The following is a 72,089-nucleotide window of genomic DNA, read 5'->3' as shown; positions in this document are numbered from 1 at the left end:
CATTTCTTGAATGTGGTTGTTAGACCACCCAACCATTTTGTCACTATCGTAGTTGGGATGCCCAACTTATTCGATGTAGACTTGATAGAAATGTCATTTTCTTCTACATCATGGATTGCACTCTACATGGAAGAAGCCGACCATAGCTTTTGTGGCCTTGTAAAATTCCTTCCAGTTGAAGAAGCAGTAACATCCACTATGGGCGGTCGGACAAGTTTTGGTTCCTGATCCTCTAGTGATGGGGTATAGGCTCTGCTTCGACCACATTAGGAGACGGGGTCTATGGCTCAACTGGGAACTTCACACCTCTTTTATGTGATGGAAACCTTGTCAATTCTCTGTTCTTTGCACCATAGGAAAACATCTTATTTGCCTTCCTCATTTGCGGAGAACAGTAATAAATTGTACGTTAGTTGTATTTCCATGACAAATATACAGATCGATATGAATTGTACAGTATGTATGAAATATTTTTGGAATTTTAAATGTAACCTGCAAACATATATATAGTACAGCATGGGTTACATTGAGATGGAACCAACTAACAAAGTGATGTTGTAAATCGATGCCCGCTGAATGATATTAATTTTGATTCTTTACATGGCACCGTTGTACAAGTAAGGAGCGGATGCCAAGATAGTGTAAGATGACAGTAATGCTTGAACAATAGAAGTATGGTTCCTTATGTAAAGTGCTATCTTTTTGGGAATTTGTGCCTGGAGATGCTTTTCTTTATTGGAGACTTATATAGTAGGGGTTTAGAGCTACTTGTGGAAACTTACACTGGTAGGGATTCGTTATTGAAATCTTGTGGGTCAACTAGATGTGGTGGTGTAGTTGGAATGGCTTCCTTCCAAACAATTTGTTGGCTGTATAGCTGGCAAGGCAAATTAGAATGCAACCTAGTTTGACCACAATGTGGTTGAATGTATACTTTGGTAAAAATCCATGATGGGATATGCTCATTGACTACTCTTCGAAGCATTTATTGCCATGATAGATTTACAGAGCTTTGATGAACTTCTAGACCATATTTTTATAAGAAAAATCTATTGACATAGTTGGTTTGCCATGATTCTCGATTGACCTTGAATAATTTTGAATAGAAAGATGATCTGGTTGGAAAGTGATGATCATCACAGGGGTATGGACAAACAAATATCTCTAGAAAAATATAAGCATGCTTCACAATCTACTCTTGCTGTGCTCGAATGCATGGAAATGGGATGTGAACAAGGCATTCAGTGGGTGGAATTGCTTTGTGCAAGGAGGGGTAAGATTCATGGAGGTAAGTTAGGATTTCATCATCTACATCATTTGCAGGGAGGGTTGCAACAACACCCTAATTTGTAAGGGTTTGATGGGCTTTCAAATAGTTCTCCCTATCCTGTTCATAATTTTGAACTATTTGATAGCATTCATCTCTGTTTGAGACATTCACACTCAATTGTGTCCATGTCCGATATATGGAATGTATCATTGTGACTTCTCCATCATAATCCACATCATGATATAGATTACAAATATATCATGTGACCAGAAAGTTGAAGTATGGAATGTAGAAATGAGTGCATTACTATATTGTGCAACAATGACTGGTGATTTCCAAACTAGGACATAACAGTAACCATGAGTAAGACGTTTAAAGGATAATAAGGTTTTCGGTAGATGCAGTGAAACAAACAGGGTATAGAGTTTGATATAAAATGATATAAATAATAATCAAATTAATGTATAAACACGGACATCTATATATACATAGAGCAAGGTACCAAAATTTTCATACATATATGTACATATATGTATGTACAAATATTGTATCTAGAGATATGTAGATATTTGTATATACATTTATGTACAATACCTATATAGGTACATTTCTATATATACATTTATGTACATCAGCTATGTATGTACATATATGACATTACAAATATGTACAACAGTTGTGGGTGTATATCTATGTAGATATAAATATGTATTTCCTATTGCCAATTAATTTAATTATGTTTGTAGATACATCCATGTAGACTCAATGTTTGGATATTGATGTTTCTGTTGTCAGTTGCATTGAGTCACTATTTGATTGACAATTTCATTGGCTATTTGAGCCCATTATTGAATGTCTTGTCGAATTGGCATGAAGGCACTGCTTTTCATTGATGGAGGGTTCATTTTCAGTCATGTACACTTATATACGTTTGTTCAATTGTGCATTTCAATTTGGATTTGGATGTTTCAATTGAACTTATCCTTCATATGAAACCTTGACCAGAAAAGGTAGGAACAATCTCATGTTTTGAGGGAGGGTAATAGGCCAACTAACTACATGGCTAATCTAGGTGTGGTTAGAGATGATGAAAAGTGGTGGTAGGAAGGGGATTCCTTGCCATTTTAGGTGTGTGAGTTGGCGAGGAAGGAAACTAAAAATATCTCTTTTATCAAACATTAATGATGAAAGATCACATGTGTAGGTCTTTTCGTAGAAAGGAACAAAGGTGAGTTTCTAGATTGTTCACGTGGCTTTGTTTTCTTTGCGTTGACCTGAAGCCTGGTTTTGGTGTAGTCTAAAAAAATCATAGAAGCATTATCATAATTGTGGGAGACAAAAATATAATGGATCTATCCTCCTATGATATTTGGGAGAAAATGAGGAGGTTTGGAGGGAAATTTTGGATGCGGGAATAGAGCCCTTTGCTCAAAAACTTAATGGACAAAACCATCAGCTCTCAGATTTATTTATGAGTAATTGGGATAATGGGGTGTTGCATGTGTATGGGGTAGAGAGTAATACCCCACCAGAAACCCTAAAGGAAAACAATACAACTAGGCAACTAAAAGGTGTAATAATTTTTTTTTTTAAAGTACAAGTGCACTAATTATAACCATTGCACGTCTAATAACATAGCGGAAGACTAACACATGATTTCCTAAGGGTTACCAACAAAGATTAATTTGTAGATTATAATAACACCATAGAAAATCCTATTGTTCAACTAATTAGGAAAAAATATATGTTTAAGATAAAATCTACACATACATCTAAATTCCATAATGAAAGATTCAAGTACTCCAATGCATTCATTTCCCATAGTTCATATATACAAAAGAGAGAAGAAACTGAAATAACAAACATTCCAATGATTCCCTTTTACAATATCCATAAATACATGGTTACCACAAATACCACAGATTACAAAGTTACAATATCAAGGTTATACAAAAGTTTGATACAATGACCACAAGGTCTCAACTGGACAACGATCATGAACATGAGCTGGTACATGAACCAAGAACCAAGAATACACCAACGAAGCCCTTCCTCGCTTGAAGATACATTCCAGAACATCCAATGGGAAGTGGCACTACCACCTGACCATGTCAGGCCTTTAGCTATCCACAAGTGAGTTCTGGATGTCAGGCTTTAAAACCAATCCACCATGACTTTCCTGAGCATGCCATCCTTGAAAGGGTTGGGTCTACCCTCACAAATCTATGCCCCACCTTCCTTCAAGTTCAAGATCTCCAGGCCACGACCAACAACTACCATCTATTGGCACTACTCAACAATCTCTTCTTCCTCTTTAATAGTGAGGATGGTTGGGGGAAATTTCTTGAATGTGGTTGTTAGACCACCCAACCATTTTGTCACTATCGCAGTTGGGATGCCCAACTTATTCGATGTAGACTTGATAGAAATGTCATTTTCTTCTACATCATGGATTGCAATCTACATGGAAGAAGCCGACCATAGCTTTTGTGGCCTTGTAAAATTCCTTCCAGTTGAAGAAGCAGTAACATCCACTATGGGTGGTCGGACAAGTTTTGGTTCCTGATCCTCTAGTGATGGGGTATAGGCTCTGCTTCGACCACATTAGGAGACGGGGTCTATGGCTCAACTGGGAACTTCACACCTCTTTTATGTGATGGAAACCTTGTCAATTCTTTGTTCTTTGCACCATAGGAAAACATCTTATTTGCCTTCCTCATTTGCGGAGAACAGTAATAAATTGTACGTTAGTTGTATTTCCATGACAAATATACAGATCGATATGAATTGTACAGTATGTATGAAATATTTTTGGAATTTTAAATGTAACCTGCAAACATAAATATAGTACAGCATGGGTTACATTGAGATGGAACCAACTAACAAAGTGATGTTGTAAATCGATGCCTGCTGAATGATATTAACTTTGATTCTTGACATGGCACCGTTGTACAAGTAAGGAGCGGATGCCAAGATAGTGTAAGTTGACAGTAATGCTTGAACAATAGAAGTATGGTTCCTTATGTAAAGTGCTATCTTTTTGGGAATTTGTGCCTGGAGATGCTTTTCTTTATTGGAGACTTATATAGTAGGGGTTTAGAGCTACTTGTGGAAACTTACACTGGTAGGGATTCGTTATTGAAATCTTGTGGGTCAACTAGATGTGGTGGTGTAGTTGGAATGGCTTCCTTCCAAACAATTTGTTGTTTGTATAGCTGGCAAGGCAAATTAGAATGCAACCTAGTTTGACCACAATGTGGTTGAATGTATACTTTGGTAAAAATCCATGATGGGATATGCTCATTGACTACTCTTCGAAGCGTTTATTGCCATGATAGATTTACAGAGCTTTGATGAACTTCTAGACCATATTTTTATAAGCAAAATCTATTGACATAGTTGGTTTGCCATGATTCTCGATTGACCTTGAATAATTTTGAATAGAAAGATGATCTGGTTGGAAAGTGATGATCATCACAGGGGTATGGACAAACAAATATCTCTAGAAAAATATAAGCATGCTTCACAATCTACTCTTGCTGTGCTCGAATGCATGGAAATGGGATGTGAACAAGCCATTCAGTGGGTGGAATTGCTTTGTGCAAGGAGGGGTAAGATTCATGGAGGTAAGTTAGGATTTCATCATCTGCATCATTTGCAGGGAGGGTTGCAAGAACACCCTAATTTGTAAGGGTTTGATGGGCTTTCAAATAGTTCTCCCTATCATGTTCATAATTTTGAACTATTTGATAGCATTCATCTCCGTTTGAGACATTCACGCTCAATTGTGTCCATGTCCGATATATGGAATGTATCATTGTGACTTCTCCATCATAATCCACATCATGATATAGATTACAAATATATCATGTGACCAGAAAGTTGAAGTATGGAATGTAGAAATGAGTGCATTACTATATTGTGCAACAATGACTGGTGATTTCCAAACTAGGACATAACAGTAACCATGAGTAGGACGGTTAAAGGATAATAAGGTTTTCTGTAGATGCAGTGAAACAAACAGGGTATAGAGTTTGATATAAAATGATATAAATAATAATCAAATTAATGTATAAACACGCACATCTATATATACATAGAGCAAGGTACCAAAATTTTCATACATATATGTACATATATGTATGTACAAATATTGTATCTAGAGATATGTAGATATTTGTATATACATTTATGTACAATACCTATATAGGTACATTTCTATATATACATTTATGTACATCAGCTATGTATGTACATATATGACATTACAAATATGTACAACAGTTGTGGGTGTATATCTATGTAGATATAAATATGTATTTCCTATTGCCAATTAATTTAGTTATGTTTGTAGATACATCCATGTAGACTCAATGTTTGGATATTGATGTTTCTGTTGTCAGTTGCATTGAGTCACTATTTGATTGACAATTTCATTGGCTATTTGAGCCCATTATTGAATGTCTTGTCGAATTGGCATGAAGGCACTGCTTTTCATTGATGGAGGGTTCATTTTCAGTCATGTACACTTATATACATTTGTTCAATTGTGAATTTCAATTTGGATTTTGATGTTTGAATTGAACTTATCCTTCATATGAAACCTTGACCAGAAAAGGTAGGAACAATCTCATGTTTTGAGGGAGGGTAATAGGCCAACTAACTACATGGCTAATCTAGGTGTGGTTAGAGATGATGAAAAGTGGTGGTAGGAAGGGGATTCCTTGCCATTTTAGGTGTGTGAGTTGGCGAGGAAGGACACTAAAAATATCTCTTTTCTCAAACATTAATGATGAAAGATCACATGTGTAGGTCTTTTCGTAGAAAGGAACAAAGGTGAGTTTCTAGATTGTTCATGTGGCTTTGTTTTCTTTGCGTTGACCTGAAGCCTGGTTTTGGTGTAGTCTAAAAAAATCATAGAAGCATTATCATAATTGTGGGAGACAAAAATATAATGGATCTATCCTCCTATGATATTTGGGAGAAAATGAGGAGGTTTGGAGGGAAATTTTGGATGTGGGAATAGAGCCCTTTGCTCAAAAACTTAATGGACAAAACCATCAGCTCACAGATTTATTTATGAGTAATTGGGATAATGGGGTGTTGCATGTGTATGGGGTAGAGATTAATACCCCACCAGAAACCCTAAAGGAAAACAATACAACTAGGCAACTAAAAGGTGTAATAATTTTTTTTTTTAAAAGTACAAGTGCACTAATTATAACCATTGCACGTCTAATAACATAGCGGAAGACTAACACATGATTTCCTAAGGGTTACCAACAAAGATTAATTTGTAGATTATAATAACACCATAGAAAATCCTATTGTTCAACTAATTAGGAAAAAATATATGTTTAAGATAAAATCTACACATACATCTAAATTCCATAATGAAAGATTCAAGTACTCCAATGCATTCATTTCCCATAGTTCATATATACAAAAGAGAAAAGAAACTGAATTAACAAACATTCCAATGATTCCCTTTTACAATATCCATAAATACAGGGTTACCACAAATACCACAGATTACAAAGTTACAATATCAAGGTTATACAAAAGTTTGATACAATGACCACAAGGTCTCAACTGAACAATGATCACGAACATGAGCTGGTACATGAACCAAGAACCAAGAATACACCAACGAAGCCCTTCCTCGCTTGAAGATACATTCCAGAACATCCAATGGGAAGTGGCACTACCACCTGACCATGTCAGGCCTTTAGCTATCCACAAGTGAGTTTTGGATGTCAGGCTTTAAAACCAATCCACCATGACTTCCCTGAGCATGCCATCCTTGAAAGGGTTGGGTCTACCCTAACAAATCTATGCCCCAACTTCCTTCAAGTTCAAGATCTCTAGGCCACGACCAACAACTACCATCTATTGGCACTACTCAACAATCTCTTCTTCCTCTTAAATAGTGAGGATGGTTGGGGGACATTTCTTGAATGTGGTTGTTAGACCACCCAGCCATTTTGTCACTATCGCAGTTGGGATGCCCAACTTATTCGATGTAGACTTGATAGAAATGTTATTTTCTTCTACATCATGGATTGCACTCTACATGGAAGAAGCCGACCATAGCTTTTGTGGCCTTGTAAAATTCCTTCCAGTTGAAGAAGCAGTAACATCCACTATGGGTGGTCGGACAAGTTTTGGTTCCTGATCCTCTTGTGATGGGGTATAGGCTCTGCTTCGACCACATTAGGAGACGGGGTCTATGGCTCAACTGGGAACTTCACACCTCTTTTATGTGATGGAAACCTTGTCAATTCTCTGTTCTTTGCACCATAGGAAAACATCTTATTTGCCTTCCTCATTTGCGGAGAACAGTAATAAATTGTACGTTAGTTGTATTTCCATGACAAATATACAGATCGATATGAATTGTACAGTATGTATGAAATATTTTTGGAATTTTAAATGTAACCTGCAAACATATATATAGTACAGCATGGGTTACATTGAGATGGAACCAACTAACAAAGTGATGTTGTAAATCGATGCCTACTGAATGATATTAACTTTGATTCTTGACATGGCACCGTTGTACAAGTAAGGAGCGGATGCCAAGATAGTGGAAGATGACAGTAATGCTTGAACAATAAAAGTATGGTTCCTTATGTAAAGTGCTATCTTTTTGGGAATTTGTACCTGGAGATGCTTTTCTTTATTGGAGACTTATATAGTAGGGGTTTAGAGCTACTTGTGGAAACTTACACTGGTAGGGATTCGTTATCGAAATCTTGTGGGTCAACTAGATGTGGTGGTGTAGTTGGAATGGCTTCCTTCCAAACAATTTGTTGGCTGTATAGCTGGCAAGGCAAATTAGAATGCAACCTAGTTTGACCACAATGTGGTTGAATGTATACTTTGGTAAAAATCCATGATGGGATATGCTCATTGACTACTCTTCGAAGCGTTTATTGCCATGATAGATTTACAGAGCGTTGATGAACTTCTAGACCATATTTTTATAAGAAAAATCTATTGACATAGTTGGTTTGCCATGATTCTCGATTGACCTTGAATAATTTTGAATAGAAAGATGATCTGGTTGGAAAGTGATGATCATCACAGGGGTATGGACAAACAAATATCTCTAGAAAAATATAAGCATGCTTCACAATCTACTCTTCCTGTGCTCGAATGCATGGAAATGGGATGTGAACAAGCCATTCAGTGGGTGGAATTGCTTTGTGCAAGGAGGGGTAAGATTCATGGAGGTAAGTTAGGATTTCATCATCTGCATCATTTGCAGGGAGGGTTGCAACAACACCCTAATTTGTAAGGGTTTGATGGGCTTTCAAATAGTTCTCCCTATCGTGTTCATAATTTTGAACTATTTGATAGCATTCATCTCTGTTTGAGACATTCACGCTCAATTGTGTCCATGTCCGATATATGGAATGTATCATTGTGAATTCTCCATCATAATCCACATCATGATATAGATTACAAATATATCATGTGACCAGAAAGTTGAAGTATGGAATGTAGAAATGAGTGCATTACTATATTGTGCAACAATGACTGGTGATTTCCAAACTAGGACATAACAGTAACCATGAGTAAGACGGTTAAAGGATAATAAGGTTTTCTGTAGATGCAGTGAAACAAACAGGGTATAGAGTTTGATATAAAATGATATAAATAATAATCAAATTAATGTATAAACACGCACATCTATATATACATAGAGGTAGGTACCAAAATTTTCATACATATATGTACATATATGTATGTACAAATATTGTATCTAGAGATATGTAGATATTTGTATATACATTTATGTACAATACCTATATAGGTACATTTCTATATATACATTTATGTACATCAGCTATGTATGTACATATATGACATTACAAATATGTACAACAGTTGTGGGTGTATATCTATGTAGATATAAATATGTATTTCCTATTGCCAATTAATTTAATTATGTTTGTAGATACATCCATGTACACTCAATGTTTGGATATTGATGTTTCTGTTGTCAGTTGCATTGAGCCACTATTTGATTGACAATTTCATTGGCTATTTGAGCCCATTATTGAATGTCTTGTCGAATTGGCATGAAGGCACTGCTTTTCATTGATGGAGGGTTCATTTTCAGTCATGTACACTTATATACATTTGTTCAATTGTGCATTTCAATTTGTTGAAGCTATTTTGATGAGCACAATTTGTAGTTGGCATTTATGAGGGTGTCTTAAATAACCCTCATATGGATCTATTTATATGGGTGAAGTAAGCAATGAGTGGAGAATTTAGTTTATTTCAGTTAGTGTGCACGTGAGTGGAAGCAGTTGGGAGGTGTAGGTGGAAGCTACTTTCACTCTCTTCACAACAAGGCATCAACTTGCATTTGTTGGGAAAATATCTGATGAGAGATTGAAGTCAATTTTCAAGTACCACGATGAATAATTTCTTACAACACTGAAGGTTTATCTTGGTGACTGTTTCATGAAAACAGAACATAGGTACCACACCAATGCAGATATTGTGAGTATGGCAGTGACATGGGGCTGGAGATTGGGAAGAAACTCATGAAAACATAACATAGGTACCACACCAATGTAGATATTGTGAGTATGGTGGTGACATGGGGGCTAGAGATTGGGAAGAAACCAGAAAAAATTACATGGCTGTCGCAGGGAATAGTTGGGGAGGAATGGTTGTCTGTCCTCCAATCTTTGCTCAACAGGGCCATCCCTAGAATGAGTTTTGATCTTCAGAACGTGGCTGAAGAGGGAGGAGGGAGTACCATCTTCCCATTCATTAGATGGAGAGTAGGGGATGACTGGGAAACTGGGAAGTTCGAAGCAGCCGTGAGATGGATATTGTTGGATCAATATGTGAGTGAGAAAGAAGGTGGTGCAGAGGTGGGAAGTGGAGGTGGGGATGAAGACGATGAGCAGTGGCCACCAAAGCCAAAGTATGAGTTGGTACACTTCTACTTTGGTGCACTTCTAGTGTAACGTGCCCATGGGGGTCCCTAAGAAATATGAATTGTATGCTGAATGTTTTTTGAATTCAATTTTGGTAAGGTTTTTTTTTTTTATAAACAGACAAGTTATTTGAAAACAAATTTTTGGTTTTTTGAAGATGAATAATACCTGGAATAGTCAACTGCTTTGCCTAATTCTATGTCTTTTTTTTCCTCTTCCCTTGTTTCTCATCTTCGCTTCTTTGTGCTCTATCTTCTTGTTCCACTGAATGAAATGGGATGATTGAATGTATAAGTATTTATATATAAGAATTTGAATTTGAATCGATGTTCTTTAATATCTTTACCAACTACGTTGCATTTGAAATTTGAATCTCCATTTTCTTCCATTTATGGCTAAGTTGATTATTTTTGTTGTTAAATTCATGGTCGTACATAGTCGGTGTGATGGATGTAGGTGATATGACCAGTGATGACGCTCAAGTAACCATTTATGACTGGTTCGACCTGAACAGATGGGATGGTAGGTGCAGAAAGGTGGTGAAAGGGTCCCATAGTCATATGCATTCGTGGACATACCATGACCATCAAGAGGCCTTTGTGTGGCCACATCACTCTGAATGGGTGCTCACACGACATGGGGTTGCTGTCTTGTCAGCCCTTTTTGGTGGAACGTGGTTGTCCGAAGGGTCGAATTGTTATCATCTTAATATTTAATGCAAACACTTAATGTTTTTATTGTGGTCCCATTATTGAGCACGTATTGTTTAATATCTGAACATGAAACCATTATTTTGATAGACTATGTGATGTTTTAATGTTTTATTATGTACTTAAATTTTTATGTTTGGAATGTGATTGATAAAGTTTGGGTTTAAAACATGTCTATTTTTTATGTTATTATTGTACATGTGTTGGGACATGTGTCCACATGTATTGGGGGTAAGGCGGTCACCTGTGGGCCCCTAACCGTCTCAGTGCTATCGCACGTTTAGGTCCCTGCACATGTTCTGGCTCCTCTCCCCTAGCAATTTAAAAATATTTATTAGTAACTAATATGATTAAAATGTCAAGTTAGTGAGATATTTAAATGTTGAATGTTTGTACACATAGTTTGTAGGGAGGAAATTTGAGGGAGAAATCTTGAGATCATATGGAGGCCCATATCCTTGGGATATTATGACACGACCTTTAAGTAAATAATCATCCCATTGCTGCTCTTTATTCTCACATTAGATTGATAATGGAGATCCAGTTTGGGTCCAACCCAAATTGCAAAAAACATAAATAGCTAATGGGTATTCTAAAGTTGTTCTATTATTGTCTTCTATAATGGCAACAAATGCATATGTTGCAGACTGTGATGCCCCACCTGTTAAGGGACATAAATACTTTTAGTTTTGGTGCTACCTTGAGATAGTATACTTGAGTTTGATAATATAATCATTTAGTTTATGATTACATCTTAATTATGATATGTTTCTCATGTGAAATAATCTAATTATGCGCTTAAATGCCGAATATTTAAGGTGAAATTGAAAACATAGTATGGCTTAGTTGGTTATGCAACTGACTCAAATGGAAAAAATGTCTTTGAATTGAATTGGGTGTGAGGATCCTCCCTATGGTGAGAAAAGTAAGTGGAAAAACTTTATGGCATGTGATGATTATAGGTTCTTAGGATTGTTATTTCTTTGTGTATGCTATATAACTGATTGACCACTATGGAGATTTTATGATGAATTGGATCTTAATAAAATAAGCTCATGATATTGCAAGTGAAACTGTGTTTTGACTTATGGATCATGTCAGCTTGCTTCTCAACAATTCCTAGCAACATGTTCAAACAAGCAAAAGAAGTATGTAAAGTGCATACATGAAGTTGTAATTGTGATAATGTAAAAATATTGTGGTCTTTCCATATTATATAGTTAATGGTGTCCAAGGTATAACTTAGAACAACTTTTCATCCACATCCATGAGTTGTATATACTCTTTGAGGATATGGACATACACATAATCTTATTGATTTCAAGGTCTTATTAAATTTTAATGTGTTGATGGATTTATCTCTTATCCTTAGTGCTAGAGTTGGTTGTACGATTATTGCAAAGAAGTGATTGGAGAGGAGGTAGGCTCTGCCAACTTTAATGGGAGATGGGCGAAATAACAATGGTACTGCGACTTGGTTGTCATCCATAATTCTCCTATTGCTTAGGAAATTAATTATGGTCAGCTTAGCCCATGAATATGTCGTGGATGCTATTCTTGCTTCTTAGTATCCTTTCGATGGCTCAGAGCCTCGACTATATTCACTTGGGGTTTCTTCTTCAAATCCAGCTTCTATGAATATTGCAATCAAGGTTCAGGTATGTAACGTTGCCTTTGATCAATCTGGTTCATTTTCTTGTCTATTATCTATTAATAAAAGAGATAACAAGAGATCAATTTACTCATTTAGATTTACTAAGACAGTCCCAACAATAATATCACATAGAAATCTCTGCTATGAATGTTTTCCCGAGTATGCTTAATGTGTCCCAAAGGTCAGTGAGTCCATAAAAGAGTATAGAAGCAAAAATCCTTTAAAGAATCATGAACGAATCTATTTTGTGTATTGGCCAAGCCATCACTGCATGTGAGGAAATGATATTGTGAGGGAGTTTATCTATGAGTATATATGCCAGCACAATGAGTGAAGTCTATCAATATTTGCATTAACAACCCTTTTACGGTAGTATTATTTCTTGAGGTATCTTAGTAGTTGTATTAACTAAATAGTAATATTAATGTTAAAGTAATGGGCTATTAATAACATTGATGACAAGGATTCATTCGTGCCAATATTAGACTGAATATTAGTATGTGTCACATGAGTTGTGAGTAAATGCAAGTAGTAGACAGGGATGTATTAGTACCGATATTAATGTTGAAGCTTAAGAGTATTATATCATTGAAGGTTGAATATTACAAAATTAATGAGGTGTAATTAGTGATCTTTAAGTATATTAAGATTTATTATTTGGAAATTATAAATATAGCATTCTTGATTAATATGGGATAATATAATTTATTGCTTATAGTTTCGACTATAACTCCTATAGTATTTGTTGGTGTTGGAAATAAGCCACACCCGGACCAACGATGGACTGGTCCAAGAGGGGCCAGTAGCTCAGTGGTAAATCACTCCAGCAGCATATGGAATGTCCTAGGTTTGAGTCCTAGCTGGTCCATGTCTCAACATGGTATCAGAGCCAGGTCCAGGCTAGGAGCCCCAAGCACAAGCTTAAGGGGGGTGTTGGTGTTGGAAATAAGCCACACCTGGACTGACGATGGACTGGTCCAAGAGGGGCCAGTAGCTCAGTGGTAGAGCACTCCAGCAGCATATGGAAGGTCCTAGGTTTGAGTCCTAGCTGGTCCATGTCTCAACAATATTACTCACAATTGACTATACTTCATGCAATCATATAGGTTGTTTTAGTGGCAAGATGTGTGATGCTAACTCTGTCATTCTTGGTTGATAGAATATTTTGATCATTGTTATATAGTTGACACTGTTATAATAATGTTAAAATGTTGTTATAGTGATTTCCTTCCTTAACATTACATTTAACTTTATTTATGGACATATTTGTTTGCTGAAAGAAATTTATTAATGAGCATCATTGATATCAAGTAGTTACAATCTCGATTAACATTTTTGCTAGTTTGTCTTGTTATATATTGTTATATATTGTTACATTAATGACAATGATCTTCTTGTGTATTGTTATTGATTTAAAGTGCATAACTAGTTGATGATGTACTAAATCATTTCTCTACCTCGTCATGATTTTTCTATAAAGAATTACCTCTAATAATCTAAAGTATGATACTTATGATTGTTGTTTGATGAGAAAATAATTATTATTGTGCATCATCATATGAGGGATCAAAGGGTATTATCTTACCAACCATTGGTATTTGTCTCCTGCGTTAAGAGGAACCTTATTTGACCTTGATGTAAGTGGTGACTCTTTAACAATGGTTTTATAGTATAATAGGATTATGATGCCTGATATCATCAAAGTCTATTATAATAAGACCCTCACATAGGTCTAGAGTGATGGCTTTATCATAATTGTTTCTTCATAAAGATATTTGGCTCTTACTACCTTGTATTTTGTTATGATTGGTCTACTTTTATTATTGTTTATGTTGCTTGCTAATTCTTGCATATGGATATCATGTTAATTGGTTGTTCATAAATGACACTATGACCTAAGGAGGGTAACTCAAGATTGGTGATGTTTAAAAGTCCAAGCAAGTATTAAATTATTTCTTGATTGACACAATTATGTCTAGAGGAAGTTCAATAGCCTTGTTTCTTTATACACCTATTATCTCATCACATCAAGTTGGTTCATTAGATTGTACTTATCAATTTCAGTTTTGTATAAGAAAATGACCTACATTAACCTTGTATTTGCCCCTCTTGAGAGACCATCTACCAAAATATTTGTTAGTTGAGAATCGGTTGGGTAATGATTGAGGTATTAGCCTCTTTTGGAAAAAGGTGTGTGTCTTGCATGGGTATAGTATATTCTTGTTGTTGTATTTGTCCCTGTTTCACCTAAGTGGGTGGCAGTCGACGAGGAAACTGTTTGGGGAGTTGGACCCTAGAAAGGGTTGCATACCCATTATTATACCATCATATTAGACGGGATTCAAAAAATTTTACAAACTACAAGGTCTTTGCGCCTTCATGTAGGCAAGGCCATCTATGATGACCCCCCGAGACATTAGGTCTAGCCCTTAGGTCTTGCTCTTTTGGGTTTGAAATGATCATGCCTTTTCTTACTGAATCTTGTGCATATCTTGTTCATCTATGCAAATTTAGCCAGTAATTATTGTATGAGTGATCTAGATAAAGTAAAGATACAACTTAACATGATGATCATTTATCTGACTATCCTCTATGCTTGTGTTGAGATTCTAGACATGTAGACATCTGGCAGGTGTAAGTACAAAGGAGAAGCCAATTACATCGTGATGGGGTGCGAGAGAAAATTGGGTGAGAAAGAGGTATGTTATGATGCAAAGTAAAAGAAGCCTTATGTTATGGTTCTAACATTCACTCTTGCTTTGTAAGGTTACATATTCATTGATAGTATCACTTTTAGTTGTACAAAAGCATTTGAATATGGTTTTGATTTTTTTTTTATTGCAAAATACATTAGTTGAAGGTGGATAACTGGGTTGTGTAATGTGTAAATTTTGGGCATTACACAGACAAGAATCCATAGCAGGTACCCACTCCCAGTTGTTTATTTGTTTTTGCAAATTAGATGTAATGTTTAGCGGCTTTAAAAAATGATTGGGTTTGTTTAATTTGTAGGTACACATATCTTTGGTGGGAAGTGATCATGTGAGAGTCTCATTATTACGGAGGACAGAAACGCGCCCTCTAATCTTCAGAGGAGTATGCTTCCTCTGCCATTGGTGAGAGCACATCGTACAACTATTCCTTGTATCAATATAGCACCATTAACCATGTTCTCATTGGACCACTGAATGTAAACATAGTAGCCGTATTATTGCCGTTGTGGAGGATCTGGGCCTCAATATGTTCTCAATACCCGAGGCTGGAGAAACAATTCGGAATCACAACAGAAGGTTTGATTGCAGTGGAGGAAGTAGCAGTGGACCCCCTTGCAATTCCTCCCCTAGCCCCCCTCGGAGCTACTCGCCTCCAAAAATGTGAACATCACTCCTCAGTGCAAACCGTCTCAAGGCAAATAAGAACCATTCATCACCGGTTCGGGTGATGGATACGGTCAAGGAAATTGCCTTCAACTAAAACACACAACAAAATACAGTGAATGAAATACAGTCAAGGGTGACGGTACCCTTCTCACCATAGATGTGATGGTTGCTAGCTTGAATTAAAGCGAACCTATATTTACGATAGGCGAGAAGGAAAAAAGGTAGTAGACAGAAAATCTAATGGCCATCTAGTTTTCCATCGTCTTGCATGGTTTTAGGACATTCTGAACCATTAATCTATAAAGTTAATCCATCTTTCTCATATAAGATATGCCTTCTGCATATTCTTTATTTTCATAAGTGTCTTATTTACTTATTTATTTATTAGATTGTTATACCCTTTTGTTATATCTAGTCTATCAACCAAAGATACTACCCAGACCTACATTTGACTTAAATCTTGTTTGTTTGTCAATTTATACATTAAATCCTTGACACAAGAAAACAACATGACTTATGACATATTTATCATCCTACAAACAATATTTGATTTAAAATAATTATACATCTTAACACCTATACCCTTCCCATACTGAAACTAATAGTGAATCCCCCTACTAACATATATCTCAATATTATCATACATATTAAAATTATAATGGAAGAATGTAAGAGATACTTGGTGAATATTCTAGGTAAGATCATGGCATTATCAAAAGGCGTCCAAATATTAGTTTTAGAAAACTTGAGTAGGACTGTATTGAACCTAAATGGAATTTTGTGACTATTATTTCCTTTGTCAACTACATTAGTGTTGAGATTAAGTTGAACCCTGTGAATTATAACAAACTAACACAATATAAGACTATATGATATAGAAAAAAGATGACTCTAAAATTATAATTATATTTTCTTTGATTAATCCATATAAAGTGATCTATAAAATACTATTTATAAACACTTCACTCTTTTTTATTCATGCTTCTCAAGTCTCAAAATCTTCTTATATCATAGATTAAATAATTAATAATTATTTCTTGTAATACTAAAATGATAAATTTGATCACATTTTAATTATTTAAATTTTTTCAATATTTACACAAAATATCACTTTAGAAAGAAATCCGCTGAAACATAAAATTAGTAAAGATATACACATAAATTTATACACTAATCTAAAATTCATTAAACAAAAGAAAACTTAGATGTTGAAAAAGTCATTATTACACAAAAATTATGAAGAAGAGGGTTGATGGTGGTGGGGGCTCATATCACTCAGATAAGAGTTGACATTGGAAAAGTTCTATTGATAACTGTTACGTAAAAACTCTGATATCAGGAAAGTAGAAAAATCAAATGCCCAGATGTTTTATGAGAGTCCCTCTACCTTAAAATGTGATATCTAGCTTATATTTTTTAAGGTGGCTTTCCAAACAAGTGTGACATAAAACTATCCATAAAACTGAAATATTCGTATCTCCATTTGATATGGAAGCACAACACTGCAATTACAGTGGCAATTCCCACCCCATAACTCAATGCCACCCCCACTGCCCACCATCTCTTCATTTCATCATCTTCTTCCTCTGCTTCTGCTTCTACCTTTGTCTCTCTTTAATACATTTCTTCTTGACTTTCTTTGGTTCTAATTTCTAATGGAGGTCCATGTAGACCTGGAATTCCTGCAAAAGAAGAAGACTCAAAGGTTGCAAATTGCTTGCCTTGCTAGATCAAATCATAAAGCATGATGTCGGAAATATTCAAAACTGCAAGGAATGTGAGATTCACAAGTTCTGAGTGTGGAAATTCTATTACAGTTACTGATTATTAATCTTCTATCTCATAAAGATTATTTAACTGAGAAATACTAAAAAAATAACACAGCTGCAACTTCACAAATAAAAACATGTGGAAAGAAATATGCAACACAGTTACACAATATTTTCAGACAATTATCCTTGGAAAAACCCTGAAGGGAAAACCAGTACTGCAGATGAGGAATATACATTAACTACATCAAATCAAGAGATACAAATACTACTTGCCTCTTACTAGCAGAGCTTCGATGACCTCCCAATTTGTTCTGCTAAGATTCCACCCCACTACTATCCCAATGCTATCATTGCGCCCTTGGTAACACTGCAAGTTTCTCCACAAACTTCATATCCTCCAAATGAACCTTGACCCCTTTTTATACTACTCTCATTGGAAAACCAATAGCCGAGATTAATTCTGAATCAACAACTGAGATTAATAACAACTAAACAACCCTAACAAAATTGGTTGCTAGAAGTTTCTAAAAGAGATCAAATAATTAACAAATAATTGTCCCTATCTAACAAAATTTGTTTAGCAAACAATTATTTACTAATTATTACATATGGAGAAACAGTGTCCTAGCTAACCAAACTAACACTCCCTCTTAGCGAGGAAGTTGTTCTGCATGACACCCAACTTTTCTTTGAAGAAGATGAATTTCGCCTTCCTCAATGCCTTTGTCAGAATGTCTACTATTTGTTGATCTGTAGGTATAAACTGTAGTTGAAAAATCCCCCATTGTACACAATCTCTGATGAAATGATACTTGATGTCTATATGTTTCGACCTATCATGAAACACCAGATTCTCAATCAAATTGATGCAACTCTTATTGTCGCAATGTATCACTGTAGTCGCCACCTTCTGACCAAAAAAGGATAGTAGCAACTTCCAAAGCCATATAGCTTCACATGTCGCCATGCTAGCTGCTATGTATTTTGACTCTACAGAACTCAAAGCCACAAACTTCTGCTTCCTGTGGAACCAAGAGACAACTCTTGATCCTAGACAAAAACAACACCCTGAAGTGCTTCTCTTGTCTGTCATACTACCTACCCAATCTACGTCAGTATAGCCCATTAACCTGATTCCTTGACCTCAAGCATACCTAATCCCATACTTGATTATACCTCATAAATAATGCAGCACATGCTTTGCTACTATCTAATGTACTCCCTCTGGCTCAACCATGAACTGACAAAGAGAGTTTATTGCAAATGCTATATCTGGCATGGTGTTGACCAAATACATGAGAGAACCAATCAACTATCTGTATAAGGTGGGATCTACATCCTTCTCCCTAGATGTGTCTACCTTCCTCCAATTCATGATCATAGGTGTAGACATGGCTTTGCAATCCTCCATCCTGAAACTTTTCAAGATTTCTATGCAATATTTCCCTTGTCCAAGAAAAAATTCTCCATTTGTTTGCCACACCTCCATGCCTAGAAAGTAGTGCATAAGTCCCAAATCATTCATCTCGAACTCTACTACAAGGTCCCTCTTGCACTTTTCTATGAGCCCCAGTGAACCTGTTAGAAACAAGTCATCCACATGTAGGACAAGAATGAGAATCATACCTCCAACTATCAAGTAGTAGAGGTTAGTATCTGCCTCACTCTTCACAAAGCCCATTTCCTACAAGAAACTATCAATGCGCTCATATCAAGCTCTAGGAGCCTACTTGATTCCATACAAATCTCTCTTCAATCTACACATGTGGGTCTTTTTTTGTGTGCTACAAAGCCTTTCGGTTGTTCTATGTATACCTCCTCTTTCAACTCACCATTTAGGAATGCTATCTTGACATCCATTTGATGGATCTTCCATCCCATCTGTGCTAAAACTAAGATTATAGCTCATATAGAAGTATACCTGGCCACTAGAGCAAATGTCTCCTCATAGTCTATTCCCTCCTTCTGAGAGAACCCCTTTGCCACCAACCTTACCTTTTATTTCTCGATGCTACCATCTGCACCATGCTTGATCTTATAGATCCAGTGTGATCCAACCACAACCCTATCTGTTGGTCTAGTAAGTACCTCCCACACATCATTCTGCATTATTAAGGTATATTCCTCAACCATTGCAACTTGCCACACCTGATGTTGTGCAGCCTCCTCATAGCTAGAAGGCTCGCTATCTACCAACTGACTAACTAATGCAGCATAGTCATCATACCTGGTTGGTTGTCTCCGTTGTCTACTACTCCTCCTAGGAGTACCCACTAACTCCTAAGTATTCTTTTGTGTTTGCTAAACCACATAGTTCCTACTCCCAACTGTAGAGGATGAAATGTCAACCTCCATGTCTTCTTGATGCATCTCTTCCTACACCTATTGCTCCATACTCTGTGAAATCTGACCCCCTGAGCCTATACTAGTACTAGTGACTGTACTCGAGATTTGTTGCTCTTGACTCAGTTGAGCTATCCTTGGAGCTTCTATTAGTTGCTCACTCTGATGCTCTATTGGCAAATCTCTGGACCTCCTAAATGCCTTGTCCTCCATGAACTTGACATCACACCTGACTATAATCCTCCTAGTCCCTAGAATAAATATCCAATATGCCTTTGAGGTTTCACTGTACCCCACAAAGTACCCCCTCTTTGGAGTCTGATCTAACTTGATACATGTATCCCTTGGAATATGACAGTATGCCAAAATCCCAAATATCCTGAAGTGACTGACATCTGGCTTCTTTCCTGTAAAAGCTTCCTCTAGTGTCATTTTCCCTAGTGCCTTATGTGGAATCCTCTTCTATATGTATACTGTCGCACTACATGCTTCTGCCCATAAGTAGCGAGGCAGGTCCTGATCATGTAGCATAGCCCTTGCTGCCTTCGATATGCATCGATTCTTCCTCTCAGCAACCCCATTCTGTTGCGGGTTGTAAGGAACAATCCACTCTCTCTTGATTCCTTCCCTGGTATACAACTCTTGGAATTCATTCCCTTTGTACTCACCTCCATTGTTTGATCAAAGGACCTTTATCTTCCTTCCTGTCGAGTTCTCCATAAGAGTCTTGAACTCTTGGAAGTGACTAAAAACCTCATCCCTGGTCTTAAAGAAGTATATCCAGGTCTTCCTAGAGAAATCGCCAATAAAAGTAACATAGTACTCGTATCCTCTGAGAGACTTCATTGATATTGGCCCACATATATCTGAATGTACTAGATCAAGAATACCCTTAGATCGAGTGTCACTCCTTGGAAAAGATGCTTTTGCAAACTTCCCCAACACTCATCCCTTACATACATCATCGTGCTCTGTTCTCACCTCTAGAACACCTGTCACAGTCTCATGAAGCAATTTAAGTGCTCCATGATGTATATGGCCCATCCTCTTATGCTATAGCTCTTCAAGATCTCTAGGATTGTTGCTACTCATGAGTGGCTTAGGAGTATCAAACTGCAACCTATAAAGTCGACCACTCCTAACTCCAATAGCTATGGGTGATTTCTAATCCTTATGCTTGATCAACACATGAGCCCCTCTAAAGAGTACATTGTAGCCTTTATCCTAAAGGATAGATACATAAATCATATTCATACCTAAACCTGGCACATGCAACACATCATGAAGGGAAATCAACTTTCCATTCTTCCTCTGAAACCAAATAGTCCCTTTCCCAACTGGGTTGAGTTTGGAAAAGTTCTCCATAGAGATCCAGATTCTGGTGTTCTCCTCCTTGTAATTGGAGAAATACTCTCTAAATCCTGTCATATGAAATGATGCCCCACTATCTATATACCGACTACTTTGTGAGGTTGAGCTAACCATACAAGCTATGAGTGCAAACTCATCCTCCCTTCTACCAGAGAGCTCATCTGCACTTGCTAAAGCTGCCATCTGCTTCTTCCCTTTCTTCTCATTCTTCTTCCTTTGCAGGCAATCACTAACATAGTGCCCAAATTCATGACCTCCATAGCACTTGATCTTGGGCAAGTCCTTCTTCTTCTTCTCACTTTGTGGATTTGATCCTTTGCTAGACCCCTTCTTTGTTTTCCCTTTTCCTGCTAGGGCAACGTTTTCTTGGTCCATCTCACCTTTTTGACTCTTACTGTTGGATCCACTAAAAAGGCTTAGTCTAAGCTCCTCCTGAGTGAAATCACTCCAAAGTTGATCCCAACTTGCTTAGGTGTCTCGTCCATTAATAAATTGAACAAAGACCTCCCACTACTTAGAAAAACCATTTAGGGCTATCCGTACTACGTCATCATCACCTGGTTTATCTCCAACAATTGCTAACTCATCCTTGACAACTCTAAGCCCGGTGAGGTAACTTGTCACGTCTTCTCCCTTGTTCATCCAGGTATTCCTCAACTTTTCTCTGAGAATCAGCTTCTAGTTAGTGGTCGCATTCTAGTACAAATTCAAGATGGCGTCCCACATTGCCTTAGCTATATCCAAATTTGTGATATGCGGAAATTATCCTCCTCGCTTTGGCATATTCCTTCTTATATGTTGCAAGAGGTATTGGATCTGTAGGTACACTCACAACAGTGGTAACATATTCCTTGATACCATTCTCTTCTAGCAATAAAGAAATTTTGGCTTTCTAGACACCAAAATTTGAGGCTCCATCTAATTTGTCCTGATCTCTTAAACCTGCTAAGGCCATCTCAAGGGATAAAAGAAACAATAATTCTAAAGAGGTCAAACTAGGTTTTATAGACCCTCGATTTTCTTTCCTTTGCCTAGGATAAACTTTTTCTACTTAGCTCTGATACCATGTGAAAATTCTATTGTGGTTACTGATTATTAATCTCCTATCTCATAAAGATTATTTAACTGAGAAATACTAAAAAATAACACAATTGCAACTTCGTAAATAAAAACATGTGGAAAGAAATATGCAACACAGTGACACAATATTTTCAGACAATTGTCCTCGGAAAAACCCTGAAGGGAAAACCAGTACTGCAGATGAGGAATATATATTAACTACAACAAATCAAGAGATACAAATACTGCTTGCCTCTTAATGGCAGAGCTTCGACGACCTCCCAATTTCTCCTACTGAGATTCCACCCCGCTACTATCCCAACGCTATCACTACACCCTTGCTAACACTGCAAGTTTCTCCACAAATTTCATATCCTCCAAATGACCCTTGACCCTTTTTTATACTACTCTCATTGGAAAACCAATGGCTAAGATTAATTCTCAATCAACGACTGAGATTAACAACAACTAAACAACCCTAACAAAATTGGTTGCTAGAAGTTTCTAAAAGAGATCAAATAATTAACAAATAATTGTCCCTATCTAACAAAATTTGTTTAGCAAACAATTATTTACTAATTATTACAAATAGAGAACTAGCTGTCCTAGCTAACCAAACTAACACCGAGGGAATCTTTCTAGAGAACTTGCTTCCTGAGAGATCCAAGGACCTGAGTTTAACAAGGGCTCCCATAGACTCTGGAATGGAACCAATCAAATTGTTTCTTGAAAAGTTCAATGTATTTAGATTCTTGAGAAGAACTACTTCTGGAGGAATATTGCCTGATAGATTGTTGTTAGATAGATAGTTGTAATATATGGAGTTGTCCCCCCTTTAATCCAAAGCATAACTTGGTCGCAGAACTTGAATTCATATGATCGTGAATAATCTTGAATATATCCGAATTTCAATCCTACAACATCTGATTCATCGTTATGTGATTCGTTGACCATAGCATCTGGCTTTCCTAAATTTTTACGAATAGGTCCTGAAAAAGAATTGTGGGATAAATCTAAAATCTATAGAGACTTCAGCTCAAGTAGGAAGGCAGGAAGAGTCCCTTCAAATTTATTTGAAGCCAAGCCTAGAATTCGGTGACATCTTAACTCTCCAGTGAAAACTGGGATATTTCCTTGAATTTGGTTGCTTTCCACATTAAATACTTCCAGGTCCTGACAATTTATTAAGGATCTGAGGGAATGATACCTCGTAAATTGTTTCTATAGAGATTTAATGTTCCAAGATCACTCAGATTTCCCAGTTGCTCTGGTATCTCCCCCCTGCAAATCATTCTCAGCCAGATTTAAAATGGTCAACCCCATACATCTCCCAATATATGGAGGAATGGTGCCCTTGAGATCGTTGTCTGACGAGTCGATAAATTCAGCAGCCCTTCTATTTGTGCAGAGTGAAGGTGGAATTTCTGCAGTCAAATAATTGCTTGACTAAAGTAAAATACCAGCATACATTGTAGCAGGAATGGAACCACTAAAATTATTCTCTGAGGCATCAAAGAAAGAAATCTGGCTCTTACAAGATGGAAGAGAGCCTTGCAACTTGTTTCTTTTCAAGTCCAGGGTGTCAAGACAGAGAACCTTGTAATTGGTTATTTGATAGATTGAGCGTGTAAAGAGCGGGAAGATCCCAGATCCAAGTTGGAATAGGTTCCATAATGTTATCTGACAGGTCCAAGATTTCTAGTGAATATTTAGCAAATAGAAAAGAAGGAAAATCACCTTCAATATGACAAGATCTCAATCCCAGGTGCTGTAGATGGGTAAACGGTGGAATCCAAGTTGAAGAAATGCTAACTGTAGTGGGGTTCTAAAATATAAAGATCTACATCATTAATTAATGAACAAGAGCTGTGATGCAGATAGAGTCCCTGTCTTTTCATAAAAAAAAGAGATTTGTTCTATGTTTGTTTTTGAAATGTCAAATTGAACATTGAGCATCTAGGATATTGTATATATAAACTATTGAAGGTTATTAGAAATAAAGAATAAAATATAGGATAGGAAAATTGAAATTCCTATAACATAAAACATGTAGATTAACATTAAAATATTTTATTAGCACAACATCAATCCTTACATCATTCAGAGTGCAACATTTGTTTATGGAGGAAGTTAACAACCTTCCTTTTGTTTTAGAACATGTCATAATTTACTTGAGCGCAACCCTAACTTCAAATTCATGTATTGAAGATAGGAGTACATGTCACAACAACAAAGGATAAACATATAGTTGTTGAAGATGAAACACCAATAGCCTTCTTCCCTCCAATTCACTTGGTTGTTCAGCATCCTGAGCCTTATGTATTGGAGCCATTATATATGTTTGCTGCTGTGCATTATTGAATGTAACAAGAACAGAGATTAATACAAGAATTCCCCTGTTAATGTAGACGTAGCCAATTTGGGTGAACCACTATAAAATTCTGTGTTGTGTCTTTATTCATTCTTTCTTTCTTTCTGTTTTTTCTACACTTTTATTTTTTCATCTATTCGCTCTTCATAATCAAACAATTGGTATCAAAGCTCGGTGGTGAAGCTGGTTGGGAAATTTGGTGTAAAATTTCCAGAATTATGGAAGAAGTGAACAAGTGGAAAATTGAGAAATTTGCAGGTCAGAATTTTGGACTTTGGAAGGTGCAAATGGAGTCACTGCTGATTAAGCAGGATCTTGCATTAGCGTTGGAAGGAAAGGCCAAAGGACAAGGCACTCTATCTGACCCAGAGTGGGAAAAAATGGACAAAAAGGCAAGAGCGATGATCTTTCTTTCGCTATCCAACAATGTGTTGTTTAATGTCTCATCGTAGAAAACCTCTAAAGACTTGTGGGATAAACTTTCATCAATGTATGAGATGGCTTCAACATCTAATAAGGTATATATTATGAAAAAACTTTATAATCTGAAAATGAAGGAAGGTGGAATTATGTCAAGCCATTTGAATGAATTCAACACCTTAATGAATCAATTAAATTCAGTTGGCAACATTTAGATGATGAAATTAAGGCAATTTTGTTATTATGTTCACTACCTAATAGCTGGGAAGGCGTTGTAATGGCTGTCAGCACTTCGGTGGCAGCCCAAAACAAGTTGAATTTTGATGATGTTGCAGGTACTCTTCTCAGTGAAGATATGAGAAGAAAGAATCAAGAGCCTTCTTCTGGAGAAGCTTTGATGGTAGTAAGCACTAAAAGGCATCAAGAAAGAGGCAAGTATAATAACAGAAATAGATCTAAATCTGCAAAGAGATCAAAATCTAGAGGTCGTGATGGCGAATGTTGGTTTTATGGTAAGGCTGGCCACACTAAAAGGAATTGTTGGTCTTACAAGAAAGCATAAGAAAAAGTGTGGGACAATGAAGTTAATGCAGTTTATGATAAAGATGATGGTGTTTTAGTTCTTTCTACAATCGACACTACATCAAACTCATGGGTACTTGATTCTGGAGCATCTTTTCATGCCACTTCTTGCATGGAAGCCTTCACTAATTATGAAGAAGGGCAGTTTGGAAGAGTGTACTTAGGTGACAATAAACCATGTGAAATTATTGGGAAAGGTAATATTTTGTTGCAGCTGGCAGATGGAAGCAAATGGCTCTTGAAGGATGTTCGTCATGTTCCTAAACTCAAGAGGAACTTAATTTCTGTAAGTCAACTTTATGATCAAGGCTGTCATGTATTTTTTACTTCTGATTCTTGGAAAATAACTAAAGGGGCCTTTGTGGTAGCAAAGGGAAATAAAGTTGGCAGTTTATATGTCTTTAATAATCATGATCAAGTGGGAGCTACTATGACAATTGAAGACAGCGGGACTGCACTTTGGCACAAAAGACTCGATCACATGAGTAAAAAGGGACTCTCCATTATGCTTAAGAGAGAGCAACTACCAGGTCTAAGATCAATTGACTTGGATTTTTGCCAACATTGTCTCTATGGCAAGTAGAAGTAGGTTAGCTTCTTAAGGACCGGTCATGAGAAGAAGAGTGTGCCCTTGGAGCTGATTCATTCTGATGTCTTCGGTCCCACGAAGGTAACATCAATTGGAAGTGCTAATTATTTTGTAACTTTCCTTGATGACTGCACAAGGAAAGTCTGGATTTACATGTTATCAAGAAAATCTGAAGTATTTTCAAAATTTAAGTTATTTAAAGCTTTCGCTGAAAATCAAAGTGGCTCCAAAATTAAGTGTTTGCAAACAGATAATGGAGGAGAATTTTGCCCCTCGGAGTTCGATAGTTTTTGTGATAACAATGGTATTCATCAGATTAAAGTTGTTCACTTTACTCCTCAAGAGAACAGTGCAGCTGAAAGACTCAATCGTACAATTCTTGAGAGAGCTCGTTGCATGCTCTTGAATGCTGGATTGGGTAAGGAATTTTGGGCCGAAGCCTGTAATACAGTAGTATATTTGATTAATCAAGCACCTTCATCTCGTTTGAACTTTGACATTCCAAAGGAGACTTGGTTGGGTAAGAAAATTAGTTATCATTACCTCAGAATTTTTGGTTGTGAAGCGTTTTCTTTCATTCCTAAGGAAAAGCATTCCAAGCTTGATTCCAAATCAAGACGCTATATTTTTGTTGGTTATGGTGAAAACCAATATGGTTTTCGGTTATGGGATCTGCTTGAAAAGAAGATAATTTGAAGTTGAGATGTGGTGTTTAATGAACACTATTTCCCAGCAATGCTAGCAACCCATTGATACCACAGAATATGTGCCCCTCTTTGTTTTTGATAACGATGTTTCATAGGAGCACTTGAGGTTGTCTTCTACCTCGGTTACTTCTCCAACCTCTGTTTTGGGGTCTGGACCCGTTTCTTCATCACATGTCTCCAGTTAGAATGAGTCTGATTCCTTTGGGATTGATAATTCCCAGCCTAGTGAAGTCACTTCACATGAGAAATCTGAATTTTTGAAAACAGTTATACATCCTTTACAAGGAGATTATGAAGTCTTACCAGAGGCTGAAAATTCTCCATGGTGCCCAGTTGCAAGCTCACAGTTTTTTCTGCCCAACACTCAAACAATTCGTAATGTGTCTTTGCCCATTGATCCCTGCTCCTCTCACCAAGTCTCTGGTAGTGTAGGGTTTGACACATCGCAGCAATTTCAAAATGATACAGAGCCACAAGACTCTGACTCCTCCCGCATAGCAACTATAGGTTTACCAAGAAACATTACGCCAGAATTTGATAGGAATTTTGGCATGGATTATCTACCTCTATCATCGCACAGGTCACCACCATCTCCAGTTTCATGCAGCATAGGTTTTGATTCATTAAAATCGCCAAGGGACATTAGCGTGGGATGTGATAGGAGTGATAATGTGGTAAATCACCAGAAATGTTCTCTGCCGCGATGCCTCTATTCACAACTCATACGTAGTCAAAGATCATCGACCTCTTCATCAGCGTATCTGCCCCAATCAATAGATTTGTCTTCAAGCACAGGGGGCATTTTTGGACAAACTCTCCCAGATCCTGGTTTGACAGAGATAATGCAGGAGGGTTCTGTGGATTTGAACCAGAAACATACTTGCACTAGTAATGGAAAGAATTCTTTGTCAAACAATGTTGGCAATAGACAGGGAAATGAAAATAGGGATCCAAATTTGTCCCAAAATTTAACTAACAATTCAACTATTGGGTTAAGAAGATCCACTAGGCAGAGGAGACTTCCAGAAAAGTTTAAAGATTATGAATTATTGCTAGCTGAATGTCCAGAATTATTATTCACTGATCAGATAGAGCCAGTTACCTTTAAACAAGCCTGTCATGATCCTTATAGTGAAAAATGGATGGAGGCAATGCGAGATGAAATGGATTCCCTGCAGACCAATTTAACTTGGGATTTGGTGTCACTTCCTCCTCATAAAAGAGCTTTGAAAAATCGATGGGTGTATCGATTGAAGGAAGAAGAAGGTGGTAAGAAAAGTTATAGGGCCAGGCTAGTTGTAAAGGGTTATGATAAAAAAAAAGGGATAGACTTCAATGAAATTTTCTCCCCAGTTGTGAGAATGACTTCCATTCATGCTGTGTTGGGTTTAGTCATAGCTAATGATCTTGAGCTTGAACAGTTGGATGTTAAAACCACATTTCTTCATGGCGATATTGAAGAAGAACTCTATATGGAATAGCTTGAAGGTTTCGTCAAAAAGGGTCAAGAACACTTATACTGTAAACTGAAATGAAGTTTGTATGGGCTCAAACAAGCCCCACGATAGTGGTATCGTAAGTTTGATCATTTCATGGCTGAGCATCAATTCATTCGTTGTGAGGCTGATCCTTGTGTTTACTACAAGAAACTTGATTCCAGTGAGTTTGTTTTATTACTACTTTATGTTGATGACATGCTAGTTACAGGTTCTAGCATGAAAACTATTTGTGATTTGAAACAACTATTAGCTCGCAATTTTGCCATGAAAGATCTTGGGGCTGCAAAATGTATACTTGGAATGAATATAATCAGGGATAAGAAGAACAAAGAAATCAGGTTGTCTCAAGAAAAATATATCAGTCAAGTTTTGGACAGATTTGGTATAAAGGATCTTAAGCGTGTTGTCACTCCTCTACCTGATCATTTTCGTCTATCTTCCGATATGTGTCCTAAGACACAAGAAGATCAAGAATTTATGAAATGTATTCCTTATTCATCTGTAGTTGGTAACCTTATGTATGCCATGATTTGCACCCGACCAGATATCTCTCACACAGTGGGAGTTGTTAGTAGATCTATGAGCAATCTCGACAAGGCTCATTAGGATGCTGTTAAGTTGATTATGAGGTACTTGAAAGGGACTTCCAGTTATGCTTTATGTTTTCATAGAGGTAAACTTTAGCTACAGGGTTATCTTGATTCTGATTTGGGTGGTGATCTAGACACACACCGATCTACATCAGCATATGTTTTCAAATTTGCTGGAGCAGCAATCAGTTGGGCCTCTAGGTTACAAAAGTCAGTTGCTCTTTCTTCTGTCGAGGCCGAGTATATGGCTCTATCTGAAGTGGCCAAAGAAATGATTTGGTTGTAGCACTTATTGAGTGAGCTGGGATGTAAACAGAATGATTATGTTCTTTTTTGTGACAGTAGCAGTGCCATTTTTATAGCTCATAATCATTCATCTCATTGTCATTCTAAACACATTGATATACAGGAACATTTCATTTGCCATGTAGTTGAAGAAGGCAAGCTACAGGTTGCTAAGATTGATAAAAAGGTGAATCTAGCTGATGCACTCACGAAGGCTATGACAAGGGCAAAGTTCAAGTTCTGTCGGACTTCTCTCGGCCTTGTCAAACTATGATAGCAGGGCAAGTAGGGGAATCTCTGCAGCAGCGATTGGGTTTCAAGTGGGAGATTTTCGAAGATGAAACACCAATAGCCTTCTTCCCTCCAATTCACTTGGTTGTTCAGCTTCCTGAGCCTTATGTATTGGAGCCATTATATATGTTTGCTGCTGTGCATTATTGAATGTAACAAGAACAAAGATTAATACAAGAATTCCCCTGTTAATGTGGACATAGCCAATTTGGGTGAACCACTATAAAATTATGTGTTGTGTCTTTATTCATTCTTTCTTTCTTTCTATTTTTTTTGCACTTTTATTTTTTCATCTATTCGCTCTTCATAAGCAAACAATAGTATCTGAACCAGAGAGGCTAGAGGAGAAATCTGCTTCATTTAAATAGGGGGCCCAATCTAGTCAAATATCATATTAAGCTTTATTTAGATTATATTAGAAGCTCCACAATATAGATCCATCATTAGACTTTCAATTTTACTCATTGATCATATAATCAAATACTAGAATATTTATATATTGAAAACACAATTAATAAAGAAATAACATTCATAATTTTCGACAACTAACTTATTTAAATTTAGTTATATTAATTACTTAAAAGAGATGTCATGTCAATGAAATACAGTGATGCATTCTTGTTGCATGTGTAAAGATGGTATTTTTGAAACATGGTATGTACATTAATCAAAGTGCAAGTATTGTATGTGGATATAGAACAAGGTGTATGAAGCGTTGATCGAATGCTGAAAGAGATGCCATCTCCTGAGTGAAGTAATAGCACAATATGCATTTGTTGAAATATGTTTAGGGATTTCGAGCTTAAAGTGAGATTCAGCCAGAATAAAACAGATGACATGATGTAGTGTTATCTTGTTATCTGGCAGATATCACACCATCTATTTGCCGATTTTGTGGATTGATCAAATTTTCATTTTGCACACGGGTCATGCCTCTTGGAATTAATAATATCGATTTAATATATTTGAAAATTTAAATTTAAATTTTTTTATATTTGGTAGATTATTTGTGTAAATTTTTTGACAATGATCTTAAAGATATAATTGGTATTTTTAATTTTTTTTATTCATGAAAGATATTAAGGAGTATTAATATTCTTGGAAATGACAATGGGCATTTATCAAAATGTAGATGCATAATTTTGTATATCTATAACATGTGTAGTTCAATAGATTGACCAACAACATCAAGATCTACATCATCTATTAAAGAACAATATAATATATCAAAGGATTGTTGCAATGTGGTGCATGACAATGCTATAGATGATGTTATGAAGGGTTATTGAGAATAATGATAGCATTAAACTTACCTCAAAAAAGTGATCAAGAAAATGAACATTTGACATAGAAGGAGAAATGCCAAATAAAATATGGGACATGAATATGACATGTCAAGGATTTTATAGATTGAGTAGATGTCAAAGTACTAACTCATTGAACCATTGGAGAATGATAATAAAAATGAAGCTCTAATAGAATGTGGGTGTACATTATTTATAGTTATAAATATGGTAGGAACAACAAATTATAGCCAAAATTTGACACCATTAAAAAAAATAAAAGCTGATAAGTTTTATGAAAAATAAGTCATACATAGACAGGAAAAAGTAGTGATAAGATGGAAAATAAATGACTAATTTCTTTATATTAATTATACCTTACAATTTGATACTAATATATTCAAAACAATGCAATTCTTGCTACATGTGGAGGTACAATTCAAGCTTAATTTATCTTACTAGTTTATATCCTAAATCTTTTTCACACCTTTTTTCTTATGTTTACTGGGAAAATTGTTAGGGAATTTACTTTTTATGTCTCAAATAATAAGACTAAGCCATGTATGTCATAATATTATGTTGTTTTATGTCACTCCATTGCCTATATATAATTGTTTCTCATTGTAAAATATATCATATATATTTGTATCCTTCAATAGGAAAACATATTATTTCATTTTTTGTCTCTCTTGTGCCTTCATCGAAGCATCTTGATCCTACGTGGCTATCTTAATATGCAAATTTGCAAGATATTATGATAATTTATATTGACTCTTACATGGTATTCAAGCCTTTAGGATTCCTTGTTGATAGTATTTTGAGGTATCTTGCTACGAAGCCATAACACGAGTGTGTTATTACCTAAACACATTACAACACACTTGCATTATGTCTTGTATGAGAGCAAAAAGTTATTTGACCACTTTTTGGTCCACTATCTCTCTACACTTACCTTCATAGACATGTGCAAGATAATTTAATCTTTTTATTATCTTTTATTCCAATCTTAAACAACAATCTAAGGCATAGTAGGTTCAACCTCAATACCATTTAGAATGGTCCAAACATTGTACCATTCCATTAAAGTTTGCATCTTGAGATTCCAATTAACATAATTGGACCCATATAACTTATTTGATTTAGCTAGATAAGAATCAATGATCTTTGCCATTAGAAAAATAGAAAATGATTTTTTTTACTAATTTCTTAAACTTAAAGGCTCTCTCTACTCAATCATCTTGGGCACTACCATAGACAACACCCTTCAATCTCACAATAAGGATCAACTCTATCTTTTTGCATCTCCTTCATTTTCCACGAATGAGGAATCTCAACCAAAACATAGGAATGTTAACACCCTCAATAATGGAAGCAAAAAAATCCTCAATATGCTATAGATTAAATAAAGGCTTCAATGTAGTTGGTGTCCCTACCAAATAATTAAAATAGAACATATGCATGAGGTGTATGGTTATGAAATCCAACACATAGCATGGTTTTGATTATGTGTATTGCATATTGCTAACTATTTTTTTGAACGTTACAGTATTGTGGTATACTAAATGCACGTGTAAATAGTTGTACAAATAGGAAATTTTAACATCATTGCAGAAGACATATTTGTATTGAGATGAAATGAAAAACCATGAAAATGAAGATGAGGAATTAGAAAATGGGTAAAATCAAGCATAGAAAAATATTATATGTTTTATATTCATATATCTTAGTTGATGTGTAGCTTACAAATAGTAAGGCAAGGCTTAAATGAAATTTTTTATTCACTTAATATTTTTGGAGAGACTAGGTAGAAGTGACAAAATATTGAATTTTAGGGACTTGTCTAATTTAATTTGGCCATGCTTCGTATGTCATTTGTAAATTTTACTGAAAAATAGCTTCACTGTGCATTGCTTAATAGCTTTGAGCTTTTGCATTAAAAACCTTGCAAAATTAACAAGGTTAAAATTAGTGATCTTTTTCCATTCTGAAAAGAAAATCATAACATACATAAAGGAATTTGAGGTATAGTTAGCATTACCTTGAGAAAAAGAATTTAATTAGGCATAATTTTCTAGCATATGACAACCTCATCTTAGACAATTTGCAATTTTTGATAAAAAATTAATTTAGAGTCAAAATATTTTTTTAAGGTCATGTTTTTTTCAAATTAGGATAATAAAAAAGAGTTGATTTGAGGATTTTAAATCATTATCCTCTTTTGTAATGTCAATAAAATAGTTGTTCATGGAAATCATGAAGGTTCCTTGCATTTGAAATTTACGCATGAGAAAGATAATTCCAAAGATGTCCTATTTGTAATATTTAAATGACATTTTTGCAAGTTGGGGAAAGTTTTGTTCCAAGAGCTTGGTGTGCAAATTGAAATCAATAGTACCATTCACAGTCTCAACTATGAAATGCAAAAAGGGCTAGTATGTGAAGGGGTTTGTTGTTGTGCAAGTGATGCATTGTTCTAAGTTGCGATTAAAGTGGGAAGTAAATGAACTACTTGGTGGCATTAGTTATAGAGTGACTGATATGGTAGAATGTGGACATTTTTGGTTTTAAGTGTTCCAATGACCTATGAATGGAGGAACAATTTTAGTAGGGGTGGTAGAAATATTTGTAATTGACTAAATGGTACTAGTTGTGTTGTAAATATTAAGTGTTTCAAATAGTTACTTGAATTTTTGAGGAGGCAAGTGTTTGTAAAGAAGATTTGCTACACTCATCATTGATTTCACCAACAAAAGTGGACAAACTTGAGTTTAATCAACTTGCTCCTCATTTGCCTAGCCTACAATATTATCAAGTAGTAGAAGTGGTGATGGAGCTGTAGAAAGGATTTTTTGTGTAGATATCTAAAAAAGTCACATCACTAACACACTAACTATTCCTCTTTATTAATTAAATAATTCTTTAATTCTTTAATTTATCTAATTTTATTCTTCTAAACTAATTCAATCATCATATTTCATCATAATTAGTTATTCAATTTCTTCTAATTTCCCTCCAATAATTTAATCATGAGACCTCTCCTTTTTAATTAGTTATATGATTTTATTATTTAATTAATTTTGAAATTTAACTTTATTTAAATAATATTTATTATTTAATTAAATTAAATTTCTATTTTCTCCATAATTAAATTATTTATTTCAATTTTTTAATTAGCTAACTATGTCTTCCAAATTAAATAAATCTTAAATTTATTTAATCTAAGTCATCTCTCACTTCTAAATTCTAAATTACCGAATTATATTTCTTTTTCATGTGCATGCTTTTGGATATTTTCAAAAATTAATTTTAAATCCAAATTTAGTTTAAAAGAAATCTCATGCTAAATTCCTATTGCACATGCTAATTTCTAACTAATACTCACCCCTAAGTTCACTTCTTCAATCACCTGTCTAACTACCAACAAATCTTTTAGCTCACTTTAGTTCCACTTCTCAATCAATTCTCTCCAATTTTTATAAATTAATCATCAATCTCCCTTTTTTATCAACCACTATCTTTGAGTTTCTGATCTATCATATTGTAGGTTATCAAGTGCAAATTTGAGAGCCAATATTGCACAAACAATGATTGATTAAGTTTATATGATTGATTTCATTATTTAGTTGTTGATCTCTTAATAATTTGTTATTTTTGTTTATGGATTTATTAATTAGATTTGAGTTTTTGTGGTTGACTCATTAAATATAATTAATTTATGTTGAAATTCCATGTAGCACATTTTGTAGAGTGGTATATGCATTAGCATGGTTTTTTGGCACTGTAAGTTGCAAAAGACAGAAATGTGTTAGTTGATGTAGTAAAGGACTTGAACAATGTGAGAAGCATATCATTTAGTTTGATGGTTGTAGAGAATATCTTACTGTAGCTATGTCAGATATGGATTATCCATCTTTAACTTGTAATTGGCATTCTACTGGTGCTTGAGTGTAACTAGCCACAAGAACAACCAATGATCCAATTGAATATGTGCTAGCTGAAAGGATGAGTTGAGCTATGGTTCTGTTCTGGTGTTACTCTCCATTGTTTTTTGAGTCAGTTGGAGGGAGTAATTAGCATCCCCCCTTTCAAAGCACATTTTATTCTTTATTGTAAAGTTTGTTAGGTGCACACTAGCACCAAGAAATAGCTAGGGGAATAATGTATCAATCAAATTATTGTTGATATTTATGGTTATTATCATTTGGTCATGACTATTGACCATATCAACATGCATAATAGGTGTTTTCACTTGGTCTATAGGGTTCTTGTTGCAACTAGGGCCATATGTCACAAGCACATCAAGTTCGAAGGCAACAACATATTGTGTAGTACAAATTTCAACAATGTTTGATAAATGGGTTGCCTGCAATTTTAATCTATAATTAGATGAACTATTTTAGTTTGTATTGTATTAGTAGAGATAAAGGAAATATTTTAAAAATTTGGAATAACACTTGGCTTCCTAATTGTGGTTGGTATTATAGCAACTTCCATCATCTGGAGTGGTATTTTGGTGATCAAGATCTCTATGTAAACTATAGAGAAATGGATAACACAAATCAGTGTTGGAACTAATAATATAAGGGAAAAGATATAAGGATGTGTTGACGAAAATAGAAATGGAGGTAAGGGAAACAAAAGTGTGTAATGACATTACATATTTTTATGGGATGTGAATTTTTTTGATGGAAAGTTGTCTTGAGGCACTGGGCTATCCATCTAGGCTTGTGCAATAACTTTGATCAAGAGAAAAATGCTATAATTTTGTTGGTGCTTGCAGCTATTGCAAATGTTAAATGTAGGAAGAATCAGTTGAATAAGTAGTTGTATTTCAACAATTTGCCAAGACAAATTATAGTTGCATGCAAGTCTTAAAAAAAAAATAGTTGATGACATTACTCATTAAGTTGTATATAGTTTTCAAAGTTTGTAAAATAGACTTGATTTATTGTAGAAGATGTCGTGATAAATGCTTGGGTGTAATCTTCAGTACATACACTCATACTTAAAAGAACTATGAAAATTTTGGGCTTCTATAATAACTTTGATTGGGAGAAAATTGTTATAATTTTGTTGGTTCCTGCAGATTTTGCAGCTATTAAATGCAAGAAGAATCAATTGAATAAGTAGTTGTATCTAAATAATTGCCAAGACAAATTATAGTTGCATGTAAGTGTTTAAAAAAAAATAGTTAATGACATTCTCATTGAGTTGTATATAATTGTCAAGGTTTGCAAAATAGACCTAATTTATTGTAGAAGATATCCTAACAAGTGCTTGGGTGCAATCTTAGGTATGTATACTAGTACTTGAAATAACCATGACAATGCAACAAGATTTAAATTGTATTAGATAAATAATGCTCTAGTATATAATCAGTTAAGTCAATGTACTATACAATAGGTAATGTGATAGTTGTATGAACTTAACATTAGTCATTTCTCTACTTTTGAACAAGACACGAAAATGCATCAAACATATAAAGTGCATTAAATATGCAGTGGGCAGTGGCATCTTTGGAAGATCTAAACAATCTAAAAGATCATGGCAAAGAAAAAAAAGGCATTGGACACAATGTCATGATGAACACCATTATGTTGCTTTCTTAAGTGTTGTATTATTGTAAGCCAACTACAAACCACTCTTAAATGTGAATGAATTGAGTTATATTGTACAAGCTTAGACAATTTTGTAGCTGGTAACACTATGTAATAAGTAATGTGAATAGTCATTTCTCTACTTTTGAATTGGAAACAAATAAACATTTCAAAATGGGGTCAAGATTCAAATACAGATAAGAGCTTCCTTAAATATTGCTAGTATGGGTTTCTCTTGAGTCATTACTTGGACATTTTTGGGAGTTAGACAATGAAATTGACAATGTATGCAAAAGATGTAATATACTTTGAATATACAAACAGATTAGGTGTTATGAAAAAAACATGAAAACATAGTGCAAAGAAAAAAATCTGAAATAAGGAACAAATATAATCCATACACAAACATATGCAAGGTTATGGTGCAAGAAGCTATACAAGGCTATTTTTACAGGGGCATTTGATGAGGTGGTCAAACAAGAACTATAATACTTAAAATTTAATTCAATATTAAAAATGGGAACACATTTTCTAATACCTATAACTTTTTCAATCATAATTTATTGAGAATAGAGCATAACTTAGGTAAGTGTAAAATTGATGGAATTATTGCCATCTATAAAGAAGAAAAGGGAAAAGATGGGAAAATAGATAACATGTAAAATATTATGTACAATGCACTGTTAACTCTTGTAGTGTAGGTGCACAATACACTGATGATTATTGTAGTGTAAGCATGTTCTAGGTAAATGAATGCACTATAGTAGAGTGATTTGTATGCCTTTGAAGACTTCAATTTGTGCCCTGTAATCATTCAAAGAGTAAAATAATATCAATTACTTGATAGAATGGAGTCATGGTGTACTAGCAATGAGAATACTTTTGGATCATCTCAAGATTATGATAGAAAACAAGAATTAGAACATCAATTTGAATCTTAGATTGAGTCAAACAAAGCATAATATTTTGTTGTTTGCCAATGCAATATACATGGTATCAAAATATTAACTCCAATGTGTTGGGTTAACATAGAATCAATATGTACCTTTTTGGTAATGAAAATAGTTGAGGATCATGAGTAGTGTTTTTAATTTGCATCTTAGGAGTATCAGAGCTTGGAGGGATATTTATCTATTTTGTCATTTCTCAAGCCATTACATTTGTGGGAAAATGGAGGTGAAACAATGGGCTGCAATTTCTTTTGTTGTTTCTTTAGACAATTATTGTCTTGCCATGTTTATGTTATGAATTTGTGTGAACTACAACTGGAATTGTATGGAGATTGCAAATTGGCTAGTCAAATATGTATCTAGTAAAGTGGATTTCACAAAACTAGTATCGATATTGCGTATCCAAAACTAATCTAACAAAATCCTTGCATGTGTTGTTGGCTTGTTAATGTCCAATGACAATTTGTACTAGTTCATAAATTCAAAAAATGTTATTTATGTTTTTGTAGAATGTAGCATGTCAATATTGAAGTCTCTAGCAATGATCAATTTGTAATTGGGTGGCATTGTGTTGATGATGAATCTATTTAATATTTTAAAAACCACAAAACTAGGCAACAAAGGGGGTGATATATATATATATATATATATATATATGCACAAAATAACACAAGTGGAAGACTTACACCAGAATTCCAAAAGGGTTACGAATGAAGATTAAAGCTAAAAGTTGAATTACACAATTACGATTAATCCAATTAATCCAACATTACTCAATAAACATAACTAATCATATACAATAACAGATTTCACTATTAAAATATTGAAAGAATAACAATATACTTTACTTTAAAATGAAGCATATATACATATAATAATGAAATTTGATAACTAACCTCCAACTCTTAGGATTACACTGACCATAAAATACATGGCTTCCAGAATACATTTAAAGTTAACATCAATAGAAATTACAAGGTTACATAAATTTAATGATACAATTGACCACATAGGTCTCATAAGAATAAACTCCAACATGAGCTAGATTATGAATCACGAACCATTGGTATGCCTGCAAAGCCAATCCTTACATGAAGGTACGAACAAGAATATCCGATGAAAAGTGGCACTACCACCCGACCATGTGATCCCAAAATGGAATCACCCCACCGTGCTAGGAGATAGTAGAGGAACCTCAAGAAAGAATAAATAGGACAAGGATGATAGTACAAAATGAATCCACAATACTCATGTGACTCGAACTCACAATACACTAGTGACCCTAAAGAGAGAGTGTCATCGCATGGCTTGAGATGGTTACCCTAGGTTGGTTTCCATAGGTCTCGACCCCCATCCTGGGTTATCCTGGTAGCCTTTCTCGAACCCTCGGCTCCATCTAAGTCTCATGTGGACCCTACCAACCTTTCATGAAGACAAGGTGGTAGGTTTTCCATTCCAAGCCTTCCCACTACATCGTGAGCCTATACAAGCACTCAACCATGTGTGGGGTACAATATCTTAATTAGTATTACAACTACCACCCCCTAATCAATTATTAAATTATCACTTATTAACTAACTTTCAAGGGGTTATCCTGCTATCCACTTTAGGTGCGGCCCCCACTCGAAAGCCACTCTCTCATAAGACACTAACAAACATGGTCACTCTACGAGGACCCTATGATGAAACAAAAGGCTATAACACCACTATCCAAATACAAGTGGCCAAAATAAAGGCATACTAACCCTTGACCAGTCATAAGGATCAAGCACTACATGGTTACGACAACGAGGTTACACTACATTAATTGGTCAAGAGATACCAAAATACATCACAACAGGACAAGTGACATAAACGAGAGATAACAAACAATTAAACCCCCTTGCAAGAAAAGCTAAAATCACTAAGACCCAACACAGTCAATCTTTTAAAAGAACAACAATCATGAATATACCTTGCAATTTTCATCGATCAAATTAGACAAATCATCAAAACCAAAGAGATTAAAAAATCTCAATAAAAAATTTGGGCAAAATAACAATGGCAAATATTGGAGAAAGTGAAATTATTAACTCAATTTCTTCATTCATCGAATTTTTAAAACACAGAGGAATAAATTATTTGGAAACACAAAGGGGGCAAATCTGGCAAAATTTTGCTAGCATAACCTCCCCAAATTTCACAAATCAAAACTAAAACATGCAGAAAAAATCAATTCCATCCATAAGATATAAATGGAGGAATTGATTTCAAGCAAAAATATAAAAATGAAATAACCAACTAAGGAGATTTGAGAAGCATTCTAAATCAATAATGAACTGAAATTTCCATTAAATCTCATGGAAACTACTCCAAAACAACTACAACCATTTTACAAATATTTCACACAACACATAGGAAGAAGAGGAAGAAATCTAATTTTTTTTAATGAAAATAAAAGCAGAGGCTATCGAACCTGTGAAGCTATCCAGGAAGCAATTTGTGGAAGAGCTTCAACCCTGCAACTAGATTCTCAAACTAGTTCCTTCTTCCAAACAATTTTCAAATTTTGCCTTCCAAGCTGAATCCTCCCCTTCCCGTGAACTCATAGGCATAAATACAAAAATATTTCAACCTAAACTTTTAGGTTGAAACTTTTTCCCCCCAACCAATCAAAATAAAGCTATTAAACAAATAAGGAAATCTGATTTACTTTATTCTCATGAATTAACCTTTTTTTTTTCTTTTTTCTTTTAACCATTAAATACCAAAAGTCAAAAAGAAAGGTAGAGAGCAAAAAGCTTTATTGTTTATCTTTCTCATTTACCATTTCTGAGAGATTTTAACTCAACATTACATTTTTGGAATTTAAATAGAAAGGAATATACTTACTAATTTTCCCCATATATTAATACTCTTTAACACAATATATATTAAGCCATTTTAACTTTCAATTCTAGCAACTTTATCTATTTAATTTAAATCAATTACTCAAGGCATATTTAAAGACTAATTACGCCAACACAAAACTAGCACCAGTCACTCAATTTAACAACCATTTAAATAATTGAAAGCATGTAAAATGAGGAATGATCAAAAGATGACTCACAAAATGAAAATACTAACACACTATGACTCGCATATCGGTCAAACGAGAAAGTCGATCGACTGATAACACTGACATGAGTGTGACTAAGGGTCAAGTTACGGTCCAACCACTATCTTCTCCATTCTCATTAGACAAATAAGGTATGCTTAGACCTATGAAACAAGGGGGAGTCCGTACCCTGTACCTACCTGGTACTTGTACCTACAATGTCTTGCATTAGTGAACAACACATGCAAATATACAGATATATAATCAAACACGACATGCACACCTTTGAAGGAGAATCATGACATTCCCTGTCTCACCAGAGTGAGTGAAGGAAAATCATCCCCTCACATCCCATACACTTGCAAACACGCAACACAAAAATAACACATTGCATATGTAAGGTAAAAGTGTCAGTCCATGACAATAATCCATAAAAATAGCATTAATCATAAGCACTAAAATACTGCAAGAAAGCATAAATCACATATCCAGTAAAACCATGAAATAACATCGCATAAAGTTTGAATCAATATACAATAATGTATCCACAGAATAGTCAACTGAAGTCAAACATAAATCCAAAAAGAGGTCTGACCGAGGAGGGGTACTACAAAAGGTGTCCAATAAATAGTTCATAATTAGACTATGTGGTGTGAAAACTAACAACTTGAAGACTACAATTACATTTTCTTAAGTTAAACTATGCAAAATGCTCTATAAAGAATTCAAAATACTATATATAAATACTCCACTCACTTTAATGCATACTTTCCAATCCCTCAACACCTATTTGTATTGTAAATTATTTAAATTATCTTTCATATATCTAAAAATTAAATGATATATTAAATCACATTTTAATATTTCAAAAAATCTCAATATACATATACATGGTAAAGTGTCATTGCAAAATAAATTCGCTAAGATTTAAAATTATTAATGTCATACATATAAGTTAACTTATTAAACTTAAGATATTTTTATTATATAATTAAAGTCTAGAAACTTGCAATTATTTACAATCATTGATAGAAATACATGAAAATAGAAAAAATACATTTTTAAAAACACAAATTGAAAAAGGTTGAGCTAGATTTTAAAAAGTGAAAAATACATGAGTTGTTTTATTTGCAATGAATGTTTAGTAGAGTTCTTGTGAAGACAATAAAAGTTGACTATTAAAGGTTAAAAAGTCTTGGTTGTGTCTTATTGCAATAAAAATATATTAAAATTTAAACTATATAAATAACAGTGAAATTCAAAAAGCATAAAAAGGGGTATGAAAATGTTTAAGCAATCACAAAATTTAATATCTCATGTTTTATTTAAGATGTAACATGAAATAGAACAATGCACTTTAAATTTTCTGTCAATATCTTAAATAAGAAAACATAAATATGAAGGCAGTGGGCTTTCCAGGGTATTTTTCAACGCCGTTGTGCAAAGAGCCGTGGCATAAGTCTATCCAGATAATAGAAATATTCATTATCTCCATCTTATTTGGAAGCACAATAGTGCAATTACAGTGGCATATCCCATCCCATAACTGAATCCCACTGCCACTGCCCACCATCTCTTCATTCCATCATCTTCTTCCTCTTCCTCTACCTCTTTGTCTTCCTCTACCTCTGCCTTTGTCTCTCTTTCATGCAATTCTTCTTGCTTTCTTTGGTTCTATTTTCTAATGGAGGTCCATGTAGATCTAGGTTTCCCACAAAAGAAGAAGCCTCAAAGGTTGCAAATTGCTTACCTTGTGGTATCAAACTAGAAAACATGTTATTTGAAACATTCAAAACCACAAGGAACGTGAGGCTCAGAAGTTCTGAGGGAATCTTTCTAGACAAATTGTTTCCTGAGAGATCCAAGGACTCCAGTTTAACCAAGGCTCCCAGAGATTCTAGAATGGAACCGCTCAATTTATTTCTTGAAAAGTTCAAAGAAATTAGATTTTTGAGAAGACCTACTTCAAGAGGAATGTTGCCTAATATCTTTTCATATGGAGTTGTCCACCCCTTACCCCAAAGAGTAACTTGATCTCAGATTGTGAAGTCATAGTCATGAAAGGGATCACTAGCTCCAAAATGCCAAGTGAACTCTGATTCATTGGCCATAACATCTAGCTTTCCTAGATTTTTAGGAATAGGTCTTGATAAACAATTTTGGGATAAATCTAAAATCTGTATAAACTTCAGCTCCAGGAGGAAGGTAGGAATAGTGCCTTCAAATTTATTTGAAGCCAACCCAAAATTCGGAGACGTCTCAACTCTCTAATGAAAACTAGGATGTTTCCTTGAATTTGGTTGCTTCCAACATCAAATACATGTAGATCTGTACAATTTATTATGGATGAAGGAATGGTACCTTGTAGATTGTTTTCATAGTGATTTAGTGTACGAAGAGACCTCTGATTTTCTAGTTGCTCTAGTATCTCCTCTTGCAAATCATTATGAGCCAAATTTAAAACATTCAACTCCATGCATCCCCCAAATTTGGAGGAATTCTGCCCCTAATATTGTTCTTTGACAAGTCCAGATATTCAATCACACTTGTATTTGTGTAGAATGAAATTGGAACTTCTCCTATCAGATTATTGCTTGATAGAAGTAAGACATAAGAATTAATTGTAGCAGGAACAAACCACCAAAATTATTCTCTGTCTTAAAGGATGGAAGAGAGCCTTGTAATTTGTTTCTTTTCAACAAAAGGATGAAGAAATGCTTGGATATTACCGAAGGCAGAGAACCTTCTAGCTGGTTATTTGAAAGAAATAGCTCGTTGAGAGCAGCAAGATCCCCTAGCCAATTAGGAATTTATCCTACAATGTTGTTATCTGAGAGATGCAAGACTTCTAGTGAATATTGAGTAGATAGAAAAGAAGGAAAATCACCTTCAATATTGTAAGAGCTCAATGCCAGGCACTCGAGGTGGGAAAATGGTAGAATCTAACTTGAAGAAATGCTAACTATAAAGCTATCATTAGAAAGGTTCAATTCTTGAAGCTGAGTTAAGTTATCCATCACCGAAGAGAAAATATCCCTGTTAAATTATTGGAAGAAAGTTTTAGTGTTTTTAATCTAGCTGGTTTTAAAAGCGTATCTGGTATTTTTCTCGAGAGCTGATTATTTTCAAGAACAAGGCTTCTCAATAGAAGAAGACAACCAAAAGAGGGTGGCAAGAATTGTAGCCCTACCACGATGACAGGCGACGCATGGGATCGATGAGAGCTCCTTTGAAATCTAAGAGGTAACTTTTTTCATCAGCTGGGCATCCATTGGTGAAAGGATAACTCAACCGCATGAGCATGGCCAAGGTAAAAGTGAGATTCATCCAGAGTGAAACAAAAGACATGATGATTCTATGTAATTGTTCCTATGAACAAACATTACACTTTATAATTGGGCAATCAAACAAAATATTCAACTTCTTGATCATTATAATCTTCCTCCAAGACTTTTTCTTCTACTTTTATGATGAGGAGTCTTCTTAGGTGTCTTGAATTTATTTATTTAAAGATTATTTTATTTATTGAAGAATTATTTTATTTTATTAAAAACATTTTATTTCATATTTGAATTATTGTATATATATATATCTATAATTAAAAAATATTTTATATTTTTAAATTGAAATTCTTGATTTTGTTTGATTCAAATTTTCATCATCATTTGTTTTCAAAGATATGAAAATATTACAATCACTTGTGTGAAAAAATACTTTTAAGATATTAAAAGTTTTGTTTTTGAATTTTTTCCTATGAATATCGTTTATTTTTAGTTGATCATATCATCTCTATTTTTTAATTTATTAATTTGTATATTGAAGTTGATATAATTAATAATATATTTTTAAATATAATTATTTAATTTTCTAATTTAATTTAAATTGAATTCAACATAAGTATATTTAATGATTGTTTAGATGATAATTGAGGTTATTTTAAAAACATTTGTACAAAATTTACATACATTATCACTTTCTTATGGAGGGAGTGTAAATGGTATGTAAATGTTTTCATTTCCAATTACAATCTTAAGAAAGAACACAAGGGTTTTTTGTCTCATCTTTCCATTATGTAAGCTTTTAATATCTTTTCACCGTAGTAGACTATAATTATTTTTTTGATGAACACATGCATCTAATTCTATTAAAATTTAAATATTCACATATTTATAAAAGAATGTAGGAGGAAACTAGGTCACTCAGAGTCACACATGAAGTGCTTGGAAAACAAGTAAGCAACAATAAAAATAATAGCTGCTAAGCAGCGAGAGCAACACTAATAGGAGGTTTGAGGGGGTTCCTAGTCATCCAATTTACCACATTCATCAACACGGTCTGTAATGGTGTTAGGGATAGACCACCCTTCATTTTTCTTATCTTCTCCCTCTTCTTTGTCTTTGTATTTGTCTTTGTCTTTTTCTCCATTCTGCATATGATAAATAGCTTAAGGCAACCAATGAGCCACTTTGAAGACTTTGACCAACCACTACCACCACCAGTTGATGGCCATCCACTGCCACCACCAGTTGATGGACCCATCCCATCTGATGGCCACCTAGAGGTATCATCTCCTAGTGCAGGAAAGTAAAGTGACACTAAGACAAACAACTCCTATTGCCAGAGTGGTGGTAGACACTTGAGATCTAGGGGATTGCGAACCCTGAGTTGAGAAGCTTTTGCTACAAGGTAGAGAATGACCATGGGAAACAAAATTTTCCAAGGGACCCTCCCCACAGTGCATTAGGAATTACCCCAATGGTCAAGTAAATTGTGCATGTGAGAAACCTCCAAAGCCACCTTATTGGCTTGAACTTGAATGTAAAGCATGCCATTAGAATAAATAGTAGGTTTAGAGAAAAGTGAAACAACAATATGAATAAAACACAAACAAATTCCATCTTATAGATCCAATAGTTGAAAGTTGTGAAATTAGAAAAATTAGGTCCTATGATAGACATTTTTAGACTTTGAATAGGTAGAAACACTTAGATGTTGGAGTGTATCTCTAACGTCCAGTAACTTTCATCCAAGTTTCAAGGAGACAAATCCATAGAGCCTAGAATCTAGGATCTATATCTCATTGTTGACAAAAGCACCTTTAAGATGTTGGAGCCTAGCTCTAGTGTCAAACACGTTCTACTCCATATTTTCTACTACAAGTTCCTCTTTACATCCCATTTCTAGATCTATAATTCTAAGTTGGTTTTCTATTTTGTATCTTACTGTTTATGCTTCATATTCTCAATTTTCTATAATTTTACCTAATCATTACATATTCATGTAAAATCAAAAGATGAATTAACCAAACAAAGCATCCTGCTATCCTTGAGGATCAAAGTTGGATCTTGTGGCTTATCTCCTCCAATGATTGATAGTGATTTGGGAATTATAAACTTTATTTGTGTCCCTAGGATAAGATCCCATTTCCTGACATATTAGAATATAGATTTTTTTTTTTTGAAAAGCCGCATATATTCATTACAATCAATTAGAAAAAGGTAAATGAGGTATTAGTTAATTTTTTTTTTGTGATGGAAGATAAATGAATGCATAACATATAGAAACCCTCAAAAAATTAATATGTAATAGATGAGAGTCGGAACACAAAGGGCCAAAAAATGGCATTGGGAGAAAAAATCAAGGGAATATGTTAGCAGAAATTGTGAAACTTATTTTAGTCTCAAAATTTTACCAATTCTTTAGATTGGTATGCAAAAAGAATAAATATTTACTTTTAGTAAATGAATATTCATTTTCAACAAACACCTAAGTTGAAAGATTTGCTAAAAATATGTTTATAAACACCACAATGAAATCCACCTCCTCATGAATGCATATGACAATTCATATAATTTTTTTCTAGAGAATATTAATCATAAATTATTTTTTATTTACTCCTATATGTCCAAGGACACATTCCAAAAGTGTTGGAGACAAATGATTAATACACAAGATCATAAGCTAAATAGCATGTTAATCCTAACAAGGGTGTGACTCTAAAATTATTTTTAAAATGATTTAGTATAATATTACAAATGATGCCCTTCTCAATATGAAAAAGAGGAAGAAATAATTTGATTAATGGGTATAAGTTTCATGAGAAGAGTTGAAACATGATTCCTTAATAAAGAAGCTCATTCAAGAGCTTCAAGTTGAAGACATGTCTTTTTTTGATATGAATTCCTAGAAGGATAATTGCTTATGGTACAAAGATTTGCTATTCTTGATAAAAAATATTTGTTGAAAACTACCATATTGTCTCAAATTCATGACTCACCAATATGAGGACATTCGAGGTTCTAAAATAACAATAACCTTGCAAAAGATATTTCTCTTGGGAAGGTTTTAAGGGGGACATAAGGAAGTTTATGATTTAATATTTGATATGCCAACAAAGTAAAGGTGAAAAAATAAAAATCGTAGACCTCTTACAACTATTAGGTATACTAGCACAACTTTGGGAGTTAATAGGGGTAGATTGCATTACTAGTTTGCTTAATTCAAATAAATTTGATATTTTTTATACACTTTCTAACTATGCACATTTCTATGGATTCTCTCATCCATTTATTCTCGTACTATAAAAAAGTATTTGTGGAAAAGGTGCCAAAATTTATGGTAGCTCTACAATCATTATGAGAAAATGTGATCTAATATTTATTAGCATATTTGCAATATGCGAAATAAAATAGTATATAACTCATCTTATCATCTACGATAAAATAAAATAATATAATTTAACAATTAAATGTTAAGATGGATATTTATATCTCTTTCGATTTTCACACATAAGGAAAGATGACTCTAGTTGAGATTTTTTATGAATGTCATCCACAATATACTAATAGCAATAAGAGATACTTCAAAACTTCAGTAATAATTTTCCAGTGGCTTGGTATAGCATGAAACAAGCAACATATCAATGTCACAATTAGTGGTATTTTGAGGTGGGAGATTAGGTAGTCCTCCAATTGAAACCCTACAAGTAAGTGCCACTTAAGTAGCAAGAAAAAAATGCCAAAATTTTTATTGTGTCTATAAGGTTATCCACCAGATTTGTATAGTAACTTATAAGATGGAATTTTCACCTTTCCTTTAACAAATATAACAATGAATCCTCTAAAAACATATATCTCAATTATGCTATGCACATTAATTTAAATGATAATGAAAGTGTTTTAGAGATACTTGGTGACTATTTCAAGGAAGGTTGTGATATTACCAAAATGTGTCCGATAACTAGTTTAGAAAACTCGGTCAAGATTGTACTATAATTTATTGACCTTGGTGTTACCATTATTTCTTTTATTAATAATATTATAGTTGAGAGTAGACAAGTGGTGTCACATAGATTATGAGGTGCTAACTCAACATAAGACTATGTGATGTAGAAAAGAGACAACTTAATGACAACAATTTTATATTATTTAATTAATCTATGCAAATTGATCTATAAAGGAATTCATAATAAAATATATAAAAAATACACTCCCTTTGTGTATGCTTGCCAACCCTCCATTGACTAATTAAATTATTTGTTATGTATCAAATGCTTAAATGATATATTATATCACATTTCAATTATTTAAAAAAATCTAAATAAACATGCACAAAATAATATCATCTTAAAATAAATTCACTATGACCAAGATTCATAGAATACCATTGTTATATTTACACTATACTAAAATCTAAAAACTTATATAACTCTTTATAATCATTAATACAAATACATGAAAAAGAAAAAAATTAGATTCAAAAAACACAAAAAAAAATATACATATACAAAATTTGTTTTATTTGCAATAAAGGTTTACTAGAGTTCTTGCAAATACAACATAAATTGGTTATGAAAGATTGAGAAAACTTGGCTGTCATTATTACATTTAAAATATATAAAGTTTAAATTATATAAAAAACTATGAAATTCATAAAGCATAAAACTAGGATTGAAAATGTCCAAATGTGCCATGCAATTGTATAGCTTGAGTTATTTTTAATATATAACATGAGATATTACAATGCATTTTAAACCATATTAAATGAGAAAACTTACAATATGAAGGCAGTAGATTATCTATGGTATCTTTTCAACGCCGTCCAAAGAGATGTTGCATAAGACTATCCAGAAACTGAAATATTAGTTTCTCCATCTTATTCGGAAGTAAAGCACTGCAATTACAGTGACAAAACCCACCCCCACTGCCCACCATCTCTTCCTTTGCCTCCTCGACATCCCTATTATGCACTTCTTCTTGAATGCTTGGGCTACCTTTCCCACCAAAACCAGGGGTAAGGGTTCTATTTCCTAATGGAGGTCCATGTAGATTTGAATTTTCTGCAAAAGAAGAAGCCTCAAAAGTCGAAAAGTGCTTGCCTTGAGGTATCAAACCAGAAAGCATGTCTGCAACGGTATGTGGTATTTTTCCTGAGAGCAGGTTATTTTCCAGATTGAGGCTTCTCAATATAGGAAGACAACAGATAGAGGGTGGTATATTGCCTGTCAATTTGTTTTGGGAAAGATCTATTACTGAAAGTGGTATGACTTTCCCAAGCGCAGATCCAAACGGAGGTATATCCCCTGTTAAGTAGTTATGCGCGAGAACCAATTTCTTAAATTTAGTAAAGTTTACAAAGAAAAGACGAATTATTCCGTCTAAACTAGTCGACTGGAGGTAAAGATTGGCTATTGAGGAGGATTGGTATTCAATGAAAGAAAGGTTCCCTTCCAACTGGCTACCTGACAGCTCAAGATTTCTCAGGCTTGAACGGCGCAAGAAATCTGAAGGGATGGAACCCTTGAGACCACAATCAGATAGAACAAGAGAAACCAAGGACGAGACATTCTGAAACCAAACTGGCAATGGGGAACTAAATGAATTATCTGAGAGATCGAGATGGGATAAGTGAGTGAGATTTAGGAGAGAAGGTATTGTACCTGAAAGCCAACAGCCAGATAAGTAAATCTGGCTAAGATTAGAGTGGCTGCTAAGGGCAATATTCCAGTGATCATTTGCGATCGACAGATTCACATCATTCATAGCCAGGAACTCCAAGCTTCTCAGATTTTGTACCCATCCTGCAAATTTCCTACTCTCCAAGACAAAATTCCCAAATGGTCCTGCTGAGAGATCAAGGTGGCGCAAGGTTGTAATATTCCCCAACTCCAGAGGGACCTCACCTCCAAATCCAGCACTTGCCAAGCTAAGGAAGGAAAGGCTCTGGAGTTTTGCCAATTGAGGAGGTATTGAAGTACCATTGAAATAATTGTATCCGAGATCCAGGTGCTGAAGATACTGCAGATTAAACAGCGATGGATGTATCGCCCCACTAAGATTTTTGGAATTGTCCACGTAAGTACCAAAGGGATTTTTGATATCAAGGCTGATGACATGGCCTGAATGGAAGTCGCAGTGAATACCCTTCCACTCGCAACAATTGTAGCCCTTCCACGAGGATAAGCGACCCGTAGAATCGACAAGGCCTCCTTTGAAATCTAACAAGTAATTTCTTTCATCAGCCGGGCATCCATTGATGAATGGATAAAATATCTGCATGAGCATCACCAAGGCAAAAGTGAGATTCATCCAGAGTGAAACAGAAGACATGATGATTAGACCTGCAAGTGAGTTGCCATGGACAAACGCTAGACTTTATAATCGGGCAGTCTAACACAATATTCAACTTCTTGATCCTTATAATATTCATATGAAGACATTTTCTTGTTCTACTTTTATTATGACTTGTTCTTGGACGTCTCTGAATTTATTTATTTAAAGATTATTTTATTCATTCTATATTAGGATTCGTTTAAGAATTATTTTATTTTATCAATTGTAAATATTTAATATTTTTAATTTTTAACTTTTTCTTTTGTTTGATATTTTGGTCATCATTTGATTTCAAATATATATAAATAAGACTCGGGAAGAAAACATTTTTAATATAGTAAAAATCTTGTATTTGAATTCTTTTAATTTATTAATTTGTATGTTGAAGTTTGTACATGAGTAATAATATATTTTTGAATATATTAATTAATTTTTCAATATAAGTAAAGTTGAATTCAATGTAAGGTAGGTATATCCAATGCTTTTTTAGATAATAATTGAGATCATTTTTTTAATATTTATTAAAAATTTATATACATTATCTTATTTTTATTGGAGGAAGTCCAAATGGTATCTAAATGTTCTTATTTCCAATCACAATCTTAAGAAATGATAAAGGGGTTTTTGTCTTATTTTCGATGTATACTTCTAATATCAACTAAATAATTTAATCACCTAATCAATACTTTTCTTAATAAAAAAAATTAATTAGCAAATAATTTAAATTTTTTGATTTGTTTTTAATGAATAGAATGAAATAATAGTGGGTCCAAATTTATAGAAAGTCTCAATAAGTTTGATCTAATGTGTACTAAATCATTACACTAATATTTATAAAGATTTTACATCAAAATATTTTCATCATGGTAGATTACACATTATATAAAAGAATCATCCAGAATATCGAAGACATGTTTTAATTAATTAACCTATTCACCAAGATCATCAAAGATATTTGACCTATATGAGTACAAAATTTTCTTTAGTATTATAAATTAATATTATTATATTAGGACCATAATTACTTTAAAATCATCACTTATGGATTGGATTATTGTTCTAGTTGCACAACATTTATATCTACCATTTTACAATCTAGTAGATTGACTATGTTTTTCAAACACAATTTCTAGTTTAATGGGTTTTGCCAAATTTTAGTTCACAAAAATATAATTTAAACTCTAAATTGTTCTTTAATGCATTTTAGTATGTTCTTAGTTCAAATTAATTTTATTTTTCAATCTTTATGTGCTTAAAAAAAACATTTTTGGACATGTTTCTTTGATTTATTTTATGTCCAATAACTACTACTTACCTAGAAATTTTATTTTAGTGAGTGATAGAAATAAAACTAAAGGTATTGAAAAGTCAATGAAACACAAGTAATAAGTTATGTATTCTTCCATGAATGCAATATTCATCATTTTTATTTGACTATATAGTTTCATTATTATAGATTATAATTAGTAGTGATACATCTATTTCCTAGGCATGTAGGTTTCATTTTATTAGTTTTCTCTATTTAGCTTCATCATTAGAGAGGATATTATTTTTTTTAACAATGACCTTAAAAATAGTGGCATTTTATTAATTTCCAATTTGTTAGAGGTGTTAGTTAGTAGTCGAATTCTTGGAGTGGCAAAGGACATTTATAGAAATATAGAAGCATACTAATATATGTCAATAATGTGTGTAGTTTCATAGATTGACCTATAAAATCAATAGCTACATCATTTGCTAATGAACAGTAGAATACATCCAATGACTATTGTAATATGGTGTAGGAAAATGCAAAAGATGTTCTTACAATGGTATATTGAGAACAATTATTGTAATAGAGTGACCTCTACTAGAAAATGACATCTAAGTTGAAAGGAGAAAAGAATAAATTAAAAAATGGAATAAGAATTTCATATGTTATGTGTAATGCCCGCCAAAAATACCCTAGAGAAACTAACCATCTAATATGCAAATAGAGATAAAATTTTTTTAAAACACCACTACATGTACACCATATATAATCATCTACTCATGCATTTAACATTCATTAACATGATAAATAATTAATCATCATGAACATAATTACAAGAGCACATAACACAAGCAGAAATAAACACAATACATCAATAACATTCCCTAGGGCATCTCAACATCACTACATATAACATCCTCAAGAATAAATCATCATTAGCATACATCACATTTACAACCAAAATCTAAAGCATTCCAATCAACTAATACTATCTCTTTTTCGTGCACATATATGATTCCTTCACTAATATAATTATCATGATTTCTATTTATCAATAATGCAAGTCCCGTATAACCCTTATGGTTCATTTTAAGAGCATCAATAACAAATTTTCCTAATCCCAAACATTATATCATTTCCAATGCTAAATACCACATTACTAATCCATTTTCTTTAAACATTATAATTCATTCACCCAACACCAAGTGTATAACCATATAATCAATTCCATCAATGAACATTATCCAAGATACCACATTACATTTTCTTACAAGTATTACAATCATGACCTAATGTATCATTTATCATTATATATATATATATATATATATATATATCAAGGAGCATGGCTCACAATGACATATGAAGTTACATCAAGAGTTCTACAAGATACATATGCCACATGAATCATATTACAATAATATGCCACCAAAATCCATCCATAAACTGCAACGAAAGAATCCACATCCATGTGCAAGAGCAACCAAAGAAGGACATCCCAATGGAAGAAGGCATCAGACCACCCGACTATGTGGAACCAAAGGAACTACCCCCCATGCTAGGAGATGACACAAGATCCCACACACACTCTAGATCTAGGTTGACACCTAAAAGCCAAAGGACACAACAAAAAACACAACTCAAGGCTAACTCAAAGCTCAAATAAACACAAGTCTTCCAACACAAAAATCTCTAGAGGCAACTTATAAATCAAGACTCAAGTTGCTAGGACCTACATATAGGGAAAGAGTGTCAAATCACATGTAGCCACCATGGGAACCTGAGAACCTGTCCCAGCATCTGTGATACTCATGCAAATCTGTCTCAACTTATGAGGATACCAAGGGAGTTTGGCTTACCTAGATCACCAAGATCTACCCAACCATTCTCATATCCATATAAACATCCCAAGGACATGAGTTGAACCCACAAATCCATTTATTTTCTTATTATGGTGATTTACCTCTAGCCATCCCATTAAGATTAATTATTTATGTCATCAGTTGATTACAAGGTTAACTTCCAATGAGATATTCTCGTGGTCTAGACCCTAGGTAACCTACCAGTCTATTCCTCATGACCCAGTCACCTACTTGGAAACCCACTCCCCCTAGCATGCACCTAGACCTTAGGGTTACAATAATGTAAAACACATAACATGGGATCTCAAAAAATCCAACCAGATAACCAAGGTTATTAATCAAATATAAATTCATGAGACATGAATAACATATGTCATGAGCATTATAAACAACATGGAATGCACACATCATGCATATAAAAATAAATTCAATAAATGACCTCGAAGAGTAATAACAAAAACATACTGCATCTTTGTAAATACACAATTATAATCAATAAACAATCCTAGGATAATGCATGAACCAAGGAACAACCTCTGGATACCAAAAACTGAAGATTAAAAACTCAGAAAAATCATAGAAGATAAAATAGATAGATTAGTGTATATAAGACATCTCCTAGCGCATTTGCAATAGGAAGTAGTGCATACACAACATCTCCTGGTTGATTTGTGGGAGGAAGTAGTCCTTTTACAACATCTCCTGGAGTATTTGCTATAGGAAGGTGCATATATCTCCTGGCACATTTTGCAACAGGAAATAGTGCATTTGTCACCCAGTCTAGTGCATCTACAACAAGAAGTGGTGCATATAGAAAATTTCTTGGGAACTTATGATAGGAAATAGTGCATTCAGAATAGAGGCTTAAAAACTAAAAAATACGGAGCAAAAAGTGATGATTTGCTTAGAAATTACTAAGGCATAAAAAATAGGAGCCAAAACCGAGTCCAAAAAGTTGCAACAATGAAATTATCTCAGTAATCAAGTCAAAACTAAGTCTAAAAAATAAATTATTATCATCAGAATCAATTCCTAAAGCTGTAAAAACTCACAACATCACACAGAGAGAGGAACCAAGCCATTCATAACACTTTCATAACACACACATAAAAATCAAATCCCCAATATATTTATTTACTCTTAACCATATAATTAATATTCAACATATTCAAATCCTCACTATCCCCACAATAAATCTTTACACAAACATGGTGGAAACAATTTCTTCAAGAAAAATAAATGCAAGAGAAAAGCCTCTAACTTGGAGAATGAAGGAAAAAGGTATATGAAATCCGATGAAGAGTAGTCCACAGTCAAATTACAACCAAAGACAACCTCCATATCGAAATCCACAATCCAATCTTCAATAAATGCAAAATTCTTCCCACAAGCCAACAACCAAATATAAATCTCCAGCCAAGATTAAAATTTGCAGAAGAAAACTCAAGAATAGTTAACCGGACAAAATGCAGGGAAGTTGATTAAATAAAAAATCAAAGAGAAACTATACAAAATTGTCGGCCAATCAAAATAAACAGTTACAATATATTTCTTACCAACCCTACTCAGAAACCAAGGTACGAATTATAAAATACTATTTTTATTAACTTACCCTTTAGTCAATAGAATGATAGGGTAGGTAGAAAAAATATATTAATTAACCCAAAAGTGTAAAAAGAGAAATAATAATAATATTATAAGCAACCAATGATAAAATAAACCATGGGCACAATTAATTATAAAAGCCCATTAATGAAATAGCCAAAAGATATAAAAAAGTACCCACATTAATATAAAAAGCACAAACGGATAAAAAATTATCTTTGGTATTAAATCATTAAATTAAATATAAAACTAAAATAATAATCTCTCATTAAATTATTATTAAATATTAATATCAACTATTTAATTTAATTTATTATAAACTATATAAATCATTAATTTAATTTAACATTATTAAACTATATAAATTGATTAATTAATCAATCAATAATTAAACCAACAATCATAACACTTCAAAGCACACCAACATAGGATAATGCGAGCAACCACTAGATGTTAAAACAAATCACACCAAGACACCAAGATGACAAGGGTAATCAACTTAAACCTAGAGTGTAGAATGGGTTGTCGTGTCATCTCCAATCAACTTGCCATTGGGATAAGACATGCTCAGACCTGTGAAGCCAGGTGGAGTTGATGTTAGGTACTTGCAAACTTGTCACGAACAAAATATATACAACAACATATAAAGTAAATAATCATGCAAGTGAAGATAATCGCAACATCATATCATGCTTGCAATGAGTGATATGGCATTGTCTCTATCACATAGACACTTACAAGATAGTCACATCAATCAAGCCCTATCATAACATCATCATATCTAATATAATCATGACATAGGGTTAGTATATCATATCTAATATAATCATGACATAGGGTTAGTATATCATATCTAATATAATCATGACATAGGGTTAGGGTGTGAAACTCCTCTGTATAACTACTGAGATCAAGGTCTTTTTGTCTAATTTTTGTCTTTTTCTATGGATTTGCACTTCATAGTCATCAGGGAGATAGACTTGTTTGATTTTGACTAACATCCCTTTCCAACAAGAGATTGGTGCTTTGCCCACTTTCTTTCTCTCATCTTGCACTAATTTCCACCATGTGAGAGAAGCTCCTCTCATCCTTGACTTTGCTACCTTGACTCTTTGGGATTCAGTTATGCCTTCACATTCAAAATGGTTATCCATGCATTCTATCCATTCTAGGACCACTTCTGTCTCCATCTTACTAGTGAACAATGACAATCCTTCTAGTGATTTACCACTTAAGGCCTTCAATGCCTTCAAGAAAGGTTCTTGTTCTAGGATAGGATCAGGTTCTGGTATTGTGTCTATCTCTGACACTTCTTTACCATTCCCTTCTTCTCCTTCAACCTTTACCAACACTTCATTTGCCTTGGTTTCAATCTTACCAAGCTTTCTTTCCAATTCAATCAACTTCTCCTTCAGGATTCTATTCTCTTCCTCTTGATCATCCAATTTATTTTCCAACTATGCATTGGTCACCATGTTTTTGTCTCCTATAGATTCCACTGAGGACATCTACTCACCTAGCCCAAATCTTATAGGCTCTCATAGCAATTTGATGGGGTTCACCTAGCTTGCTCACACTTCACCTAGTTGGTGTTGCTCAATTCCACCAACTCTCCAAGCCTATCTATGTTCTAAGACCTCCAATTCCTTCTCAATCTCTTCTAGGGCTTTCTTCTTTAACATTTCAAGGTGTTTTCTTCAAGTGTTTTCACTAGGAACCTTACCAATTCACAATGTTTCCCATGTGCTCATTAAGGCTATCTTGGCTTCAACTTGTCAATTTGACCTCCTACTATTGTGAGTTGATGTAGAGGTGTGGAGGTGTCCTATAACATGTTTTGAATACCTTTTGGGTCCATTTGAGGTTTTCAATCATTAGCTTTCTTACTGATTTCACCATTTTGCCTAGAAAAGGGTTACAAGGAATTAGCCTTATTAGGCCTCCAAAATCCGATTTTCTAGGGCTTGAGGAAAAACGGTCCAAAAGACAATGCTATAAGTTTGAATTCTCTTCAAAGATACACCTAACCTCAAGTGATTTCTATGGTTTTTGTTCCTTATCCCACCGTACAATGCCCTAACCCAAAAATGAGGGTTTTGAAGGGTTTTTGGGCATTCTAATCAGCAGTGACTGGTCAAGTTTGTGTTTGAGAAACAAATGGTCTTTTCAAGGCTTCCCCTTGCATTGGAAATTCTTTACTAACTTCATTGACCCCTCCAAAAGGTTATATTGTGATTTGGCATTCACCCCTACACTTTGCACACCAAATTCGCCCTCTCTCCTCTAGCCGGGTTGCTCCTGGACTCGCTAGAACAAGGTGACAGTCATATCAAACTCCATCTCCAGAAATTGTCACTGCATATATACACTATAAATTGGTTTCCTTCCATGTCCCAATAGGCCATGATTGTATCATGGAGGGAATTCATGGGGCAACCATTTTACACAAAATTGCTATGTACAAGCTAAAACTAGTTGTTTGCAAACAAAACCAAGAAAACACTAATACAACCTAAGTTCAAAGATTGAAATGAAACTATGAACTCTAAAACAAACCAACTATACTCAATCCATTACTATATCAATGGATTCAATCCATTTGTATTCACGAAATGAGCAAAATAACTCAAAATAATGACAAACAGTTTGAAAAGGAGTAGTTTCATATTGTTGATCTTACAAAACAAAGACTCCAACCTTGGTAACTGTGAAATAGAAGTTTTTTATAGTATTCCCCATGTGTGGAGGCATTATAGGGCATTGAGCTATCCCTAACTCCATTGCTAAGAAATTTAGGACAAAAATTGTCATGACAACTTTCAAAAGTTGTCATGACAACTTTTTGCAACTTTGCACTTTTTTGCAATTTTTGCTCTTCTAATCCATGAAACCTATTCTAAGTCATTACTCATGAATTTTAAAACATTCCTAAGACTATTTTAACCCTCCCTAATTCTTATACCAATTTTTGACACTTTTGACCATCAAGAAGGTCAATTACCTACTCAAACCACTACCTATATACAAAATGCAAACCTAGGAAGCAACTTATTCTACTAGGCCTACATTTGACTCAAAAAACTCACTCTTAGACCCTCCTGGAGTCCTTATTCAATACCTAACTTGGCTAGGGTCAGTATAAGACAAAATTGAGAAAATCCTATAAGCCTAAGTCCTAGGTGCTTCTGCACCATAGAGAGACTCATGAGTGAACTAGGAGGTGGAATGTGGCTGAGATCTGTGCGGGAAAGTCAGTTTAAAATTTAATTTCAGACTGTGGTGAAAAGATAGAAACTTAAATGACTGAGCTGCAGAGGGATTGATGACTAAGGGATTATTCTTTTGCCCTAATATAGACATATTATATTTCATTAGAAATCTCTCAATCCAAGGAATTCATTTTTGCAGTCAAGTGTAACCCACAACAAATATTTTTGGAAAAGTTACCTCAGATATTAGAATTTATTTTCAGTCAGAAAGATTGTATTTCTTGTAGGCCAAGTTGTGCGAAATAGTTAATGTTGAAAGATAGGGTAGTTACTATTGTCAGAGAATGAAATCTGATTTTGTCCTCCCTTCCTCATTATTCGAGAGTCTTCTCATTTTGTAAAGGGGTTCCAGATTTTTTGTGAGCAAGGCTCCTAAATCTTGGTTTCCAATTCTAAGTTTTTTCCAAATTTGCAATACAATGTCCCTTTTTCAAGTAATAGAGTATCGTCTTGCCGTAGATGTTTTTTGTTGTAGGTCACATATGTGTAACGCATATATACTGTTTATTGGATTGTCTCTAGGCCTTCTCTAATTTTCAATAAATCCAGTCTTGAAGGGAGTTTGAGTTTGTCCTCTTAAAGTGGGAGTGTAATGGGTGTTCTTAGGTCCTCTTCAAGGAAGAGTTTAAATTCTATGAATAATCATTTTGGACTCAGGATAATGTCTAGATATGTATGATCCTTTGTTTGATTTTAGAATGTATTAATGCCAGGCATTAATATAGGGATATCTTTCTCAATAATTTGGATTTGCAATAGAGGTTTTCATTTGTAGATTCATGTATGACTCCATGCCCTTGGATAAGGCATTGATCTTGCAGATTTTGGGAATTGTTAGAGATTTTAAAATCAAATATCCATTGACTTTTCATGTTTGTAGTTTTAGTTTGTTCCACCTATCTCATGCTCCAATCTAGTTGAGATGTCAATGCAGATCTAGCCCATTTGCAGTAACCTCCTTGTTGTTGAGCCTTTTGAGATTTATCTTCTTTTATTGATGCCATATGTCTATAACTAGTTATATTTTATGCATCAAAAGGGTGTCCCCCCTATGTCTAGCAGAACCTGAAGTGTATGAGCATCATTAGGATCCTATGTTATGTTGTCCAAGCCTTGAAGCTTTTCATTAATTGAGATTGGCTATTTCATAGATAGATTGTAGGGGAACTTGGGTTTCTCTTTTTTGAGAACAACAAAATTGGCGACTTCGCTGGGGAGTAATCTAAAGAGCTCTAGTATCGACTATTGAAAAATATTGTAAGTGAGTTGCCCCATTCGAGTCACCACAACAAAAATGGTGACTTTGCTGGGGAAGGAGAGTGTCTTGTAATTGCATTTTTAGTAAGGTTGGGAGAAATTTTATTCACCTTGTTGATTGCAGACAAACCCATGAGTTTGGCCAAAATTCATTTGGGGAAGAGTCTTGGAAGTTTAGAAATCTGACAGTTGTTTTTAGATTTGAAAATGTGTGTCCTGGAGATTTTGTTGCTGAGAATTTTTTTAAAAATAATATTATGTGACTCTGCTGTGTGAGACCCAGAAATCTAAATGTATTTCAGAGTGAAGATCAGTGGTAAAATTTTATTCCTCTTCAGGGAGGTGGCGACTCTGTAAGAACGAACCTGAGTTTTAGAGATTCTCTTCAAATTTCTAGTCAAAGGTAAAGTGGACAGTAGCAACAAATTTACTCTAAGTATTTCCCATTCATGAGATAATTATTTGTTCCTTATAAGGTGAAGCAAGTCACCAGGAAAAGGAGTATTGGTTATAAAGTTACATACTTTTTGTTTTGGAAAAGTTTCAGTCAAAAATATGGTGAGAAGTATGTTTGTTTATGAAGTTAATGACTGCATATGTTTTGAAAAGAGAGTAAAACAGTAAGATGCATTTTCATGGTAATGGTTCAATCATTTTTTCAAATTTGATCGATCTAGATGTGATTCCTAGATCTAAAATTTCTTTGTCAAATTTGAATGACATTCATAGGGAGATTGAAATACATCTTCAAAAGATCCAAGATAGGTGCACCTTGTTTTTAAGAAGGAAGGTAGAGAAGAGAAAGGTTGAATCATCATAAGTTTTTAATGAAAGATTTCTTGTTGCATTAAATTAGCTTCTAGTTGATGTTAGACCCCATGAGTTAGTTTGGATTGAATTATTTTTAGAGCTTGATGAGCCTAACTCAATTAATTGATCTTCAACTTTGAGGGAAGAAAGTGTTGCCAGTATTAAAGAATGGATAGATGGGATAGAAATGACCAGATCTGAAAATACACATAGTATTAAGTATAATGATGGAGATGAATCCGTGAGTGGAGATATCTCATATGATGTTGAAGATGATTCTTACTCTCAGCCTGGTACTATAGATATGTATTCAGAGAAAGAAGAAAATTGTGAAAGTACAAGTTGTTGTTCAAGTAGTAAGGAGCCTATTAAGGTTGTAGAGCTGAATGATATAGATCATCTTGTTGTTAAGTTCAATCCATAAAGTGTTTGCAATGAAGGTTATGAAACTATGTTGCAACATATAGAAACACTTAATGGTCAGCATGATAAAGGCCATGATGCATATGCAAGTTGTTGTAATGATAAAATAAATGTGCACAAAGACATGAGCACTATATATTTAATGTGTGCATCAAATTGGGACAAGGTTTACAACACAAAAGATGAAGCCAATGAAAATGAAAATGAAGGAGAAGTTTCACTAAGGAGTGAACAAATCTCAAAACTCTTAGCTGTTGATCTTAAGAAGTATACATCCAGAAATGTCCCCAATCTCTCATACCCAATTAGAGTATGTTTTGATACTGATGATGTTCTTGAGGGTAAGGGGTATGATACATATGATTTTTCTTTCCCTACATTTGATTTGAATAATGGACAAGATGAAAATGCATATAAGGTTGATAAATGTGATAATGTGGATTCATATGTTGATATGAAATTAGAATTTGATATGTATTGTGTGGATCTTGGTGTTAAAGAGAAAGACAAATCTAAAGTTGTTTTCCCAGATTTGCAATTGCTAAATGAACCATTGACATATGATCATGCATTTTCATGTTTACAAAAGGCTAATATAAGGTGTAATCAACATGCTAGACTGCAGTCATTTTATGAGCAAATGTTCATCTCTATTTTGTAAGCTTGTATTATGGATGAGTGCTTTCCATTTGTGCAAACTAGCGATCATCATGTGCCTGATGTTGCTAGTGATCAGATGGAACAGGGTTACTTTTCTTTTCAGATGGGAAATAATTGTAAACAATATGACAGTTATATGTCATTTGATAATCAACATTCAAAGGTGGGTTTTATTTTTCAAAGATTGAATGATTACCAACATGCTGATTATCTTCTATGTGATGAGCTGATGAGAAGTTGCAGAGTTTGTGATCAGGCAAATGTAAATGAAACTTCCAGCTTACCCTTGATTCATGCTGTAGTCACATAAATCTGTCCACTTAATTAAATGAATATTTAGTATTTATTTGATTAATTAACCATCAATCAACAATTAATTAAATTAATATATTTAATTAATTCATCTTAACCCTCTTCTCCTATTGATTAAATAAATTATTCAATTTATTTGATTTAATTCACTTAACAAATTCATACCATTAATTAAATAAATAAATCATATTTATTTAATTAAATCTTTTCTCACATTTAAATAAATTAATATTTATTTCAATTCCCCCAAAATCCCACCTCTCACATTTAAATAAATTAACATTTATTTAAATCACCTTTATCCTCCACCCACTTGTATTTTCCTACAAATGCAAGTTGCACAACTATTTTAAATAAATTATTTATTTAAAATCCTATTTATCCTCACCCACTTGAAACCTTTAATGGTTTCCCTTAAAGTCTTCAAACTCAATGGCTTCCTTCTATAGTCTTCTTAAGCCTTTAATGGTTTCCCTTAAAGTCTTCAAACTTAATGGCTTCCCTTAAAGTCTTCTTAAGACTTTAATGGTTTCCCTTAAAGTCTTCAAATTTAATGGCTTATTTCTAGAGTCTTCTTAAGCCTTTAATGGTTTCCCTCAAAGTCTTCAAGCATTTAAATGCTTTATCTTCCTTTTTCTCATGTAAATAGATTAAGATTTATTTAAATCCAAAATTCACATTCACATTTAAATAAATTAGTATTTATTTAAATATCTATCCAAATGCAAATTACACCATTTAATTGAAATAAATGATTTTATTTTAATTAAAAATCCCAAAATTCCTCCTACTTGCATTCTCCTACAAAACCCACTTGCAGTCATAACCCCCTTCTAGATTCTTCTAACCCCTTCCTAATTAGCCTAATCCATCCCCTAAGTATTGTCACATTCCTAAGCAACTTGGCGTCACTTCTCAAAGCCCTCAAAGTCTTTGAAAGGTATTTAAGGCTTTAAGTCTTCAAATGGTTAACCTCTAAAGTCTTCCAAACCATTAAAGGCTCTTACGTAACCATTTATGGTTAACTCACCTTTTACCTTTGGTTAGAGACTTTCCGCTAACTTAACCATCCTTTTGACTCATGGGTCTCTTCAAAGCATTTATTTCTTTGACTAAGGTAACCATTTAACCCTTGCACATTCCTTTATCCCTTGGATAAAAGGAATATCCATTAACCTAACCCTAACCCACCCCCCTTGGGTAACCATCATGTCCCCTCAAGAATTCAATGCTCCTTATCTCTCCTCTCAATCCTCCTCATGGTGACACTTGTCAACATGGGATTGGGTTGAAAGTCTCACATGGATTGAATATCTTTCAATCCTAACCCTTGTTAAGTTTGCTCAATCTTAACCCTTCATTTCCCCGTTTCTTCTATAAATAGAAGCCTTCTCCTCAAGCAAAGAAGGAAGCATTAGAGTATTGTTATTATACTGGTATTAGCATAGAGCTTTTTCATAGCATCACTACCTACACTTGCATAGCATTTGTTTATCACATCCAACCATCTTGAATCTCCATATGGCATCCATGGCTTGTGCTAAAAGTTGAGAGCTACACTCATTTGGGACTTGGATAGGGGGGAAACAAGGGAGAAGCATCAAAAGACATCATGGAAGCATCTTAGGGAGGCTCTTCTCCTTTCTTTTGTTTTGTTAAACTTCTTTCATGCATTTTTTGAAATCTCTTTTGATATGTTTGGAATGGTTTTTAGCTCTTTGTTTTAGTTTTATGGTTGAAACTAACTTATTAACATTGAACTTTGTTGTTGCCTTTTCCCCATTTCCATGACATCACATGGAAATGAGAATCATGTGTTTGACAAAGGTAAGCATTGATTCCAATTTTGATGGCCTGGGGCCATATGTAAATAAATTCTATTGTACAGTCGCTTTGTTTTCAGTTGTGTGGTTTTCAATAAGGAACCCTTGTTTTGGAGAGTGAAGCTCATTGAATAATTTAATAGAAGAGATGTGTCCTATTTCCTAGGTGGTCTGCTCTGCCATAGATTCTAAACTCTTGTGTTGATCTTGCAATCAACTATCCCTAGTCAGAGCCACTGTTGGGACTCATAAAAATCATGCTAAATTTGGTGACCCAATGATGCCTTGCTTTAGGGATTTCTCTTCGTCGCTTTGTTTTATGGTAAGGCAAGTATATTATTGTAATTCATTTTGAACTTGAACCCTTGAACCTTTTTGGTTCAAGGTTCAAGGTTCAACCATTTCTCTTGCATGAGTCGTGGCTTTGTAATGTGAGGGTGTAAAAATTAAAACCTGCAGCCAAATTATTTTGGCAAGTGTATCGCCAAATCCCCTGCATCGCACATGGGAAGCAAAAAAACTTCAATGCAGATGAAATCGGCCTATGTAAGGTGTTTCTACTTGGGTGCCAAACTGGATTTACAAAAGAAATGAACTTTCAAGGCATAGACCATTTATCCCACATTGGTCGTGTGGAGGTGTATTTTAGTATTTAATAGCTAGATCACCTATATCCTTAGTTTCAAAGCTTACGAGCTTTTGACAAAGTGGCAGCTTAGAATTGGTGGGCCCTCCACGTGCGTATGCATCTCAAAGCGACCTAATTTTGCAGTAAAAGGAGAAATTAACAAGCGAGCAGGTTGCAGAAGATCAGATGACCATCACTATACCACCATGTGAAAGTGATCAATTATTAATAACCACGACTTGAAGACTGATGAGGTGGCAGTTCAGTGGCTAGTGAGGTGGCGGGCCTAGGTCCTAGTGGGGGACACATGGTGACACCATGACATAAGAGAGAGCCACTCAGAGAGGCTAAAGGTTGATCAGATCAAAGATAATCAATGATGATCAAGATGATCCAACGGTCGTCACTATGTTGTAATGGTTAGTTGCTTTCTAGATATCATCGTGACTTGGCAATTGATGTGGTGTCAGTTCGGTGGCTAGTGAGGTGGCGGGCCCAAGTCTAGGTGGTGGGTTAAACAATGGTGAAGTGGCGGTCACGTGGCAGAATAGGTGGCAAATGAATGTTGAGAAGACCTTGGCCGCGATGAATCTCCAAATGGTTTCACCAAAATCTCAGTTCCATCAACAAAGGCACATCAAAGAAATATCAACTGGTCTCACTGATAAAATAAAGGTTTTGATAAGACATGAGAGCGGCCCACCAAAGGGGAATTTTGCGCGAAAGACTGATGCCCGACAGAACCAAAGGTGACATGGTGGTCCAGGTGGATGAGGTGACAAACTAGACGCTGATGCGTGGCAGGCTTGACAGATAGGTGGTGCCCAGGCGGATCTGAATCTTGGTTTCCAATTTTGAGTTTTTTCCAAATTTTTAATACAATGTATCTTTTTCAAGTAATAGAGTATCTTCTTGCTGTAGATTTTTTCTGTCGCAAGTCACATATATGTAAGGCATATATATAGTTTATTGGATTGTCTCTAGGCCTTCTCTAATTTTCAATAAATCCAATCTTCAAGGGAGTTTGGGTTTGTCCTCTTAAAGTGCGAGCATAATGGGTGTTCTTAGGTACTCTTTAAGAAGAGTTTAAATCCTATGAATAATCATTTTGGACTCAGGATAATGTCTAGATATGTATGATCCTATGTTTGAGTTTAGAATGTATTAATGTTAAGCATTAATATAGGGATATCTTTCTCAATAAATTGAATTTGCAATAGAGGTTTTCATTTGCAGATTGATGTATGACTCCATGCCCTTGGATAAGGCACTAATCTTGCAGATTCTAGGAATCCTCGGAGATTTTAAAATAAAAAATCCATTTACTTTTCATGTTTGTAGTTTTAGTTTTTTCCACCTATCTCATGCTCCAATCTAGTTGAGATGTCAATGCAGATCTAGCCCATTTGCATTAACCTTCTTGTTGTTGAGCCTTTTGAGATTCATTTGCTTTTACTGATGTCATATGTCTGCAATTGGTTATATTTTATACATCAAAAGGGTGTCCCCCCTAGGTCTAGCAGAACCTGAAGTGTAGGAGGATCATTAGGATCCTGTGTTATGTTGTCCAAGCCCTGGAGCTTTTTATTGATTGAGATTGGCTATTTCATTTATAGATTTGAGGTGAACTTGGGTTTCTCTTTTTTGAGAGCAATAGGTTCCCTTGTCCTTCCCTTGCCTACGAAACTCTATTTGGTTGCCTTTGTCTCTATCTAAATTATGCTTTGGTACGTTCAAATTGAGACTCAAACCTATTTTTCAACCTATAAATGCACAAAGGAGAGAAAAATGGTGTTAAAATATATAGCACCCTACCTAAGTGAAACCTTGGGTTAGAAATAACCCCAAAAAATGATTAAAAAAGAGCTCACCCTTGATTAGATAGAGGTTGAATCTGAAATAAAATGATTAAAGGGAAATTTTGAATTAAAATGATTATACCTTTAATTGATGATGTGATGCCTTCTAAATATTTCCTCCAAGTATGGTGCAATAACATGATAAATCATCATAAAATTTATCATGGAAACATAATCAAAGATAACGTGTTTTATCTTAATGCTCCTTATACTCTGATTTGCTCTTGAAGGAATTAGCAATTCTTGAGAATATAATTGATAGATGATAAAATGAATTAGGGATGAAGTCTTATATAGGGTTCTCAAAGTATTTTTCATTTTAGATTGATTTATAATAATCATATCCAAATTTTGATACTAGATCTAGAAATTTTGAGGCTTACACATCACTCTCCCAAAAATTTAGCCAAAAAGTGTTTGACCTATAGACTTGTCGAAAGTGTCTCAACAAAATAGGCCTAAATTTCAAGGAAGAAAGATAAATAGGGCGTGAATATCAAATTTGGAATTTATATTAACATTGACAAAATTTAATTGGGAAAGATGTTTTTTGAAATTTAAAATGAGATAGAACTCAAATAATCTTGAAATGATATAGGAAAAAGGGCACACTAAACTAAGGGAACAAAGAGGACTAATTTGAAGTTTTAAAATAAGGTAGGACTCATATTCTTGAGTTAAGAATTAATTCAAGGCTAGAAATGGTCTCAAGATGCTTAGGAGAAATGGGAAACTAAAATAAGTGTCAAGAAGTTTGTAAAATTGTACTCGTAATTAAAGAAGTACAATTAATGACATTACAACTAATAAGAAGGAAAATAAAGAAATAATTTCTTCATGTTAATGATACCTTAGTATATGATTTGAGAGTATTACAATGAATGTAAATCTTGCTAAATAGCTCACCCAAGTTATTAAATCAAAACTAAAGACTCAAATAAATGAAAGTAAGGATCACTCATGTCACTAAAAATAACTTAATGAAGATAAAGTGTACAATGATTTAAATCTTTAAGTCTCTAGTTTAGAAACAAGATGACAAAAAAAAAAGAACTATTAAAGTTAGATTCATCATTGAATAAAATAGTAAAAATAGATTAGTATGAACTATATAAATTCTTCCTAATAATTCTATAACTTCATAAAAATACATAATATAAAACTAAATTAATATATATGTTTATTTATTGGAAAAATATCAAATAACATTTATTGTTATATATGTAATATGTAATATCACAATCGTTTATTTATATGCACTTACTAAAAAACTAATATCAAAATAAATAAATAACAAAATACTATTATAATAGATAAACCATATCTTGCATATACTCTAATTTCATTTATTAGCCTAAGATCTATCTTTTAAATTACTACGGTTCATATGTTGACCTCTCTATTATGGAGAGAATAGAGGCCGTTTATTAGATGCTCTATTATGTCAAAAATCTAATAATGATGGTCAACAAAACTAATAACCAGTTTTTGTTATTGCATTTATGTATCTCGAAAAAAATCTTTTGATATAAAAGAATTAAATTATTCTAAACTTATCAAAGCATTATGATAAGTATTCCTTTTACATAACAATTTATTCAATTGCATGGTGGAACTAATGACGCTGATAGGAGTAATCGTATTTTTCAAAGAGTTGAAGTTCTTACCTCACAAAGTATGTATAAGTGAAGCTAATGGCAGTATTGACAAGATGTTATATTTATATTGGTATTAAACATAATTACATTTATTTAATTTTCAATTTATAAAAGATGTTAAATAGTAGTCAAATTGTTGGAAGTAGTAAACGGGATTCATAAAAATGTAGAAACATAATGTTGTATATCTATAATATGTGTATTTCAATAGATTGCTCTACAACATCAAGATTTGCAGCATTTGCTGAAAAACAATAGAATATAACAAAGATATATTATAATGCAATGCATGGAAATACCAGATATGATGCTAGATATGATGTTGTGAAGAGGTAGTGGACATAATAATAGTAATAAAATTACCTCATAAACTGATCTAGAAAATAAATATTAGACATGAAAGAAGAAAATTACACATAAAAAATGGGACATGAATGAGATATGTTAAGGAATATTTAGATTTATTGGATGTTAAAGTATCTATTCATTGAACCAATACAGAATGAAAATCATGGTGAAGTTGAATGGCTCCAAATGAGCTCACAAGGGATCAAGTCTTGTTGAGTGCAAAGCTCCAACATCATAACAAATGAGGTTGGGATCATGCCCTAAGCAAATTTTGTAGAATGGATACCGTTTAGTCCTTGGCTCTTAGCCGAAGAGGTTTCAGCCTATAGGCGCATCTTATATTGGGTGGCAAAAACTACTCCATGAAGACCCTTGCTAGGCTCTTGTGCTGGCGGGCCTCATACCCTTGCCCTACCATGCTTGTAGATCTAGACCTCCATAAAAAAAAATTAAAAAAAAATCATGGTGTATTTCTAAAAGAACATAATATAAGATTTTATTTGAAAATATGGTAGAAACAAAAAGTTATAGCTAAAACTTAACATTATTATAAAAACAAAAACATTTTGATGAATTTTATGAAAATAACTCATGAATAGACAAGAAAAATTGCTGACAAGATGGAAAATAAATGAAAAATGTTTTCTTATTAAGTATACCGTATAATGTGATTGAGTATATTTAAAGAATACATGTCCGCGATTCAAGTTCTATTTATCTGATTTTCCACATAAGTCTTTTTAACTATTCGTTATTGAAATTTCTCCAAGAATTTAACTCTTATGTCTCAAATAATAAAAATAAGACACATATCATAATCTTATGAGTTGGGCTCTAGATCTTTTCTTTCCCTATTATAATTTCTTCTACTACTACCTCCATCGATGGATTGGGCTTATAAGGAAAGTCTAATTGGAGGGCAGCCTGTAACAAGTACGGTGGACGTAAGAAAGAAAATAGTGTCTAATACTTCATGTTTACATTCCATAAAGTGGGGGGGCCAGACCTTGTCTTCCCTCGACAAGCGCGAGCTTCAACATTTCCAACATTTGCATTCAATATTGTCAAGCGTTTCATTTTGCATGAATGTGAAAGCAAGCTATTTAAAGTCAAGAAAACGAGTGAACTTTCCGTAGTCTTAACGACAACTATCAAACGATATCCATTTAGATAACCAAGAAAAAATTCCAGATTCATGGATAAGATGTAGATATAGAGATATTAGGACATATAAATAATAAATGTTAAATATATGAAGTGTAAATGTAATAATTAACTATGAGTGATCTTATAATGGGTGTAAGATGGCCACATGGAGCACTAGGGTTTTAGAGTAGGGAGAAGTTACAACATTCAGGAAATGGAAGATTTTTAGCAGACAAATTCAGGGCAAGGCAAAGGTGTCTTTCGTTTGGCTCATAAACTAGATTTCGATAATAATCTTTTCACCAAAATTTTCAAAGATAAACCTTTTGTTCAATTGGTTTCAAATTTACCTTCAGGGAAACAATGGTTGAATCGTTTTGCATGTCTTGATGAATATTACATAAGCAAGGCAGCTAATTAGGGATCCCAAGCTCAGATAGATATTTTTGACATCTTCTACAATCGACCAATTGTTCAACCGGCTCACTCATTACATAAAAAATTTCGCAAAGAACAAGGATATTTGCAGAATTACTCAAATCTCAACAACTATGAATGGATAGAATCATCCAAACAAGGGGCTTGAAATATTATCAGAGGGCATACAGGCCATGGACCATTTATTTTTCAAAAATCATTTGGGTGGGAAAATTTTTTTCAAAATCCTGTCAAAAAGTTTCAACCTTTGAAAGTGTATCGGCCAAAGCAAAAAGGAAAACAACCTGTTTTTGACATTTGTGAAGAAACTTCATCTATATCCTAATAATTTTTGCAAAAGGGATGTTTAGTCAAAGGGGATAATGAAACAGAACATCATGGTGATCATGGAGGTCCCTTCAATCCAAAATCTGCGCCTCTTGTGTGGAGAAGAAAACAAGCGAATCTCAAGGAGGCAGAAATATCTCCTTCCAAATCAGATCAGGCAGAGAACACCTCTATCATTAATATTACTTTTTCTGAGCATGTTCTCTCTCAATCTGTATCATTTCTCTGAAATTTGACTCTCATCGGTATTTTTAGTTCATCAACCCCTTTTTAATCTTTACTTTCATGGGCTAAAAGCCAATGGTCGGGTTTTCATGACCTTTTTTATGTTGATAGCCATTCGGGGTTTTTTGTTGTTCTGTTTTCTTCATCCGAAGATAGAGCTCAAAGGTTGGTTTTGTCAAGGGGCTAGTTTGTTTACCATGCCTTGGATTCCAAACTTTAAGCCAGATGCTAATTTATGTAGATTTTACCCTTACTGGATTTCTTTCCCGAGTCTGCCTTTGGAATACAAAGATCCAAAAATTGTGGAGATCATGGCTAATCAGCTAGGTATTTTTGTTTCTCATGATCTTATACCCTTTGAAGTAATTCAAGGAGATGTTAGAGTTTGCCTACTTCTTGATTCAAATAAAACCCTTCCAAGGAAAATCTCTATCACATCAAAATGGGGTTTATGGTATCAAGACATTGTGATGGATAATGTAGAGGACATTTGCAAATATCAACATAAACTAGGGAATTTTACTAATGCTTCTAGTGGTCTCGAGTGTTCAGAGATTCTACTTTGTAAAAATCATTGCTCATACCCTTTATTGTGCACCATTCATCAGCATGAGGCATATTTTCCTTCTAATTTTGTACAAGCATACAGTGTCATCTCTATGCCTCATGATGACTCAAAATTTGAGTTATCCTATGTTCACTGGCTTATTAAGCTGACCAACTTTTTCAGCATGTATAGTTGGATTCAGTTTTTCTATATCTATACATCTTGCTTTAGGCCTACAAAAGTTCTTCAAATATGTGATAAAACAAGTAATGATAGAGAGCTTGTAGTTCGGGCCCTAATGTATAATGAATCCCTAATTATTATACAGAGTTTAATGCTGAATTTTTCAGATTTAGGGGTAGCTATTTCAAGAAATAAATAACATATTTAGGGGTTAGCAGATGATATTTTGTTTACATTAGCTTCCACTATGATTGGGGAAATTGCAGAATTGGAAGGTGTTAGTATGACAAATGTAATGTGTCCCTTATGAAAGGTAATGTGTTGTTGCCCAACAATTGATTTTTCAGTGGAAGGGAAACTTCCCTTGGGTAAAGAAACTGCTGGTCTAAGTAAATTTGATTCCCCAGTAAAGCTTGTCTTTAATACAAAATTTTCATTTTTTCTTCACCCTTTCGGTATTAGGTACTCTCTTTCCTTTCACCGACCTTTAAACCACCTGCATATTGGATCAAGATTAAGTTTTGCAAACAAGATTCAACAAAATGTCACTCCGATCTCCCCACACTTAGATATCCCTTCGCAAAAAATTATGTAGGAAGATATGAAAGTTCCTCAGCAAGATGATGAGACAAAAACAAGTAACTTTGATTATTCACAGTCATTTTCGGTTGAGTAAAGTCCAAGTATGAAGACAAAAGTGTTTAGAAGTACTAAGAAAAGAGGTAGAAAACCGAACTCTGTCAAGATTCAAGAGGAAATATAGGCAGGTGTTCAGAGTACATTAGATGGAATATTCAAGGTGTCAAAAAGAGTTACAAGGAGTGCGAAAGGCACTCCTTGTTTGCAATGAAAGTGATTTCATGGAATGTCAGGGGCATTAATGCTCCTGACAAAAGAGGTAGAATTAAGCTTCATCTTGAATCTACAAAGGTTGATATCTACATACTTCAAGAAACAAAGTTATCAGAGGAAATGTATCTCAAAATAGTGGCTAAATGGACACAATTTGGATGTGCACATATGCAAGGTGTTGAGGCCTCGGGAGGATTGCTCACATTATGGAACCCTAAAAGAGTTCAAGTCC

At 34.2% G+C, this 72,089-nt stretch overlaps 1 protein-coding gene across 1 annotated transcript; it reads right to left on the bottom strand.

The window, feature by feature from the left end:
- Positions 1-48,852: 48,852 nt before the first annotated feature.
- LOC131050092 (receptor-like protein EIX1) lies at positions 48,853-50,370 on the bottom strand. Its single transcript, XM_057984230.2, has one exon. The coding sequence runs from the start codon at positions 50,368-50,370 to the stop codon at positions 48,853-48,855; it is 1,518 nt and encodes a 505-aa protein (XP_057840213.2).
- Positions 50,371-72,089: the final 21,719 nt, after the last annotated feature.

This window comes from Cryptomeria japonica, chromosome 8 (genome assembly GCF_030272615.1).
Source record: "Cryptomeria japonica chromosome 8, Sugi_1.0, whole genome shotgun sequence".
NCBI lineage: Eukaryota > Viridiplantae > Streptophyta > Pinopsida > Cupressales > Cupressaceae > Cryptomeria > Cryptomeria japonica.
This window is presented reverse-complemented; position numbering and strand designations above follow the sequence as displayed.

What these genes read in the sequence shown, in the direction of transcription:
- LOC131050092 (XM_057984230.2), bottom strand. Translation starts at nt 50,370, where the DNA reads ATGTCTTCTGTTTCACTCTGGATGAATCTCACTTTTGCCTTGGTGATG.